This window comes from Ammospiza nelsoni, chromosome 14 (assembly GCF_027579445.1).
Source record: "Ammospiza nelsoni isolate bAmmNel1 chromosome 14, bAmmNel1.pri, whole genome shotgun sequence".
In the NCBI taxonomy this organism is placed as follows: Eukaryota; Metazoa; Chordata; class Aves; order Passeriformes; family Passerellidae; genus Ammospiza; species Ammospiza nelsoni.
Window position 1 is genome coordinate 13245231 of NC_080646.1, and position 54823 is coordinate 13300053.

General features: G+C 39.8%; 2 protein-coding genes across 6 annotated transcripts; one reads left to right on the forward strand and one right to left on the reverse strand.

The window, feature by feature from the left end:
* Positions 1 to 9128: 9128 nt before the first annotated feature.
* TEX9 (testis expressed 9) lies at positions 9129 to 30872 on the forward strand. 5 transcript variants are annotated; one of them, XM_059481930.1, is made up of 12 exons: positions 9129 to 9224; positions 9312 to 9397; positions 10210 to 10273; positions 11422 to 11492; positions 14999 to 15047; positions 16009 to 16094; positions 17594 to 17772; positions 21644 to 21726; positions 24034 to 24207; positions 27999 to 28133; positions 28619 to 28753; positions 30383 to 30872. In XM_059481930.1, exons 1-12 carry the CDS (start codon positions 9180 to 9182, stop codon positions 30458 to 30460), a joined length of 1185 nt encoding a protein of 394 aa, XP_059337913.1. In that variant the 5' UTR covers positions 9129 to 9179; the 3' UTR covers positions 30461 to 30872. The 5 variants fall into 5 exon arrangements, with proteins under 5 accessions (XP_059337913.1, XP_059337916.1, XP_059337914.1 ...); XM_059481933.1 differs by lacking the exons at positions 9129 to 9224; positions 9312 to 9397; positions 14999 to 15047 and having other exon boundaries at positions 10258 to 10273; XM_059481931.1 differs by lacking the exons at positions 9129 to 9224; positions 9312 to 9397; positions 10210 to 10273; positions 11422 to 11492 and adding an exon at positions 13322 to 13480.
* Positions 30873 to 31718: 846 nt separating this feature from the next.
* Positions 31719 to 39681, reverse strand: MNS1 (meiosis specific nuclear structural 1). Its single transcript, XM_059481929.1, has 10 exons — positions 39637 to 39681; positions 38814 to 38903; positions 38483 to 38610; positions 37865 to 37967; positions 36815 to 37044; positions 35858 to 36074; positions 35672 to 35779; positions 34674 to 34931; positions 33660 to 33785; positions 31719 to 32061 (listed from the first exon to the last, which is right to left on the reverse strand). The coding sequence occupies exons 1-10, from the start codon at positions 39637 to 39639 to the stop codon at positions 31963 to 31965; spliced, it is 1362 nt and encodes a 453-aa protein (XP_059337912.1). The 5' UTR covers positions 39640 to 39681; the 3' UTR covers positions 31719 to 31962.
* Between the last annotated feature and the right edge of the window lie 15142 nt (positions 39682 to 54823).

Consider the following 54823-nt stretch of genomic DNA (forward strand, 5'->3'; position numbering starts at 1 on the left):
GACTGTGTGCATGTGCCAACACATCACAGTGTCAGCACTCTCTGGTGTTTGAGATAATGAAACGCCCTATTTCTGCCACTATTTTGTCTGCTTTAGTGCTGAATGTCTGAACACCAGCTGACCCACAACACAAAAGTTTGGTTGTTACATGTACTGTCTGTGGATGAAAGCTCTCATGAAGCTGAACCAGCGGTGGCAACAATGAGATATTTTAAAAGTAAAAGCTTAAAGTCACCTAGACACACAAATATCACAGCATGAGTGCAAAGCTGAGTTAGTGAGCTCAGGTCTACCCTGTGTCAATGGCTGCAATATGCATTGCAAAGACTCCAGATCACACAGCACCAGTCCCAAAGTGGGTCTCTGCATCTTAGTCTCTGCCAGAAGAATTATATAGAATAGAAAACTTGAGAAATAAATAAGGCAAGTGAAGGAGTGCAAGCAGAAAACAGTTAACATGAACACTTTTAAAAATGGAGCTAAGCTCACGTAAAAAAGTAAAGCCTAAAAGAACATGGAAAGAGACAGTATGATTTCATACCATGTTACTAACTCAAAGAATCATTTTACAAACTAAAACATTAAGAACAGATTTAAAGCAAAAGGAGAAATGTTTTTTAATTTCAAAAAGTACAGCACAGCCGTAGTTAAAGCAATAAAACAGAGTGCCTCATATTACTTGCTGAACTAGGTATGCTTCTCAAATCTCTTACATATTCAATTGTTCTACTGTAGAAAGTTTGTTCTATTGTAGCTCAGATGGTTGGTTTGGTTTTTTGTTGGTTTTGTTTCTTTTTTAACAGAAGACTTTCTCCATTAAATATTACCTCATGAAGAACAAATCCTGTGAAAACCTTAGCTGCAATATGGGAAAAAAAACCCATTTTGAGCACACAACAGAAATCTTTACAAAGTCAGAAGGGCCTAGCCTGGGAATTGAGCTCAGTGTTCAGTCTGGGGTTATTTTTGCCATAGCTAGTTTCTTCATAGGACAGCTGTTTCCCTATGCCTGAATGTCCCACAGTGGTTATGCTGCAATCTTACCTCTGCATTTCATCTCACAAAGCAATTCCATTAGAGAAATCCTTTTAGTGCAAGCTAACTTGCACCTTTACTAAGAGAGACTGTTGAGATGGTAACTTCACAAGTTTATGAACACATTCAATAAATGCACCTTCCAAAAGATTCAGTCCAATTCATGTTCATACAGAGAAAACAAAGCCTCTGTGCTTTTCCTGGTGACTGTGCTCACATCAGAGATGTTCCCTAATGTTGCACTTGGATCTTGAGTCTGAGGGACTCCTTAGTGTGCTCTGGGCATCTGCAGACTTCAATAGAAATTATGGGGCTCAGCATGCCTAAAAATGAGGCCTTGTATTTTTAAAAGCTATCAAACATTCTGTTGTTAAAATAACATCTCTTTTTAGTGTGGCAGTATAACAAAAAGAAACCCCCATGAATTTCTGCTGGCTCTGCAAAAACAACAATTGCTGTCGGCATTTGTTTATGAAAACAGGCAAAAGATAACAAACCAGCGTTCTCCCCTAGCTGACAGGGAGCTACACATCTTTTCCTCCAGCTAGTGAAAAAGCTCCCACCTCCCCTAAGCCACAAGAACTTTTCAGTGCAGTTTAATACACAAACAAGCCATGTGTGCTCATATTGGGGTACAGAGCACAGGGGCACAGAGCTTGACTTTTAATTCCTTTTCTTACACTGGCACAAGTTCCTCACAGAGAGCAGGCATTATCAGGGAAGCCATGGGCTGAACTGGCACTACAGACTCAATGAGCATTTCTTTTATCAAGCAACACATTATACACAAAAACATGTGTTATTCTAGTTTAAGGCCAACATTGAATGCTAACTTTAGCACATTGAAAATATTAGAACTTGTTTATACTTGATACACAATATTAATTTGTTTGGCCATAGCCCACTACAGTCACTGAATATTTCAGAATATTTCACAGAATGAAAAATTACTAAAAATATGCAATTTGATAGTAAAGGCCAGATCTGTTTTAGTGTTGACGACACAGCAAAGTAACTTTGAAAGCCCTCACCTGCATTCACCCTTGATATATACACTCCAATATACAAAGTGACAAATCCCATGAAAGCAACAGTACAAAATGGTTTTTCCAAGTGAATTTTATGCTGTGTAGCAGAACATAATCTCCCAAGTAAAGAGGACTGGATAAAAGTGATGACACACCCATGCAGATAAAATATTCATGATGAGCACAAGAGTATTTGGCTCTTTCAGGCTCTGATGTTTTGGTTCTAAATACCCAGTTGGATTTCTTACAGACAACGGCAGGGACAGGAGCAATAAAGGCAGCCCAGCAATGAAGGCTGGAATAAACAGGAATAGCATGGAGAGATTTGAACTTGCTCCTGTTATAACTGCAGGGCCCTCCATCTAGGTGACAAGAGAGTTCCAAATCTGCCCCATTAATTGAAAGCCTCTCTGTTGAAAATGAGCGATTTCTCAAAAGCACCTTGGTAGCTATCTTTAAGTCAGGTGGGGTTGTCTTCCTTAGACAGAGATCTAACACATAAATTAACAGCCTTTTGGAATCCCAGTGATCAAATATAGTTGGATATATTCCGTTTAATTTTATTGCTAGTTTGCAAGAGGTAAAATGAAATTTGTGGAGGAGAAGTCACTGATTTGTTTCAACTTATGTAGCCTTTGTGTAAAACAGGACAAGGAATTATCTCATTTAGGGAAAAACTTTATGCTTCCAGAGCAGATCAATGAACATCTAACAAAACTATCTGGCAGGAGGGTCTGAGAAGTAGATTTTGGTCCATTCCTTTTTCCTACGTAACTTCCCGCATGACAGTACTTCAGGCAGGAAATGGCATAAGATTTCCATTTGCAGTGAAATGAAAGGTCACTCTGCAGCTTTGGTAACAGGCTGGAAAAGCCTTTGTGTGCTGCAGCAGCCCTCTGAGGGTACCCTCCATTAGAAAGGTTGCCTCTTACACAGTAGGAGGAATTTCCATCATCAGTGAAAGATGGAAAGTGTCCTTTACTTTGACATTGCCATGTTCTCAAATCCTCTGAACGTCTATACCAGAGGACCACATACTTTTCAAAAATTTTCAGTGTGGCAGACCATTGCATTGGCAAACTGACTTCTCTGTTTTTTTCCAGCTACCATTATAACAAAAAATTCATACAATTGTCATAACAACCTGGTAATATTACAGTGGCCACTTTGAAGAGTGGTCTAAAGAGTATTTGCCAAACCTTTTGATCCCTAGTAATCAGAACAGAAGTGCCCAAAATCCAGAGATTAAGGGATTAGGCCTCAAGAAAGACTTGTGGTATTTCAAGAAAATGTGACTGATGCTCACCACTTATTTTTTACAGTGCTGATGAGATTTAGTGTTTAAGGTCCTTTCCTGTTCAGACATAAAAGCTGCTGTAATCAGAGTATTACTAGGGAAAACTACTCTGCTTGGGGATTCAATATGTTTAAATTGTTGAGCCAAGGTTATTGTTTGGATTAGGTTAGGAAGGATGACACTGAAATAAGTAAGCCCCAATAGTGCAGTGAAGCAGAGAAGAACAAAGAAAAATGTTTATATTAGTAAACAGGAATCTGGACAGCACAAGTGTGCTGGTTATACCTATATAAAAAAATAACATAGGCCAGCCTAAAAACTAGGTATTGTATATGTCTACACAACTACTAGAAACAGGAAGAAAATATTTCCATGGCACTGAAATCTATATGAAGACAAAACTGGAGACACTGGAGATGGAAGAGACTCAATAGGTCGGCTTGCCCATGCCCCAGGTCTGTTGTCCCTCAAAATCTGTGTACCAGGTTCTCACACACCTCCTTGACTTCTGCCACACAAAGCTTGGCAAACACCACTGACATCCATCAGGGTTATCCTGCCAGGAAACAAAAGATACCAGGGTATAGTGGTGCTAAACCAGCTTAGGATGTCTGTCAGAAAGGGCTAAAGGACTTGCACACACTTCACATATTCAAACAGCAGCTTTTTCACAGGACATCCACGGCTGTGAATAATGCTTGGCCCTTTTCATATTTTAGGGAGCCATTAGAGATGCATGAGAAAATATCAGCACAAAAATACATTCCAATATACAATCATGCCATTTCAAACACCATTGGATTATTGTTACTGATTAGGGGGAAATATCCAACAGCTGTCTGGGGAATTCCCTCAATGTCTGGATTATTGATTTAATAGCAACATATTGTCTAGATCCTGCCATTCCACTAATGTCTGAAAATGAAGTAAACAAGTTTGGTTTTGCTTTTTTTTTCCTATGATTGCACAATAATATTGTATTTTATTGATTTTTAGTTGAATTCAAGATTAGCTATAATACACTCCATACAACAGAAACATGTTATCTTTTAAAGTAAAAAACAAGATGAAAAGCTAACAACAAACAAACAAACAACCACCCCCCTTCAAAAACCCAACCAAAACAAAACCAAAAATACTAACCCATACTGGTTTCCAGAAATCTGCTAAGTATTAAATTCCACTTAAAATTCATTCCAAATTTTGCTCTTCCCTCTCTCCCCTCCAGGAAATTGGAACTAGAAAAATGAGGGCAAAATTAAAGGTAGGGAAACTATTCAAGTGTGAAATGGCTGTAATGGTTACAGTTGCTTAGGTTACAGTGATATGCCTTGGATTTAAGTTTGACATCCTCTCTGGCACATTCAGAATAAATAAGTAAACAAACAACTGCCTGCTAGCTTGACGTTATTTGCCTTCGTGAGCGAGTGCTGCACTCAGCCTGTCTCTGGTTCCCTTCCTTGTGGCTGGCTGAGCCTGCCCGGGGTTTGTGCAGCGAGAGGCTCCCCGGGCATGCCCTGCTGGGAGGAGAAGGATGCTGTGAAGAGCAGCTCACGCCAAGCAGAGACATGGCAGCAATGCAATGGAGCAGCCCCATGCCAGAGATGCAGTGGAGCAGCCCCATGGCAGAGATGCTATGGAGCAGCCCCATGGCAGAGATGCAGTGGAGCAGCCCCATGGCAGTGATGCAGTGGAGCAGCCCCATGGCAGAGATGCAATGGAGCAGCCCCATGGCAGTGATGCAATGGAGCAGCCCCATGGCAGTGATGCAGTGGAGCAGCCCCATGGCAGAGATGCTATGGAGCAGCCCCACGCCAGAGATGTAGTGGAGCAGCCCCATGGCAGTGATGCAGTGGAGCAGCCCCATGGCAGCACACACCCCTGCAAGGCTGCAGTGCTCTGCTGTGTGGCCCCGTGCCTGCAATCAGGGCGGCTCTGAGGGCAGCACCATGGCCGGACTGAGAGAGGCCGCCCCTCTGGGGCTGCCAGACCCGCAGCAGGGCAATGGAAGCACTAAAAACGGTCCCAGGCAAACAAAGTTGCTGGCATGGAAGCATGAACATTTTGAGTCATACTGCCTTGGTGAAGCATCCCTCTTTCCTAGGATGGAGGTCCAGCAGACAGCTGCAAGTCCTATGAAAGACATTTTCTTCTAGAGGTGGAACCAACAGATGTATAAATGGGAGAGGCCTGTAGTGACAGCAGGTTAATCCAATCTAGCTCTACCACATACCAATGACAATATACAGCCCTTAACATGACTCTTGATCTAAAAATTGTAAGCATTTGTGGCATCTATATGCGCTATTTATTTGTTTACAATGGGCCTTACAATAAAAAAAATCCCACAAAACCAAAAAGCTTGAGCCAGCATATCAGCTGTTATCTCTTTGGCCTGATACATTTGCAATAATTTTTATGGAAGAAAACACTGTGCCAAACCACGGCTGTTCCTCTGGTTCTGACAAGTAATGTGAGATACAGTGAAATCCTGTCCTTTCCTGCTGATAGTTTTCTAGGTCTCTACTAAACATCACAGCTTTTATGAAGAGAGAGGGAAATTCTGTATAATGAATCTTTAAGCAAATAAGAAAATACTATGAACAAAAATTTTGTCTAAAAGCATGAAGATATTAGGCTTATATAAAAATCTCATGCTTTTATATTTTTATTGAAGGAGGAAAGAGATCACAAAATTTGTGCCTGCAGAAGGAAGAGGACCATGAGTAACAACTAAATAATGCATGTGCTTTGGTTTAATCAAAAGTAAACACTGTATATCGATCCTCAGCAGTCTTCTGCAGTAAACTGTGCTAACATCCCAGCAGCTACACACACCCTTCTGTCCCAAAGCACTCCTAACAGCTGTAATGATGGAGCTCTTCTGTTCTCTCACCTATCTCCTCCTTTGCTGGAAGAAAACCAATGGCAACACAGTGAACAACTTCAATTTGAACTTAACATTTCTGTTGGAGTAATTTAATTTTGCAATCTTATAATGCTCAGAAAACAAAAATTGAAACACTTGCAAAAAATAGAGTGATGTGATGATGTACTGTTCTAAACACAGAGGTCCCTAGAAAGAGGTGCCAAGTACAGATCATGATCACAAATATCACTCTGGTTAAAACCTGTCTCTAACCTGCTGTACACTTCACCTCAAAACGACAAAAACATTTTCATTTTACAGACACTTATGTTTGAGTCAACCCTTAAAAAATGGAAAACTGGAATTTGCTAACAAATATTGCTGGCTAAGTCTTATACCATATACCAATGTTATGCTTTCAAATGCCTTTTTTCCCCCCAGATAAATGCTGAGATAAATTTTCCTATCTCCTTATGTATCTTGCTATTGGTTGGGTTCTCCAATATAAGCCTATTCTCTACCCAGTTACCAACTATGTATTAGAGAATTAACCACAACTGTTAAGGTCACATCAGGTCAACTTCAAAGTGATAAAACCTTAATGGAGTAAGGGATCAAGAATGTAAGAAAATCTCTTATTCTTTCTAATTTTGTTTTCGACATCTCTGGAGAAATACTTTAAAGTTTACTAAGAAATACTTTTCCAAATATACTGATCTTTTCATATTACTTCAAATATAGGCAGCTGCAGTTTAAATCCAATTGATATAATATTTCAAAAAATAAATCATATTAAATAAATCATGCTCTGGATCTTAGAAATATTGTGCAAATTTGCAATCCTAGTATGTATGTATGTTATTAATCCCAGGGGGTTTTAAACAAAAATAACCTTGTGTTGCTGTGTTTGTTAACATATTTAATAATTTATGATATAATAAATTACCCCTCTTTTGTTTATTAAGTCTTAGCTAAAAGCTGGCTAGAAAACCAGTTGCTCTAATCTCTCTAATCTCAACCAGTGATTTTGTTGCCTCAGTATCTAACTACCAGAGATCTTCTAGCTAATACTTTTGGCATTTTAAGGTGTTGCACTCTTATAGCTATTTTGTGCAAGAACTTTAAAACAAGTAAAAGTACTAATAAGATGGTATTTTAGTTCTGCAAAAAGAAATTATATTTTTTGGGGAAAAAAACTCCTGTTTGGAAAGAGCATATTTCTCCTCTTAGCTTTCATCCCACCAACCTTTGTTTCCTTCTCTAGTTCCCCTGTTTCTCTTCAAATCCCCCAGAATGTCACTAGAAATATTTCTAAAACATGAGTTTGGTTATGATGTGTTAATGTCTCTTAGAATCTGTGATTGATTTCTTAACAAAGTCAGTTTTTTTTCCCATGGAGGTTAGATCTCTACTATTGACCTCACCCTTTCAGTTTTTTGAAACCAAAAATATAAATGATGGAGTTAAATTCTGGTTTGGGTTTTTTTGTTTTTGTTTGTTTGTTTTAATGCCACCATTAACCCCTTACTATTCTTACTAGTAAAAACATAAAAATTATGGAAATGGACTGACTTCTTGATGGATGTTTTTTCAAAGTCCCCATAACATTTTTCACAGGCTCACTCTTTTCTCTCTGTGTGCCAATACTTTTGAATTAACATTAGTGCTAATCACTCTCATTTTCTATATTGATATTTCTATTTTTTGCCTTTCACTAATCACATTAGTCCTGTCTTTCATTTCACCTCATTTATCCCATTACATTGCCTGTCTCAATGCTCAAAATCTCAAGTATTTCTTCTACTTTGCAAGTAATACTTCTGCAGAAATCCTTCAGCACAGACCTTCTACTTCCAGCCAGCAAAGCCCTTCTGATTTCCCTTGTGCAAATCTCTTAATTAAAATCATATACAGCCCACATAACTCAGTATAGACCCACATTATTCTTGCTCTATAGATACCTGGTGCAGGACAGTTGGGCTACTGTCTCATGCAGAGGCACAATCCACTAGGAAGTCAGAAAAGGAGATGGGAGTGAATGAGCAGGGGAGTGGGCAAGTAATCTGCAACCTACTCGGTGATGCTGAGCAATGGGACTCGAGGCAATGGGCAGAAACTGAGGCACAGGAAGTTCCTGCTGAACTGAGGAAGAACTTCTTTACTGTGCAGTGAGCGAGCACTGGAACAGGCTGTGAGCACTGGAAAAGGCTGTGAGCACTGGTACAGGCTGCCCAGAGAGGGCGTGGAGTCTCCCTCCCTGGAGATATTCCAGAACCATCTGGATGCAATCCTGTGCCATGTGCTCAGGGATGACCCTGATTAAGCTGGGAGGGTGGACCAGATGACCCTGCTGTGATTCCTTCCAACCTGATCCGTTCTGTGTCTGTCAGATTTTGTGACAGATGAGAGTGGCAACAGGCTCATGGGTGGCTGGAAGGAGAAATGCAGCAAAATCAAACTGTGTGGGGGCGAGGGACAAAAATAATGGAGGGATTCAAACAAGTGGTGGAGGACAAGACTTAAACTAGGCAACAATCACATAAATGTGTGTATAGGAAACGCAGAGGGACAGCAGCCCCAAAGAGCTGTACAGAGCGGGGCACAGTTACTGTCATGCCGCAAACAGGAAGTTTACTGCAATGAAATGAGGGGACGCTGGCAGGACAAAGTGTAGCAAGGTCAGAAGGGGCTGTAATAAATATTTATTACACTAACAATGGTAATGGCCCCTCAGACGCTTTCACCTGCCCCTCACCTGAACCCGTGGCAGCCCAGTGCCATGCCGGGTGCCAGCTGGTCCCTGCGCACGGGCCTGTCCCCGCGGCGGTCGCTGGGGCCCTGATCTGGACGGAGGGGAGGAGAGAGGGAAGGAGGGAGGGCGGGAGCGAGGGCGGGCGGCCCCCGGTTGCCCGGGCGAAGGCGACGCCACAGCGGCCTCGGCGCGGACAAAATGTCGGCGGTCGGCGCGGCCCGGCGGGGTGGGGATTTGCCCCGGGTAAGGCGGCGGCTCGGGCTGGGCTCGGACTCGGAGCGGCGGGGCCGTGCCGAGCCCGCCCCGCTGACTATGGCATCCTCCCCGCAGGTGCAGAGAGCGGTCGGCAGCCCCCAGGTGCTGGCGGGGCCCGGCGCGCTGAGCGGAGCATGGCTGGCCAAGGAGGAGCAGTACAAGTAAGGAGGCCCTGGCCCGTGGGACCAGCGCACAGCTCGTCCCCTGTAGCCGGTGCCGCGGCCCCGTCCCCGCAGAGGGCGGATGGCACTGCCCGGGGCCGCGGGACAGCGCCCACGCCCCGGGACACCGCGCCTCAGGCAGGCTCTAGGCCCGGACACGAGGTTCTTCTGCACTTTGGACATTGACTTTAGTTCTAAATTACGACTGTATAAAAGCTTAAGCTTGTTAAAAACAGCTTAAAAGCTGTAAAGGTTTTAAATGGGCGGCCTGTCCCTGTTACCTGTTAGTGCCCAGCCCCAGTGAACAGAGAGCCGCATGTCACACTCCGGCAGTCACAGCACCAGGGGCTGTGTGAGAGCACACAGGAACACCCCAGTGCCGTAACCCGCACATCCATACGGCAACACATCTCAAAATACCTGATGAGCAATGCAGTCCTACACGAGTCCTTCCCCAACCCCTGCTGCTGGGTGTACTGAAAGGAAGGACTCTGTTAAACATGGAAAACTTTTAGGAAATAAAGACAAACTGCATTAAGAAATAGCATGTCCAAAGCTAAAGATATCCTTCACCTCTCACACTTAATAGTCTAAACTGTGCTGTTTAATGGGTGTATGTGTTTTATTACTATTCATTTGGCTGAAAAACAGGAAATTGTTGAAACATAACTTTAATACCTTGAAGTGTTTCAGCATTCCTTTGTAGGAATCATTAAAATTTCACTTAGTTCAGGCAAAAATACTGTCACGCTGACATTTATTCTTTTTAAATTTTTCAAAAACTCAGTGATAAAAAATTCTTACTCTTTTAGGCGACTGAATGCAGAATTAGAAGCCAAAACTGAAATACTGGTGCGTCAGGCTGAAGAACTAATGGTGAGTAGCAGACTGTTATGTAATTTAGTCTGGATTCACATGCACACAGGGTTGAGCTTCAAAAGAAATTTAGACCTTGACTACTAAAAGCATGTTGCTTTCAAATGCAAGGTAAGCTTTAATTTATTTCTTTTCGAAGTTGTAAACCTGTATTAAAAATACATTAAAAAATAGTTTCTATGTAATTTCATCAGGTAGGTATTCACACACCTGCCTACAGCATTTGTGCAGATACATACCTAAAACCACATTAAAAACTTTAGTTGTTTAAGAAAAGTATCTGTAGGTGGTTTTATGCCTTAAATACTAAAAATTAGTATTTGAAAACCAGATAATGTTACAGTAACCTCCTAGTGAAATATGATCTACATTGTTCAAGCTGAAAGAGATACAAAGAATAAGCAACACAAATAGAAAACATGAATTTAGTAAGAAGGAAGTTTTCTCAAAACAGAAAAAGTTGCTGTTCATTATCAGTACTATTGTTTAACCAGATGGAATCAACACTTTATACAAAAGTTGGACAAATGAATGAAAAGAGAACGGGACAGGTATGGTTTGTACCCAAAACAGTTTGGAGAAGGTGTTCTGCATATTAGAAATATTCATTATAAGTACACTCATTCAAATAAACAAGGCTTAAAAAGCAAATTACTAAGTATTCTGGAAAGCTGTGCTTGTATGCACTTTTCCTACTGTTGAAACTTAAATTTTATGGGCTGTGAAAACATATTCTTCTCTTGAGCAGTGACAAGCTGAGGCTAAATGCTTGGCATTTGAACAGGAGCAGATGAAACAGCCAAAATAGCATCTAGTCTCTTTCCTTTAGAAAACAGCAACAACAAAACCACTGTTCTTTTCTTCTCTAAATATAGCAGAAGATGAAATATTCTTAGGGTACTTAATATACCACATGGCACAGCCAGATTGCACAGATATACATTTAACAACAAAACAGTAATGGCATTTTAATTTTTAGACATCTTTTCCTGTGTTTCAAAAGTTCTTTTCCACAGTAGACTAGTTTCCATTCTTTTCCATAGTAGACTGTAGTTACTGTGATTTGTGATTTACAAATAGGTAATTCATCTTGAATGGATTATAGTCTCCCAAAATCAACTACTTTTTTTTCCTTTTTTTTAATGAAGAAAGGCCAACAGAAGATACTACCTCAGCCAGTTTCAGCACAGAATAAGTCACCTGAAGATGACAGACAGAGGTATGTGCTTTACAACTGCTGTGTATAATTGGTGGGGAGCCTCACACTGATCCTGCATGCCTTGTGTCCTAACCATGCTCCTGTTTATCTATCTTTGCTGCATACTGCATTGGTGGAGTCTAATTTTTTTCCTATTATTAAAAAAAAAAAGTGATCCTAAGCAGTGTTATTCCTTGTTATTTCAAGGAAGGCTTAATTTTGCTGGAATGTTCTATCTAAGATATTAAGAAGTGCTGACCTTTGTAAAAGAGCAAAGTAAGGTCACAGGTTTCTTTGCAATACCAAACAGTAGGCACTTGGCAGTGGATGGTTTTTAACAGTTGAACTGACAAAATGAAGGAATAGACACTGGTTCACATCTGACTTGGCCTAAATGTTCCTGGGACAGGAAATGCCTGATGAAAACAAACACAAAGCCCTAGACAGGCAAACATTGAGCTGCCACCCTCTGGAATGTGGATCCCATTACAGTGCTGGGGCCTGCATGCCTTTGGCCGGGATGAGCACAGCCCGAGTGTCCACGGCCCCCCAGTGGGGACAGGGCTGAATTCCCTTTGTCACTCAGGGGCATTATTATTGCCTTAGCTGTTCAAGGGTTTTGTATTGGGAGTGTGGGAAATGGGTGAATTTAAGATAGATTAATACACAGTTTATCAAGGATCTCATCTGTAGGTTCCTAAATTTATGGTGCTACTAATCTGGCTAAGAAAGATACAGGAACAGACAACAAAATGCTTCAAATGTTAAGCTGCAGTTAGAAATCTTTTCAAAGAGGGTATATGAAGGTCTGATAAAGATGATCAAATAGTTACTTATGTGTAGAACAGAAGCAAAGACATGGAGTTTTTCTGAAAATAAAAGGGGTTTCCAGTACACAAAAAGGTGCGACAGCAAGGCAGCTTCTGTGAAAGAAGCCCCACAAAGAGAATTATTAGCTTTGATGGTACACATTAGAATAAATTGAAATGTTGGAAGAATTTTTAAAAAAAGAAACAAAAAGGGTAACTAACACGTCAGAGTGTCAGCTGACCTACCAATTACCAACCTAAATTAAAACACCTTAAAACAACCACAGTCTGGTAAACATGGTGTTCTGGTAAACATTTACAAGAGAGAAGACTGGAAATCCCATGCTGCAGTGAAAAAAAATTAGAAATGTGTGCTAGGAATTAGGCACACTGATTATCCATGAGTGAACATTGAGGCCATTCAATTAGATTAGTTCAAAGTATTTAATATTTAATTAAAAATTCTTTTCTTTTGGAATTGTGCAAGAGGATAGGCCTTAAATCTCAAGGAAGCACTTGAGATATTTTTGAACTATCTCGTTGAAATTTCTGTTGATTCCTTTAAGGAGAATGAAAATCATCTGGAAAGGAGAGAGGAACTGAAGCAAAGAAAGGGGAAAAATGATAAGTTGAAAGGAAAAAACAAATGAGTAAGCAAAGTAGAAAAAAGACAACAAATATTTAAGTCACTTTCCAAGTCAACGTATATTTTAAATGAATTTGTTCTGGAGTACTTGCAGCATATTGTCTGCAGGGAAATCTGAATTCCTTAGCAACAAAGCAGCTCGGGTGAGAGCGCGCTGCAATGAGCTGTTGTTTACCCGCTCCCTCTGCAGCCGGGGCCCGGCTGGCGGCGCTGGGCAGGGCCGCGCATGGGCAGCGCCGGTGCCCGCCGGGGCTGCAGCGGCCGCGCCGGGGCCCGGCCCGGGGCAGTGCCGGGCTGCGCCCCCGGGGCTGTGCCCGTGCCTGTGCCCGGCCCGGGGCAGTGCCGGGCTGCGCCCCCGGGGCTGTGCCCGTGCCTGTGCCCGGCCCGGGGCTGTGCCCGGCTGCGCCCCCGGGGCTGTGCCCGGTGCCCGGCCCGGGGCTGTGCCCGGTGCCCGCCGCCTCTCACCGAGCTGCGGCTGCACATGCACAAGGGGCTGGCAAAATGGGGCGGGCAGCAGGGAAGAACCATTAGGAGAATTTGAGAGATACAATGAGGTTGGGTTTTTTGTTTTGGTTTGGTTTTTTTAAGACGACCGTAAGACAACAGATACAGTAGGAACAGATTATTGAGGGAAAGAATATATTTGTTTTCTTGAGTATAGAGCGTGTTGCGTTTTCATATTTTTCAGAATAACATAGAACTGCTATTTCTGTGGCAGCAAATCCTCACCTTCTGCATGCTCCTAGAGCTAGCCAATAGGGAGAAAGCTTGAGGAAACTGGGGTAAATAGACAAAAACTAATCATCCTATTCTTAAGGTCTGTTGCCAGCCACACACAGATGATTTCTCCAGGTTGTTTTTGTGGGTTTTTTTTTTTTTTTGTTTTGTTTTTTTGGTTTTTTTTTTTTTTTTGTTGTTTTTGTTTTTTTGTTGATGTTGTTGGGTTTTTTTTTGGATTAATAAAATACAGAGCTTTGTGCAGATAATTCTTGTTGATGAACGTCGATGAAATTTTTAAAGGCAAGAGCTAAACATTTGCTCAAATCAGCCTGACAAAAAAACTTAAGTGACTTAATGAGCCAGAAATTTAAATTTTATTCAAAATCTGTTATAAGCCAGTGTTTTAATTGAAGTAAAAAAATTATAAAGGGCAGTTTAAAAACAGCCTTTCATTGCAATAATATACATTCACTCGTAACTCATTTTGAAAGCAAAATTGTATCTACATATCTGTATATCTATCTGACAAGGAATTTGACCTGAATAGTACACAGCATGCAAAAACTTTCTGCTTAATTTCAATAGACTTGAAAAGTAATCATTTAACCTAAAATTCAGTTACTAAGAAGCACAGTTTTCAGCCAAATAAGCAGATAAGAAAGCTGCTCTTTTTTTTTTTATTCTTAGTTTTATTCCCTGACTGTAAAATAGATACCATATTTATAATACTTATTTCAGAGAAAATTCTATGAGGCTTAATGTATAAATTGCTCCACTTCATATTCCTCTGACAGTCCCTGTCAATTGACCTGAGAACAGTCAGTCTGATCCTGCCAGGACAGGTGGAGATGTAGAGGACCCTGGTTATATCTGCACTTCCTTTGTGTGAGCTCGCAGGTTTATGTCATGTGGGTGTTACCCAGTGAGCTGCTGGCAGTCTTTGGGTCTGGCTTGTCCTGGGGAAGCTGTAACTCTGCTTTGCTGAGTACTCCCTGCTACAGGGAATCATTATCTAACTAGCAGGAGCCTGAATTCCAAGAGACAAGGTCAGGATTCTGGTACATGAGTACTGCTGTATGAGAAACCATAGACTCACCAGGTGATTTGGGTTGCAAATGAGGTAGACTGGACAGACCATGGATGAGACTGAATTTATGCTTGAACTCAGTATATGTTCCCACCTTAGCTGTATTGTTTATTCTAGACCTATAAAATGTTATTCTCCTGATTCTGACAGGGGGGCTGTATTTTAACTGCAAAGTGTTCACATTTTTATAGATCAGTGAATTTTTACTTTTTTTTTTTTTTTTTTTTTTTTTTTTTTTTTTTTTTTTTTTTTTTTTTTATTGCAGAGATCCTCACTGTCCTGAAGTTTCATCTCTTACAAATTCACTTGCAAAGGTACCAAAACTATCCTGGTTAAATTCTTTTCTAGCATAATTTCAAAAATATAATGGCTCATGGTTTGAGGCTACCCTGCCCTTACATGGGTGCCAAGCCAAAGGGAAGTGATGCCCAGAGCAGTGCTACAGGGACACTGTTAGCAGAGCTCCTCAGTGCCTCTGGTGGTCAGGTGGACTTACCCAATGTTTAATTTTTGTATTCTGTTTTCTTTTCAGCATTGAGAGAAATGTTCAGTGTTTTGAACATCAAATTAAGAATTCCAAGTGAAAAATATTAGAAAATAATTAGCTTTTTGCTCTCTTCCCTTCCTCACCTCTATAATTCTACAGGCAGTACTAGTGTCTTCTAATAATAACTGTCTAGATAAACAAGTAGTCAGAGTAACTGAATTTAGAAACTGTAATGGAAAAATGAGATTAAGAACAATCTCAGTAGTCTCTAACTACAACTATATTGAAACTTTTATGAGGTGAGCTGGAGCTTCTAAAATACATCTGCAGTTATTTATCAAAATACAGTAGAAAACCCTCTATTTTTTTTAGAATATTTGTTTGAAAGTGAAAGAAGTATTGTTATATCTTCCTTCAGTGGGGACTTTATAATACTAAAATAATGCATAAAATACCATATTTTTGAAGGCATGATGACAGTCCAGTAATTAATAAAAGCTCAGAGTCTTGCTTGTGCATAGATTTATACATGTACGTGTGGAAAAACTCCCACGAGCCAATGACTATTGGGTGTATTACAGTTAGGGTGTAGAGACATAAAAGTTTGCAAGCTAAAGATGAGTGCAAATAAACTTGAGAAGTCATTTGGAAAGTTTGAAAAGCATTCTTTGAAAACTACCTCAAGTATAGATAGATGAAGAAGAAAAAAAAACCCACAAAAAAAATAGAAAAAAAAAGTAATTCAATAATAATAATAATACCCCACTAATTTTTGAAAAAACTTTTAGGTAGAAAACAAGAAGAAATTTCCTTCTGTGCCTACAGCTCAGAACAGACCATACTCTGCAAGTAAGGGAAAAAGAACAACTTCAAGGTATGTAATGAAATCTTTTCATTGCTGTTTTTCTCTATCAACTTATTTTATGGATGTATGCTTTTATATTTATACAAATAAATGTATCAAACTTCCTCAGTCAGCTCCCTAGGTGGCTATTTCTGTTTACTTGCACCAAAAACTATCAGTGAATATATGTGATTAATATTGCAGCAATGAAACAGTTGCTTTCTGCTTTAGCACTTCTCAAGGCTGCCAGCTGAATTCTGTAAACTCTGTAAACTGTACATTCTCTATCTGTACAATCTCTAAACTGTAAATTCTGTAAACTCCTTCAGTGAAAGGAGGCCCAGTGAGCAAGAATGGAGCACCTGAGGCAGCCTGGGCCAGCACACCTGGGTGCTGCAGCCTGATTTGTGATCAGATGGTGCTGGGGAACGTGAGGCCTTGTAGTGAATGTTGGGCTCACAGGACAAGAGGCTCAGAAATACAACACAGCCTCCAGGGGCTTCCAGCTGAGAAGCTTCAGCTCTGGAGGTAGCAAATTCAAGGTTGTAAAACCAAGAAAGGGAGATCTGGACAAAGAGAGAAGCATCAAAAAATCCAGAAGAGCCTGGACGCAAATTAAAACAGCCTTGAATTATGGCATAATACCAAAATAGATGAAAATTGTCTGCAAGGTGGCAGGACATGGAACTGACAGGCTGAGGCTGTCTTACAGGAGTTGGAAATCCCTGGGGAGACCCTTCAGACCTATCTTGGGCATTTCAGGGGAGGTTGTTATGCTGGCATCTCCTCATGAGGTTTGGAAGTGGAATTGTGCTGATACAGAGCCTGTGGGACAACCCAAAAGTTGTGGAAGAAATTTAGGAGGGGTTTGGAGACTGGAATGAGGATATGTTGGAATAAGAATTTAGGAGCTTCAGATCCTGTGAGAACTGAGATCACCTTTCTATAGGAGAAAGCTGTGTAGGTGATTTGTTACCCTGCATTTTGGTTTCATGAAAATGTTGATATGCAGTTTCTAGGATCAGTGAAGTTTCCTAGGCTGGTCATAATGATGTAGAAATTGTCATAAGGTAGGAGTACAGCCAGGGACAACAGAGTTCTACAAGATAATGTGGCAGGGAGAGGAAAGAGCAGAAATGACAACAGAGGATAGAAGATCACACCAGGACAGTAGCCAAAGCCAATAGAACATCCCTCTCTTTCTTTGCTTTACTCTGATTTAGTTATGGATTTGTTGGATGAGAAGACCGTGCCAGAATCTTCTCAGTTGAAAATGGTAGTGGTTTCTCTGCCTTCTACATTATAGTATGTAAAATCTTGTAATTATTTATGTGGAATATGGTAAAGGTATCTTACAGAAAGCAAATGAGAAATTGCCATCGATGCATCTTCCATATGAATGCAGGTAATGAAATTGCATTAAATGCAGGTAAATAACTGTACACTCTTAAAAATAGCAAATACTAAAAATATTTTACAAAAATATGATGTATCATAAATTTAAAATCTAGGGTTTTCATTTTTTTTAGTTCAAAAATAAGAAATGTGGAAGTACAAAGTGCTGATGGTGTTGCAGTACTGGAAGATTGCATAGGTTTTTCTTTAGCAAAAACAATTAGCAAAGTTGAAGAAAGACTAAAGAAAGGAGTCTTACCAGACTGTCAAGATGATGATATTATTCCAAGGGTTGGAAATGAGATGGGAGCAGGTAAGTTTCCTTCCATGGTTTGTACATTTATTCTTGCTTCATGACTGTTAGAAATGGGTTTTCCTGGGGAGAGAAAAAAGGAGTTTCTGTAAAAATTACAGGGAAAATTCTATAGCCCTTAACCTAAAGGAAAAGGGAAAGAAAGTTTTTCCTCTCTATATAGGCCTAGAGGAAGATCAGTTCACATATAACTGATTACATGGAAAAGTGAATTTTTATCTTCCTTTCCACCTCTGTAGGAAAGTATTTGGATGGTTACATATATTGAATAAGTGCATAGCATTTGATTCATTTCACTGGGAAAACAGAAGTACAGGATGCTCAGCTCGTATTTCCAAAAAGATGAGCTTCAGTCTTTGCACAGACTCTGTCTTTGGAGGCAAAAGCCTTTCCTCAGAGCTGTGGATCTCAGCAAGTGGCTGAAACAAGGTAATGCTTCAGCTACAGTGCTTGAATTAGAATCCTCCAGATATTTTCCCACTGCAAATGGTGTGTTTATATCTGTCCTAGAAACAGAACAGGGAAGGGATTGGAGCATTTGCCAGCAAGGCTAAAGGCATGACACACATCTGTCTTTTTGGCTCTGGTGTGATAAAAGTGAGTTTGTGTAGTTCCTTACAATGCTGAAGCGAGCATGAAGTCAGAGATTCACCCCAGTAGCTGGAAGTGCCTGAGCCCTCTCCTTGTAATCTAACAGCTTGATGTCAACAAGCATGCCAACACAGAAATAGCTTGGTTTCTAACCTCATGTAATTCTTTGCACATCTTCTGTTACCAAGTCTCCCATAACAGATCCTCAGATAACTTTTTTATAGTTTTCTTCCTGAACCAAAAAGAAATTGCTTTAGCTTGCATTGGAAACTTCTACCGAATCAATTCAAGGCAACTCAAGAAGAGTTATCACTGGTGCCTTGTAATCAGGGACCAAGGGCATGTATTGGAGTATTGAGGATTGTTTCTGTAACTTTAATGATGAAATAAAAATCCTCTGGATTGATTTTTGAGTTTTGAATTTGATGTTGACTGTTTGGAACACTCTGAATGCCTCCTTAATGTGGTAAATAAGCTATTGCAGGGCACCCCAGCAGTGTCAGACTCTCAGTTAGGGTGTTCACAAGGAAGCAGCACAGGTATTGAGCAGGCCCTGTTACAGAGAGGGCTCAGTGGGAATCTCTGTCATGGATTCCTTAGGCCTGTGTGCCTGTGCCCAGCTGTTTAGGCCAATGTGCTGATAAAGTTCCATGGTATTGTCCTTTCCTTGAGCCTCTTGCAGCACTCTTCCTGGAATTGGGTTCCCTGTCTTTATTTCAGGATCACAGGTTACCACAGTGCTGCCAACACAGTAGCTTAGACATTATTTTAGTCTGGGACTGTTTTGGGAGAGTTATAATTCAGCTCTGCAGTAACCAGCAATGACAGAAGCACACAGACATAGAGATGGCTGAACATGAAGCTCTATTTTTATCTAATATACCCTTACACATAGGAATAAAATACTTGAATATATTGTTGCAATTCATGTTAATCTTCATCTTATCTCAAGAATTCAAAAAATCTGTTCTTTCTTGTAGGGTATCAGAGTCTCTCTGATGTCCTTTTCTTGTTTACAGTCCCTAAATCTTTGGTTACTTTATAACCTAAGACCATCCTATGAAGTGATACTCCCCCTTATCACCCTCATCAGGTGATTAAAATTGACCAGTTAGGAAGCTAATTGTTTAATTATCTTTCCCCCTTGTCAGAATTCAGATGATTTGGATCATGGGCACCTCCCAAGACTGATCCAGTTCTAGTTGTGCACTTGAATTTTCACAGGTTTTACTGCTAAGTGCTCTTAATGACACACAGCTGAATAAGACAGAAGCTGTCTGTGGACTAATAGCTGAGTAAAAGAGGAAACAAAATGGTAAAAAGAACCAGTTTTTACAGGCAGTGGTCTAGCCCTAGAGGAATTTGTCACAGAGCTTACATTGATAGCTGGTAAATTTGTCTATGTAACAATGATTTTAGGGTAGTTAAGACTGATGAAGTATTGCAAAAGAATCTCATGTACTGAGTGAGGTGGTGAAGCACAAGTTTATATTCTGTGTTAAAGAGTGCAGAGTAACACTGACAGAAAACACAGCTTTCCAGTCCCACCTACTACAGAACTCCAGTCACACCTACTACTGAGCTGGAATTTCCCTAATTACTGATAACTAAATTTAATGATGACTAAATAAAATAGCTTAATTTAGTGATAACTAAATAATCTCCAAAAGTACAAACTTACTGCCTGTTCACAGTGGAAAAGGCAATGAATTTTTAGAAATCCTTCAGAAGATAGCAGAAAACAGAATATTGTGCTGTTACCATCACACTATTATATAATTAATGCTACCCCATCTTGAGAATGGCACAGTTCTCAGATCCTCAGTTCTCAGATTCTCACAGATCTCAAATGTAGGATGCAGAACTATCAAAAACACATATTCAGAGTGTACAGTGCAATGAGAAGTGTAGAAGAGCTTGAATTTGAATTTTCAGTTTGAAAATAAAACAAAGGCAATATGAAAGTTCTCTAATGAAAACAGTAATGAAGGGAAAGCTGTCTTTCTCTAATGCAAACACTAGTAAATGCCACATTAAATTGGATTTAAAGTAAGCTACACAAAGTGTTTCTCTTTCACATAAAGAATAATTAAATTAGCCAGCTCATTGCCACAGGATGTGGTAAATGCCAAACTACAGTATGTTTCATGAAGAAAATCAAGTAACTTAATAGTATAGAAGTACCTGCAAGGGGATTAAACATGAAGTTTTCATTATGGTCTCCATCTTGACAGCCACCAGTTACCAGAAGCTAGCAAGGATATAAAAGGAGGAATGAAAGTCAGCCTGTATCTTATTTTTTCATGGTGTTTTCCTAAACTGTACTTATTGTTGACCTCTTCAGAGTTCAAGCTTAAGCTGCAATTGATGAGGGAAGATGGGTGAAATGAAACAAATTCCTATTACAGCAAATGAACACCTGTACCCATCTATTCCTCCACTCCTAGCTCTAGGTCCTTCTCCTTCACTTTATTCTTTTCCTCTTGTAACTACTGGGAATAATGGTTATTCCTATGTTAGTCAGCTTGATTTTCAGACTATTTTCATGCTTGATGCTTGTCAAAAGGAAGTCTTTCCAGAGGAAGTTCCTTGTGAATGATCTGGGGAATAGGAAGTATGAGAACAGACTGTTCCCACACAGCTTGTTTTGTCATGCCAGTCCATTCCTTAGCTGTCCAAGAGCAAGACAGAATTTCATTTGGAAAAACATCTGATTACATGGATTTAATTTTAAACTATTAGTTGAAGAATGTTAGCAGTGTACTTTTAAAAAGCATAGAGTACTGTGTGGGAGGGATATTTACCTGTTAGGAGGGGTTTGCAACCTACATCAAATTCCTTGTTGTGCACAGCTTAAAATTACTTTGGCTGTAACTAGAGAAGTTGTAGCTCCAGCTGGATTGCAATGTAGACATGCCCTATAATACAGTTTTGTTGACTTCAAACTCAAGAAGTGCTGCCATGTACAGCATGGTATGATGCAAGTTTTCAGTAAGTTTCAGTGTTCAGCATTATGAGTCTTTTACAATTTAAAGATGTCAAGTTCAGTCATTAAAAGGAAAAAATCTATACAAAGCTTTGCCTAAGAATGTGTGAGAAATCTGCAAACACTTTTTTAGAAATCTGGGTTTTTGTTTGCCTATTTCTCTTCAATAATTATAAACAATGTCATGTGGTTTTAAATACAAGATGAAAGTGAGTTCTTGCATCAGTTTTGGTTCTTGTCTGCATTGAATAATGAGGACTCGTGTATATTAAATGTAACTCTTTATGTTCACAGAAGCTCAAATCAGATTTCTTAAGGCAAAGTTACGTGTGATGCAGGAAGACCTGGCAAATATAGTGTTTGAATGCAGGAAAAAGGTAAGGGATTAATTTTTTAATCTAGAAATGGAATAGGCCTCTTTAACAAATAATTCCAAAACAGAATTCTCTCAACTTTTCTGTTTCAAGTATTAAGAGTTAATGTTCTATTTCTTTTAAATACTGTACAGATTTAGAGTTAGGGGTGGTAATTTCTGTATGTGTGATCTTGGGCTAAAAGCATTCAAAATGCACTTAATGGAAAATAATTTGGGGCAGGAGAGAACCACTGGGAACAATGACATGCCCCAGCTGTAGGGCCACTGTGGTTCTGCAAAGTCTCAAACCATCTCCTTCCTGCTGGGAAGGAGAGGGAGCCTGAGAAAAAGGAGGAGAAACAGTGGTGGTGAAATGCAGATTGTGGAGTGCAGAGAGAAGGGGAGTGTGCCCAGAGCTGGCTGCTGGGATGAGATGGATGTTTAGGGGAAAATGAGAAACAGACTAGCTTGAGAAATAGAAAATCTTGAGAAATAGTCAGGTGCTTTCAGTGTCATCAGTGGATCCAAGTGTGGAAAGAGCTTCCATTTAAAGTGGAATATTGTAATCAAAACAGAAATTAGGCTTTCTCTGTTCTCCAGAGTACAACTGATGCAGAGGACAGTATTTGGCATTATGTACCTGGGCAGATCAGCCTGAACTTAAGGCATTGTGAGGCTACACTGATACTTCACTGTTAGAATGTACAAGTGACTTTTATAATCTGCACTGTCTGGCAGGATATTTTAAAGTGATGCTCAAGCAGCTCTTGAACTGTTAAAACTTAAGTAGTTCATATCTGTCTGCCAGACAGATCACTTCTTATTCATGTATTTGTAATCAAGCAAGGTTTTTGAACTAACTCTCTATTTTACATAACTGCACTATTTTTATTTGTGGTCTCTTAACTTCAGAATGCTTTTTTCCACCTATTCCACAGGCCCAAAAGTGATGATGACATTAAGAACATATGGCTAAACACCTATGTGTTTTCTTACACGCTTTTAATTTAGAATTAAGGAGCAGGATGATAGTAAATGGGTTTTTTGAAATAAGTACATGAACAAAATCTTTAGAAGTAATTAGATTTTGATATTTTATATCTGTACTTCATTTTTATCAACACAGTTACTTCTGCATTTCAATACTTCTATGCTGTGATCAGAAGAATGTTGTTACATTAGATTTTAAAGTAATTTTCAAATCAAATATAATTTTGTCAGAAGCTATTGAACTTCATCATTCCATGCCAAAATCATGACAGAATTCAGTTACTGTAGCAGATGACAGAAGACAACCTTGTACTTTTTCTAGTCCTGCTCCCTTAGCACTTTGTATGTAAATTTATCATTTTGGGTTCTAGTTTCTCTGGTGTGAAAATAACTATTACATTCAGAAGGTCACAAAAATTTCGTTTTGGCAAAGCCTTGAGATAGATTCTGGGTTTGGTTCCAATTCACAGTCCACTTGTTATAAGGAAGCAGTAAATCTGTTTAAATTTAAAGAGGTGGGAGTTTCTGAGGTGCATGAAGTCATGAGAAGCACTTAGGATAAAGCATACAGATTTCTCAGGTGGGAAGCTGGTATTCCAAGGGACTGAGAGAACAGCAGAGAGACTTTTTTTTCACAGAAATTCCATTTCTCTGTGTGCCTTGGTTTCTTTTGCTTAAAGAAAAGCAGGGCATAATGTGTCTCTGAAACAATCTACATTAGTATTCACTTACAATGTTTGAAAGGTTATAAAAGAAAAATGCCTTGAATTATAATGCTTAATGTGGGATGTAATTGCCAGTAGGTCATGAATCTAAGACAGGACTCACTTCATGTTCAGAGAATCTTAAATTTGAATATTTGATGTATCCTGGATCATTAGCTTGCTTTTAAGTCAAAACCAGATAATCTCCTGAAACACAATGGAGTGGTTCATCAGTAATTACAGTCTCTTCTTTTTTCCCATAATTTTTCCTAATATGTGCATTTAGCTGTTCTCACAAAAATGTCACAAAATATCTATGTACTGCTGTTATTTATATAATTCTATAACATTTTGATTATTTTCAAAACCTTTGAGCTATGAGAAATGTTTTACATACTGCTACAAGACAGTTTCAAGTAAAAGACTGCAGAATATTAAATGAGAAAACTGTTACTGTTTTTTAAAGTATTATCTCTGTGAAATGGTGTTTTGTTTTCTTAGTCTTACTTGTTGCTATTTCTAAATCTACAGCACATATATTCTAACTGCCTGTTATTTACAAGACATTACTGCATTACCCTCCTGCTCCCTTGCAATAATTTAGCTGTGTTTTTTTGCTAATTACTGCCACATAGGATGATGAAAATCAGAATTTAGGAACTCGGCTCAAAGATACTGAAGAAGAAAACTCAAGACTGCAACGAACAATCAGCCTGCAGCAGTCTCAGATTGAGAAGTACAAAATGTTGTCACAAGAAGCAAACAAAAAAACTGAAGGGTTACAACAAGAGGTCACTGCACTAGAAAAGGTATTGCAGATATTAGTCTTATTTTTCTCAAAAAGGGAAAAACCCACATGAAATTACCCTCTGTTCCCTGATGGAGTGATAGAGCCATGTACAAAGATCTCATTAATGTTTCAATGTCTGTTAATTTATAAATTGTATTTTTAAATGGCTGAATTTTTTTTTAAGGAAGAAATAATATATTTTGCTAACATTTTCTTCTGCTTTTACAGTCATATATTTGTGTTTTAAAATTAAATTCCTATGTAAAAGACCCACAAGAGACAAAACTACCTTTTCAGAAACTGCTGTCAAATTTAAAAACTACCTTTTCAGAAACTGCTGTCAAATTTAAAAACCAATCCTGAAAAGTACAAGGAAATTTCATTTTTCGGGTTTTAATCATATTTTTAATTGCTTCTATAAATTCTGTTGTAAGGTGTAGAACCTACTGAACTTTTTTTTTTAAAGCACCTGAAGCTTATCTTGTGCAGGTAAGGGAAGGGGTGTGCTTGTTGTCCCAAATGGAAAAGCAGGCCCTGCAGGGTGGCTGAGCCAGGTGAGCGTGGCTGCTGTCCCCCAGTGGTGCCATGGCCAGTGCAGCAGATGGCTGCAGACACAGCTTGCTTTGTTTGCAACTTCATCTTAAGGGCAGCATGTGTTTTTCTTTAATTACTCAGAGCTAGAGAGGTTGATTTCAAAATCATGGCATGCATACAGTGTTGGGTAGTACTTGTAATACAACCAGGAGAATGTTTCAGTTAAAAAAACGGGGAAAACAGAACACAGCTCAGCCCATCAAGGGCTCATACTTCCATTAATCATAGTATGGATTCATGTGGGTGTGCTTATATCTTAATGTTTCATAGTTCTGGCATTTTAAAACTAACATGGTCTTTGTGGTTTTTTGTGCAGATACTTGGAGGTTTTAAATTCTGTTAAACTGATTGTGAGGAAAAATATTCAGTACTAGTGTTTATGCTGCTCATCAGCTCACAGTCAATAGGGTCTAGAGATTTACAGTCATTTAGTTCCTTCTCTTAAAGCAAGACAGGACAAATTATATTCAAACCATCTGGGATATAAGTTTGTTTAACCTGTACTTACAGCTTTCTGGAGTGGCAATTTTCATCACTTCCTTGCACACAGTCACAGTTAGAAAGTATTTAGGAAATGGGATGAAAGGTTTATTCACTTCCCCTGCACAGGTACCATAGCCAGAATATGATCACTTCCCTCACTGGTCTTTGCTTTGGATTTACCATCCTCAGTTGCTTCAATTGTTCCTCATAGATGGTGTTTTCTAAAATTTGTCAAGGTTGCCAGTTAGCCATGGTCATGATAAATAGTGGTAATCCTTTAAAATACTATGACAGCAAAAAAAGCAAGTATGTGTAATGAAAGATTCTCTGCTAATTCAGAAGGTACTTTACACATTTTCTCTGCTATATTAAATTATCTAACTGCAAAAACCATGCATGTAAAAATAATTTTGCAGTAACTGCTTAAATCTCCAGTGGATTTAGAAGACTAAAAACTGCTCTATTTTTTAGATACGAAGTATTATTCAACCCTATTTAATTAATGTAGTCGATTCCAGACGTGTTTAAAAGAAATTTCCTGTGAACACAGGCTTGAAATGGTGCTACTGTGCTGCTGAACTCTCATGACTCTTTCAGTCTGGACAAAGTTTTCTGTATAGCTGAGAGCACAAATGTAACCTCAGTTTTTGGGGCTTTTTTGCTTTTTCTGTTGTTGCAATGTAGGTGATGGTAGACTTAAGGTGTGATACATGCTTCCCCAAACTCCTTAGATTATCAAGTTTTTTTAATTCATTAATCCCCCAGGAACTTTTTATATGTGCCTAGGCAAAGATTCTCACCTGCTTTTCACAATTTACCTGAAACATGGTAACTATTTCATTATTTTTACCTTTTCTTCTTTTGGTGTTCATTACTGCTGCAGCACCCACCTAAGGCAGTAACTGAATTCTGATACTCCCAGAAATTTCCATCTTTTTCTTTCCAGCATTCCAATTTTTTCCTATCTAGTTGATCTTATAAATGCTATCACCTCTCTCATTTGTTTCACCAGTGGTCTACAAGAACATTCCTTTCTTTGTGTTCTCTCCCACTTATTCAGCCAAGCTCTAATGTTACATAGTGGTCTGGGAAACACCAAAGTTGTACTCTTACTGTTTTTAAGCTTTTGTACAGGGGGTTATCCTTGCCTTGAAGAAAGGCTTGATGTTAAGTACACCTTCTCTCAAAATTGTTTTTTGGGGAGGTGTTGCAGAGCTCCCTAAAGATGGCAGTGCTGCCTGCACTGCTGCTGGGAGGACAGAAGGCCTGGTGAGGGTTACTTGTGGGCCATCACAGCCCCTGCTGATACTCAATGCCTAAGCCATGGCAGAACAGTGGGGAAAATCCAGAAACTTAAATGGGATGCAATTTTAAACCACAGTAGTTTATCCTCCCACTCTTAGATAAATATTATATGAGAAAACTAATCCAGCTTTGACTTAAAGTATTGAAGAAATGGCAGAAACCTTACCTAGTTACAAAATAAAACATTTATTTCAGGCATTTTAAAGATTAAAAACTTGGAGTCTAATACATTTAACAATATACCCTCACTAGATGACTTGCAAAAAAGTCCTTGATAAGGTATTATGTGTGACAGCAAATGTCAAAAATCCCTAAAAGAATTCTTAGAATTCTTTCATTAAATGATCTGATTAGCTGATAAGTAATTTGCATTGCATGTAGACTATTTTTTTGGTCATTAAATGCTTGAAAGACTATTCCAAAGCTTTTCATATTAATGCAGAATAAAATATATAGCACAAAGGATGTAATAGACTTCATTCACAACTCCATCATCTTGATACAAGACAAAGAGGTCAATTAGTATGTATTTCTTGGCTAAATGATGTGGAAGTCTTGAGTAACCACCACAGAACAGGTGTAGAATTGAGAAAATAGAACAGTTGCTCAGAAATGAGGCAGTCTGAGGGCCACCTCATTATCAGTAAGCCCCCTCTCTACCTTGATTTGGTTAAAAGAAACTTCCTGTGCCCATTACAAAATATTTGATATTTTAAAGAAAGAGTCTATTTCTTTTTTTCATAAAACACAAGATGTGCTCTTTCTGCCAGAGTTGTTTATTTCTTTTACTCTGTTTGTTATCTATATTCCCTGATCTTTAGTCTCATTATTCTGTTCCTCAAGTTGGTTCCTTTCTCTCATTTCCCCACTTACAGCACTATGAAATCCTGTCAGCAGAGTCAAGAGATGACTGCTTTGATTGGTGCCATAACAATTGATGAACTCTTTTCTGCCAAATGAAATAGTTACTACCCTCAGCCATCTGCAGCAGGCTGCTTTCACTTCTTGGTGGGAATTGCATGTAGTAATCCCTGGGGCAAAGAGGTGAATGGAGCAGGTGGGAAGAAGGAGCTGGGAACACCAGCCACCATTCCAAAATCTGTCACAGAATGGACATACTGATACTTTTTTCTCTTTTTCTGACTGATCATACAAGGTTTTTCAATCTTATATGATCAGCTTCACAATTTACCCCAAGAGAAGCTTAAAAAAATAAAGATGAGAAAGATTTTTTTTTCAAGACTTCAAAGGAAAATGGGTTGTTTTAATGGTAGAATTGTCTTTGAGACAGGTTCTGTTACAGGCCAAAGAAGTTCAGACTCTTCAGCTTTCAAGGGTGAGCCTTTTTTGTGTGTTGTTGATACAGGATTCATTAGAACACCATTATTCATGATGTTTTTCTTGGTTTGTCCTTTCCTTCTTCAACAGGAATTGGAGGGTGTAAAGCGTGCCCAAAAGCAGGGTGCAGCCACTCAGAGTGCAACTGAGGTGCGTTTAAACAGGGCCTTGGAAGAAGTGGAGAAGTACAAAGTGGAGCTGAATAAACTGAAGCAAAGCAACAAGGTACTGTGGCTGAGGGAAGCAATTTCCAGTCTGTAATCACTCAGTAATGCTAGAATGAGACAAAAAGCTTGATGGGCTTTGGGAGCTTCGTATCTCTTACAGGCAGCCCCAAAATTAATTTGGAGCAAGTCACAAAAGGCCTCAATAAGTTACCTTAGAGGATACTACTGCAAACTCTGGAGGGAGAAGAAATGTACAGAATGAAGTTAAAGCCTTTCTGATTTTCCTCATTTCTGTGAAAATGAGACCTGTTTAGAAAGAGGGAGAAGTTCACATACACACCTAACACATACAAAGGCAAACCACGGCTCTTGTTGCCAAGATTTTCTTTTCTTTTTTAAGCTTTAATGTGGGAGTATTTTGATTAATCCCATTTCTTTTCAGAAGTGTCATGTGTGGCTACTGTTTGTCATTTTCTTATGTAATGCTAGGTTTCATTAGTTAAAGCACCATTTTCATAATTTCTCCTTTTCTTCCTTTGGTAGGATGTAGCTAATCAAGAACTCAAAATGATCGAAGAGTTAAAAGCAGAAAACAAGAAACTGCAGAAACAAAAAGGAGAGCTGATTACAGGTTTTAAAAAGCAGTTAAAGTTAATTGATATTTTGAAGAGACAAAAGGTAAGGAGCAGACTATGGGTGTATTTCATCTAACAACCTCTAGCTAAATGCATCTACTGTCCAGCAAAGTAATCCTGAAAAACTGTGAGTTTACATGGAAGGAAATTAAAATGAGAAGAATCTATACTAAGAGATATTTCCCAAATCTAATTATTTTCCACTTACTAGTTCCATTACACTTTTCACTTAAAATAGATGGGATGTGTGCAGTAATTTCCATCAGTTCTCCTTCTGAGGCAGCATGAGACATGAAGAGCTATGGGCTGGACAGGACCTTAACAGCACAGAGTGGGTCACTTCCAATTGCTTACTCTGCAGAATCTCCTGGGATTCGTTTTGGGATGGAGTCAGTGCACTTCTTGCATTCTCAAACCAAAGCTGTAAGACAGCTAAAGCAAGCAATGTATGGTGGCTTGTTGAGCAGAACCCTGTTTAAGAAGGGCCAGCCCTAGAGATAAGAAAGTCGAATATTTTATTTACCCTTGGAGTACTCAGTGATCACCAGACATTTAGTAAACACTTTTGAAGCTGTTGAGCCCCAAGAGGAAGAATAGTTCTGTATGAAGTGGCAACTTAAGTGTGAGTATTTTGCACCCTGATCCTAAGAACTGGGAATTGCAATATGAAACCACACTCTTGATTCTGGAATACCTCCCCAACACAGGGCAAAGGAGGACAGGTAAGTGGAAAAAAGGAAGTGGGGCTGCTTATGTATTTCCAGTGCAAGAGAATTTTTCTGGCAGTAACAGGATGCAGAGGAGATCCTGGGGATTCACCCAACAGCAATAGTGCTAACTTAGCCTTTGGCTGGCCCTTCTAGCTCTGCAGTTTTATTTTGAGAATGAAAACTACTCAGCATTCACTCAAAATATGTTCTTCCAGATGAGGTAGCTCATTGTCCTCTGGAACATGAATTCACTGAAATGGGTGTCACAGAGCAGCATTTCTGTTTGACTGGGAATCAAACCCATGGACTCAGACAGATGTCACAAATTGCATTAAATACATTTTTAAGCAATTACAAATGCTGTATCAGAACTGCAGATAGGAGAGAAAGCCACTTACCTTTTCTTACAAAAAGTGTTACTCACAGAGGAAGGATGCTGAGAGTTGTCCTTTCTGAAGGGACTGAGGCTAACCCTGCCCCTTGCAGCTTCTGGCAGAAGGCACTGGGGAAGGGCAGCTGAAGCTCACATGTGCTCAGTATTCACAATCAGGGGGAGGATTCAAGTCTGCTTCAAACAGGCCTTTTGTTGAATGAATTAGAAAAACCTGATTTAGGCTATTTGTATAATATTTGTGTGGCAGCTTCAGATGCACAGAGCAGACAGAGACTGAAGAATGACAGAGGGAAAATATTCCCCAAAGACATTAAATATCAGTAGTAGGATGAGATTTGCTTTGTAATAACTTTAAATTGTATGTTGATCAGCTTGAAAGAATGTGGATCACATTTTCTTATGTGTGTTCTTCAGATGTCACAAGAGTTGTCAGATTTTCAGGAATTTATTAATGAATTAATTATTAAATATTAATTGCTTTATTAAAACCCATAAAATATCCCAGTTAGTCAGGATTTTGTATTGCTCATTCACACTATTTTACCTTCTGCTCACTTTTTTTTTTTAGATGCACATTGAAGCTGCCAAGATGCTTTCTTTTACCGAAGAGGAATTCATGAAAGCTCTTGAGTGGGGAAATTATTGATCCCATTAAATAACTTCTGTTTGAAAGATGAGTCAGATGGTACATTATTTTGAGACTGTATATGAGTCCTTGTTAATAACTGTATATCCCACTGAATTGATTTTGTTGATTTTTCTTCTGTTTAAATAGTTAAACTTTTGTCAGCCTGATAGCTTGTGTTGTAATGTCATATGAAACACAAATTTCTACTTCATTGTCAGGCCAAACTGCCCATTATGTAAGGAGCATAGAAGCATAGACCATGCAAGGACTTTTCCAGCAAGTGAACTTTGTTATCAGTTTGCTCTGTTCTAGCATTTAAAACTGTACCTTACCTATGGTCATATTCAGTCCAAGGAAGTCAGGATTTAGTCTCAGAAAATTCCTTGTTGCAACAGAAATAAACTAAGCAGTGATCCACTTGAGAAGAAAATGTCATGTCCTTTTTAAAACACATGGTTGGAAAATTGGCCTGGTCTGTTCTCTGTAACAGATCTCCCCTCAAAGCTAGCTGGTGTGGCATCTAATTTAAGCACCAACAGCTCTTTTATAGAAATGACCATAACTTGTTTTAGCAATCACATCTGACCGCCCCTGGCTGGCATAACCACACATGAGACTTGCCCCTCATCACCCAGACAGACTCCACAGTCCCATGGAGCTGGGTTGTGTAAAAGTGTTCCTTCAGTCAAGGCGGAATTGTTAAACCCTTCTCTGGCCATCAGCTGCTGCTTTGGGATACAGGCAGGAGCAATGACTCCATATTCCCAGGTGCTCTACAAGCATCACATCCATATAAAAATTTCATTATTCAGTATTGTAATCAATAACTAGAAAACAGATTCAGGGTAGAGGAGCTGAGCCTGTTGCGTGTACATTAATGAACAGAAGCAATACAAGCCTCTGCTGCTTGCATCAACCTCTGCCACACCTCAGCTATTTCAATGGATTCATCCCTCAGAGTAAGTGAGTAAGAACATGGAACAAAACCATTCAGTTTATGCATTAAAAGCAAGGTATAAACAGTAGTTCTGACCTCAGAATGACACAACATATCTGCTTAGATCCTACCAGTGAAGTACCTCAGATCTACCTCATGGAGATGAGACACACTGCATTTGAATGAGGGCTGTAGTAGTGTAGTGCCAGTGCAGCCACATCTTCCCAGTGCATTAGGAGAACGCTTCAGTCCAGACTGGAATACACATGCTAGGTTAGGGTTCTGCTGCATTGCTGAAGAAAACATTTCTAACATTACTACATGACTAACTGAGAAGAATTGAGAACTCCAGAACAGTTTATTGATGAAAAATGCAAGTGGACTTCTATAAAATGCAAATGGACTTCTAAAAAATGCAAATGCACTTCTAAAAAACTAACTGCTCATCCTTTTAGAACTTCGGTTTTAAAATGAAGGCTGTAATGCTATTAAAAAGGAATTCCTCACGTTAAAAGCAAATGAAGTTTTCACTGGGAATCCGATGACACCTAGTGGCAAAGCAGGAGCTGAGCTGGGGGAAGGTTCAGCTCTCTTCTGAAAGTTCATTACCTCTTCTCTGCTGGTAAGCCAACCGGAAATCTTCTCCAAGCATGTTAATATCATTTTCATCTTTGAGTATTCCCTGCATTAACAGGAAAGAAATATCATAAGGTAAAAAATATGAATTTCTGAAATTTTCTTTGGAGAAAATATGGTATCCATAATACTATGGTGCCTTTAAAGCAAGCCTGAAAACGGGCACAAAACCCAAACAGGTGAGTTACAATCTGTGCCCCCTTTTTTTCTGCCAAAAGACAACATTTAGCTGCATTCTCTTGCTCACAGGAGTGATTAGAATCAGTACAGCACAGGGGCAGGTTTGTTAAAATCAAGCAACTGCAGTGAAAAGAGGCCCAGGCTGGGTTGGGGCTCTGTCTCCCCCTTTACCTGTGCTGGAATTAAATCATACAAAGAAATAACAGGAAACCAAGTAATGCTGGACACCTTAATCAAAAACTATGTTTTTGAGAAGAGGAGCTTCACACAGAAATCTAAATTTCTAATTCTAAATTAATTTTACTGTTAAAAATATGTATGACCCACAGAACATACCTTGAAGCATTTAAAAAAGAGGAAAAAAGTTACAAACTGCATTTATATTGGAAAGTTTCCTATTTGGTAGCACTTTGCTGTTTAACAATTTTGAGTGAAGTAATGAGATGTAGGAACACCCAACTCAAGAGTGTTGAAGCAGAGAACAGAAAAGTAGAACATCATACATAGCACATGTGTGAGCCCTGGACACTGAAATTGCCAAGGCTTTCTACAACAGAAAATTCAAACCAGAAAAAATTAAATTAATTTTAAGTTTGTTTAATTTTAATTCAATTTAATTAATTTAAAGTTTAATTTTATCAAAATTTTGTCAATATGAGTTATCCTTTAATTAAATTCACATTAGAGAACAACTCACTCCAAGTGTTACACACTCCTGCACCAATTATGGTATTAATATTTGAATAAATGTTAAACTCTGTTCTACTTAAAGTTTTCCAGTATTGCAGAATTTCTTTAACAGCTGGATAGTTCCCTCTCTTCTGTAAATGCAGTTTTACATCCCTAAGGCAGCTCTCAGTTTATTTGTGTACTATTAGGAGATCTTTCCAATTGTGAAGCACAATATAAAATAAATTGTAGTTTATTGCAATAACTGCTTCCATCTTTTTAACTTTTAAAAACACCGGGATGAACAGAGGAAGCTCTGTAATGCTTCTGTAAATGCTGCAGTTCATTGCACTGCTGCAGAGTCCATAGTTCTGGAATATGTGGCAGACAAGCCAGAGAGCTGCAAGAAATGGCTGCCAAAATCCCAACTGAGAAATTAGTGGAAATGGATTTTAAGGTGTGGTGGACTCCTTTCTAGCTAGAGAAGCCCTGCTGTAGAACTCATGTTCCATATTTCAAACAAAGGACATGCAAAGTGCTGTGGAAGCTTTCAGAGAGTTCTGTACAAGGTATCAATAGTGCCAGAGAGCCCAAAGCCCCTCAGCACAAAGAGCAGTGCTGGAAACAGGCCCAGCTCAAAGGCAAAAGGAAGAGGTGAGAGCAGGTGAGCTGACACAGAAGGGACATCCACTGACTCCAGGAACTGGCACAGTTTGCAGCTTCACCTTGAACTATCCAGGAGAAAATCAATTTACAGGACAGACATTGAAAGTATTTAAAATACAATTCACTTACTCGAGGAAGATAACCCAGCAATTTCCATGCATGCTCCTTCAAGAGTTTCTGTCTCTCTTCTTCAATAATTGCACGGATCCTTTCTTGCCTTTTCTTCTCTAACTCTCTCTCTTCAATTTCACGCTCCTACAATAAACAAGTTTTCCTAAGTTCTGTTTCAGCTCTGTGAGCATTTGTTTCCACCACTCTCCACAACAGCATAAAGAGAAAAAAATTTTAGCGGAATAAATTTTGAACTTCTACTTCCTAATTCCTGGTCACAGGAAATGCTTTTGAAAAGGATGGAAAAGTGTATGGAAAACCTACAAAGCATTGTTTAAATAGTATCTGTCTGGCAACTGGAAAACAAAAGAGAAAACTGAATGGCAAGTCATGGGGTGAGTCTGCTATCCAAGTGTTTGGTGTCAGAAGTCCTTTGGAAGGCAGGCAATGTTCAGTTCTGGTGGCCTTTTGGCTCTCAGATTAGAGCAGCCCTACTGCTCTAATCCAGGGAAAGGAACAATAGCTATGAATTCTCACACTGATGACTGGAAATTGCAATTCACATTACACAGGTGATTTATACCCTATACAGAGGTCTGAAAACAGGACTATGGGATTCCATGTCTTGTTTTCAGCTTACACCTTTTCTTCCTCAGATCTCAATAAAAGAGACCTAACCTCAAAGCAAGACTAGGCCATCCCCTCCTCAAGCATCATTACCAGTGCAGCTGACCAGGGATGTGAAACTGGACAGCAGTTGTGTTGCTGATCTCATGGCTCCCAAAGAGGTATGTGCAGTACACAGCTACACAGGAGGGCAGGAATGTTGTTGACCCCAACCTCTTGAGCTACAAAAAAGGTTAGCTCTAAAATACTTTTTTCTTGTTAGAAACCAAAACAAGGTCCTGGTTCCCCCCACTATTCTCTGAAATTCCCATCACCTTTCCTTACCAACACCATTGTCCCTCAGGATAGCACAAGTATTCCTATCTTAAACACTGCACAAACTGAAGGTGCATGTGAAACTCTCACCTTTTCTGCAATGTACTGTTTGCGCCGGTCCTCGAGGATTTTTTCCACGGCCATTTTGTGTTCGAGCTGTTTCATTCTCCGTTTCTGCGCGTTCAGCTGCTCAATGCGATCGTCCTCGGCCAGCTGGGCCAAAATCTGCTGCTCCAGAGCTCTGTCCTCTTCTCTCCTAGCTGCTTGTTCTGCTGCCTTTAGAGCAACCTGCTTTTCGTATGCTTGCCTTAAGTCTAGGCGCTGCCTTATTCTCTTTTCAATTTCTGCCTAGAAAGGAAATTTAGTAAAATGCAGTATTACTGAAAATACTTTGAAAAATTCTCAGCAGCAGCCAATCTACTCCATTTATGTTGGAATAAATTTACTGTAGCTCTTAACTCCTAGCATAACTAACTGGAGCAAACATTCCATATCTGACAGTGCTCTCCAGTATTAATCAGCTTGGCAAATGTCACAAGATTCTCAAAATTAGGTCCAAAACCAAAGGGGATTTTTTTCCCACTATGATGAAGGGAATCAACAGACAGTCATCCTGAACAACACTGAAAACTGCAGTGTTTGGTATCTCAACACTGTTACATTTTGTCTGTCACCCACAGCAAGGTAAGACAGAGTATATCCAGGCCCATAGGAAACAGACATGCAGAAAAAAACCAATTAATTAAACTGCTTAGCTTAAATCTAAACTTGAAAGTTACTGGTGTTCTCCTTCACAAGATAAATAAATGTATAAATGGGGACACAAGGGTATTCAAAACATTCACTTGCCTTCCTGGTTGAAATTAAATATATTAGGAACAGAAAAGGAAACTCAAAGTACAAAATTTTCCCTCCAAAACCTAAGCTAATCTATAAACTGCCTGACTGAGAACATTTAGAAAATAGAGTTGAAAATAAATACTTTGTGCTAGAACATAACTGGAAACCCCGAAGTCACAAACAACACTAACAGACTTAGAAATCCAACATGTGGAAAAAAAATCTTTCATGTACCTGGCAGCACTTACCATCTCTTTCTTCCTTTCCATCGCTTCTTGTTCTTCCATATACAGATCTTGGAGGATTTGTTCCCGTTCTTTACGCCTCTGTTCTTCTCTTTCCATGGTCTTGGCAAGCTAGTACAAGAAGGAAAGGTTTCTAAATGAAAGACAAAAACATACAACAATTTTTTTTATAATTTCAATTTTTGATACCATGTTTTGAACTCTCTGTTTTTTCTCTTCACTGTCTCGAACTTTAGCCATCCAACTGTCTTCTCTTTGTCGTTGCATGTTTGCAAACTCCATAATTTTCCTATTTTCTTCTTCCATCTCTTCCTGTTTCCTCTTCCTCCAGATAGCTTGTTCTTTTATAAACTCTTCAATATATGTCTGAGTTTCTCTTATTTTATCTAACTTCCGTTGTTTTTCCCTGTAGAAGATGGAAAAAAGCTGTTCAAATAATTATTTAACATAATAAGTAAGTAAGTATTTAACCAGATGCTCACCATTAACATATTCCTGAGACTAAGATTTAAGTGACTCTCCTTAACCATTCAGCTAGAAACTAGATAGCTGAATTGAAACTACTTAGTAATAAACTGCCCCAAGAAGGGAATCTCATGTCTAACACCTTTCTGGAAGGCAGACTGTACACAAAAGTACACACTGCTGCTGCACCTTATGTATGCCCCATCAAAGAGAAAGAAAACAAAGCCCAATAGCACCACAACCGCTAAACTTTTTATTTACACTGAACTCTCCCCCACACAGACACAATACTCTGCCCTCAGAGTATTGGCCTCAGACACCTCCTTCTCTGTTCCTAAGACACGCAAACAAAGCATCTGGTGGTAAGGCAGGGACAAGAGGAGAGGCAGAAATGTCTAATATGATGTTGTGTTCAACATGATGTGCCCAATGGAAGCCCTCCTGCAAATAAGCTGGATTTCATATTTGGAGAACAAGGACACAAGAGTGACTGGGACATTCTAAGGTTTCAACAAGAAAATCCATGCAAGTCAGTCTGTTGTTACTAAAATGTGACCAAGGGAAACTAAAATGGGCTTAGTATATATATGGAATAGGTGCATACAAATTAGGTTTCTGTGCAGAATTATGTGAGTTGCTTTGTTTTAAATTAATAAATAATAAAAATTCAAAGTAACTAACATTTGTTCTTCTTCATAGATCTTTTTTACAATTTCATCAATCATGTGTTTCTCTCTTAGAAACTCTTCATAAGCCTCTTGCTTCTTCTTCTCCTGTTCCTCAACCTGTTTCTCCAGTTCTTGATGGTAAGTTTTCTTCTCCTGGTTTCGCTTCAGTTCTGCAGACATTTCTTCTTTCAGATACCTGTCATACGCTTCCTTCATCTCTTGGGCTACTTCATCCTCCCATTTCTGTGGGAAAAAGGCAATGCAAGATTCCTTTTCACTCCCACTACTACAGCTTGTAATGAAAAAATACACAGTATGGAAAGGAATTATGCAGCATAACCAGAAATGAAAGTCTTCCACCTCAATCTATAAATACAGAGCCTTAACATGCTTAATAGCTTAATCCAGTCAGTAGAACCCTTGAAGGGCACCCTCAAGATCTGACCAACTGGAGGAGCACTAAAAATACTTAAAGAACAAAGTATTGAGCATTGGAGCACAGGTGGGACTCACTCACATCAGCACAATGACTGGAATGAGGCTGGGCTACAGAGAACACCCCCAATGAACACACTGCTATACAGCAAGTGCCTGCACTGAGCCCTGTATAAAGCATTAACACCATCAGAATCACCTGCCTGACCACCAATATCTTTGTACAGATAACTACAAGCTTGCAGGTCTTCTGAAGTTACCCAGATCACTGTTTGGAGAGAGTAACATTGTTTTCAACAACCAGACTCTGAGGTAAGGATTCACCACTGTAAACACTTACTGTACAAAGGGTATCATAGTTTGGACTTGGATAAATACTACAAAACCAGTAAAATAACAAATATAACTAGTCATACACCTAATTCAATCACTACTCTTTCAACTGCAATGGCAAAGTAAACCTTTTTCTTATAGCTGGTTATTGCTTTAATCCTTCATAACACAAAATATATTTTCAATAACACTGAATGCTTGAACGATATTTTAGATAGAAAAGGTCAAAGGAAAAATCTTCTACACAATCCATAAAAAGAATTATGTGAGTCAGGTGCTGGGATATGCTAATTACCATGTTCTCATTGTGTATAGCTTTTTTTTCAGCAATCTGTGCAGCTCGTTCTTTATTCATATAAGCAGATTTCAGCTTTCTTTCTAACTCTCGAAGTTCAAGACTGGAGGGGGAAAAAAAATATCCTATTATAAGAGGGTAGGTATCTAGGGGAAGAAATTGTGTTTCCATCACTATTTAAACACAGTACTTTTCATTGGGGCAACCCTGATGAAAAATATTGCTCTAGTTAAAGGGTGGAAAAAGAAAAAAATCCATTTGAAAACAAGAGGAACCTGTATTTCTACATGTGCTATCAACAGTTCTGCATACTTCACTTCTAACTATCTAAGCACAGGTACATGTACATACACATGTATGCTCACAGATATGCCCAAGTATAAATACATACATATAAACATACATATTTATATATTAGTACATGTAAATATATTCAAAATGAAAATTTTGTGGATCAACTTTTTTATTGACAAAATTTGCTTAAAATTAACTTATTATACTTCGATCTCAAAGTAACTTTTCCTTCCATGTCTGAGTCGTCTCCACTCCTGCTACAGCTTTCCCAAATCTGATAACAGGAGCAGCCCATTTGATACAGCTGGGAAATTTCTGAATTACCTGTTTGCTCTGACTTGTTGCCTGATCTTCTCATCTCTCGTTTTCTCGAGGTCCCGCCTCGCCAGCTCAGCCGCCAGCTTTTGCTCTCGCTCCAGCTGCAGCGCTCTCTGCTTTCTGCTCTCTTCTGCCTGATGAGAACAAACAATTTCCGTACCACCTCTCGCACACGCACATTTGGGAGAAGGCAAGGAGACTGTGCAGTGAAGCAAGACTTTCCGAGTCAGTAAATGACTGTTAATGGAGAAAACTTTTGACAGGCAAAGGTAAAGCCAGGCGAACTATTCTCCTCAGCCTTCCCCCTCCCTGAGGGCGGCCGCCCCGCAGCTCTTACCGCCCGTAGCTCCTCATCCAGCCGCTGCTCCCGCTCCAGCTCGGCCCGCAGCCGGGCCGCCCGCCTGCCCCACTCCCGCTCCTCGGACGCCTGCGGGCAACAAGGGAGAGGCGGTGGCGCAGGACAGCCGCGGGGACCCGCTCCCCATGCTGCCCCCCTCACGGTCCCGCTCCTCCTCGGTCCCTCCCGTCACGGTCCCGCTCTCCACGCCGCGCCCAATATCGCTTCCCTCACGGTCCCAGTCTCCCCCGCCCCAGTCTCGCTCGCCTCACGGTCCCAGAACCTTCCTCAGTCTCGCTCCCCTCACGGTCCCACTCGCCAAGCTCGCTCCCCTCAGGATCCCACTCGCCATGCCGCCCCCAGTCTCGCTCCCCTCACGGTCCCACTCCCCATGCCCCCCCCAAATGTCACTCCCCTCAGGGTCCCACTCGCCATGGCCCCCAAGCTCGCTCCCCTCACGGTCCCACTCCCCATGCCCCCCTCCCCGCCAAGTCTCGCTCCCCTCACGGTCCCACTCCCCATGCCGCTCCCCTAACGATCCCACTCGCCAAGCTCGCTCCCCTCAGGATCCCACTCGCCATGCGGCACTCAGTCTCGCTCCCCTCACGGTCCCACTCGCCATGGCTCCCCAATATCACTCCCCTCAGGGTCCCACTCGCCATGCCCCCCTAATCTCGCTGCCCTCAGGGTCCCACTCGCCATGCCCCCCTAATCTCGCTGCCCTCAGGGTCCCACTCGCCATGCCGCCCCCAGTCTCGCTTCCCTCACGGTCCCACTGCCCCTGCCGCCCCCAGTCTCGCTCCCCTCACTGCCCCCCCTTTACCATCCTGCAGGCCGTTGCCGTGGCAACGCGCGGCGCCGCTGGGCTCCAGGACGCGGTTTCACTTCCGGGGAATCGCTCTCGCTGATTGGCCAAGATGGCGACCCGACCCCGACGCGTCGTCGCTAAGTGGGCCGGGCCAAGGGAGCGTGACGTCACCGCGAGGGGTGACTTGGAAAGGTGATATTGAAACGCATTTCTTGAATCGTGACTTTAAATGAATGCACCCGGCTCACCTCTAAACACAAACCCCAGGTGGCAGCGTTTAATAAGGAATTTATCTCCTTCACAGCTATGACGAGGGCTCTCCAGCAGGTATGGGAGATAGAGGGACAGGGCAGAACACAAGAGCCAGAACATGACCCATGATCACCAAAACAGATGATTCTGATAAGGTTACTTGGTACAGAATATGCGTTATTTAGGAAAACGCAGCCCTCCATATTCCAGAGAGACCTTATACAGAGCACAACTTCTCCCTACATTTTTCCCGGACTGACTCTGCTCGAGGAAGGAAATCAACCTTGTGGCACCCAATTCCCCAAACTCTCCTCACCTTAATGTTCTTTTCCACATAGTTGCATAAAACTAATGACATTTAAGTTTATTTAAAGCAGTACTTCAAATTAATTAGCGTCACCTACTTTGTAAAATTAATTAAAATTAATAAAGCTTAAGAGAAGCACACCTCTGAGAATTAGGTAACAAGTGTGATTGTTTCTACTGATGGAGTGCTGTCTATAAATGTGTCTATATCTTCTTGGGATGAGAACACATATTATTTTAAATCTTTTCCAAATTTTCCCAAATTGGTGGAATTCTTTCTGAAGCTTTTGTTATTCTGTCTTTCTAAGGAGAAAAGTGTTCTCCAACAACACTTGGGGAAGGGAGGAATAAACTACAGGAGACTGTCTTTAAAAGATACAAGCAGGGAGAGGATGAGACCAAAAAGATCATTAATGTTCCCTAATTCGTCTTTGCAAGTGGTGTCACCACTGCACTTCTCTTTTCAACATTAGGTAAGGAAACAAGTAAATGTCAACGCCCCCCAGTGATTCCAAGGCACTGACTTAGAAAGGAGGAATCTTTTAACTACTCTGGCACAGCAGTGACTTTAAATGCTCAAGGTTTGCAGGTGGCAGGACTGGGGGAATAAAGATGCAAAAGATATTTTTGCTGTCCCTTCTCCGTGAACAGTGATGTGCCTCACTGGAAATAAACAGAATTTTCTTTCTTACCAAAGGAAAGAACAAAATAAAGTCCTACCCTTCACTTCAGGAAATAGGAGCAAATAACCTTGAGATGTAAAATGTCATCTTTGTTCACGTGACATCCTCCTTTTGGAACAGCAACCCTCTAAAAGCAGAGCACAAACATCCCTTGAGTCAGCCTCCAGGAGAGCAGGGCACTGACAGAAAAGTGGGAGTAAAAATGCTTGAGCAAAATATATACCAGAAACCAATGGGTCAGTTCACAAAGTTATTTTTAAAATTAAGAGGTGGCTTGTATTTGCATGTAAAGTATTTGTTAGCAGTGTATCTTTCACAGAAGAGACATAACACAGGGCTAATATCCTGAAAAATTCCCAATGGAAAAAATATTTTGAGGTTTCCAGTCCTTGGAGCCTTTACTGTTCTTTTATTTCCCATACATTTCACATTTGCTGAAGTGTATTTAAAATATAAAGAAGAAAAACAAAATGCAACCAGAGAATACTTTTATCCTCATTACCTTATAGCAGTTTGTGCTCAGAATATCTTACCTTTAATGTCTTGATTTTTTTCCCCAACATAAATTAAGCACAGGGACAGCTCAGTAAACTGCGCCTGCAGATTTCCAAAGGAAGGAAAGTAAACTTCCAGCATATAGTGACTCCACATAGAGAACAAGGAGGGGAAAACAACCCAGAAACTCCACAGAAACACTCAATATTGCTCTTGCCTTGTTCTTCCATTAAATGGAATATGTAAGAGATGGAAAACAATTGTTTCCCTCCACTTAGACACAACTGCTGGTTTCACCTCTTGAGAGCATCCCCCGCACTGCAGGTTGCTGTCCTAAAGCTTGGACATCTTAATTGTTTTGTTCCTCCCTTTACATCCAGCCAGAAGCTCCCCATTTCAGTCTGTAACCACGGCTGCTCTCCAGCCCTGGGCTCTGGCTGCACCTCCCTGGTGGTTCTCTCTCACCTGCCCCTGGCCAAGCCTTTCTGTGCCAGGGCCCCTTGGCACTGTTCTCCTCCTCATCCTCCTCAAGGTCATCTCACTGGTCTCCTCTTGTTCCTCTCAAGGTCTCCTGCACCTGGGAGGGAAGCACCTGGTTTTGCTGCTGCTCCTCCCAGCTGTGCAGTCGCAGCAGGTCACTGCTCCCTGGAGGGGCCTCCCTCTCACCTGCTTATTTGGGAAGAATTTGAGCACTGTGCTGAAAACAGACCTACCTTCTCCTCATGCCAAAAAGCACAGCTCCTTGATGGCACTGATTAATTTCTTCGTTAAACACCTAAGAATTTCACACTTGCAGAGCAGTGTTGTTCTGCTCTTCTAAAGAAGGAGAATAAAAATGCACTGGTTTAGCAACCAGCTATGTCAGACTTTTTAGAAATCCAGTGTGTTTATATTTAAGTTTTCTTTCCATTATGGAGATTTTAGAGTAACAGATAATGAAATATCTACCTTCCTGTAGTATGGAAAGGAATGAGCCACAGCTGCATAACTGCTATCAAACTCACAGAGCATTTCTTCTTGCAGCAGCCTGGTTACAGCTACAGGTCAGTGACCTGATTCTCATTTCTTTTTCCTAAGAGCATTAAACTTTCCTAGAGCCTGAAAAGCTTTTAGGTAATCAGCAGCCAACTGTACAAATGTAGAGTTAAACTCAGCAGTCCTTTCTCAGGGTTAACACAGCATCTTAATGAGTCAATTCTTAAACTCAGTACCAGCACCCACTGATGAACTCCTGACTACAAAGTGAAGACTGCTGAGAAATGCTAATGGTAAAAATGATGAAATGGAGCATTAAAGGGAAAAGCTAAGTTCCCTTTATGTAGCAGTTTCAGTTGAAGGTGATACAGGAACACATAGCAGGAAAGGTCATTAAATGAAAATGGTGAAGCCATTTTGCAGGTTTACCTCTTTTCTAGGGCATTTTACCAGATGATCATAACATGAGACAGTGACAAATGCATTCCAGCTGAGATAAGATATGTGGGTCATGCTGACTTTGCAACATTATAAACCACTATTGGGGAAAACACAGCTTCTCTGTGAGGTAATTTACCTTCTTTGGATGAAAAGATAAATGTGAATTAACAGGGAAGAGACTGAAACATCTGAGCTCTGTTATTGATCTACTAAGGACCCAGATAAGTCACAGAGAAACTACTGCTTGCTTTGCTTGAGATTAGTGATGGATGGGACAGCAGATTTAGCAGCTAAGGGGCTATCACTGTCAACAAAGCCTTAGCACTTTTTTTTTTAATTATCCTGCAGTAATAGGGAAAACATGACCCATAGCAGCAGTAGGCAGAAGCAATCTTTTACTCATGACAATATGGACTCTAAACTAAAATATTACAAGGAACAAAAATACATCTGTTTCTGATGAGACAAATGCAGGTTTAATAAGTATTTACTTGTAGGACTCACTTTTCTGAGGGGAGCACACAAGTGCTTTCTGCTGAGAATATCAGGCTTTCTGCTTCACCTCTAAGAATTACCTGCTCTGGGGACAGCAAATACAGTTCTTCTGCAAAGAATGTTGTAAAACACTGCTATAATGACACTTGTGTTTTTTGCAGCAAGACCTTTATCCACTTACCTATCATAACCATTGAAAGAGACCAGGTATCCTAAGTTCAAACAAAAGGACTGAGTCCTTACTTAGGAAACTGAATGGAAATTATTTTTAGAAAAGAATCTAAAGGTTTAAGAGTATGAAAGTTCTGTTTGTAAAAGGTTTTTTAAAAAGTATCTATTTACTGAGATTTTGACATGGGACCTCTTATACAAGTATTTGTCAAAAAGTGCCCTTCAAGATAACAAGCTTCATTTGTAGCTTTTCATTTGAAAGGAAAGATTAGATTTTTTTCTATTCTAGCCCATCCTTGTCTTTTCTGTGATGGTGTAGAGGAGGCATTTGAGTAACCAGCCTGCAAGCTTGTCTGCCAAAATGCCCAACTGAATGGGCAGAGGGAAAACTAAAACCAGTTATGGCCTCCACCCAGTGATCATCCCCACAGCTGATTTTGGTTGGAATTAAGCACTGAACATGGTTTCCTTTTCAGTATTTTGCATGCAATGCCACCAGAACATGCACCTCTGGAAGGAAGATGTGTAATTTCCAAGGCTGAATGACATATTGTAAATAAGCTATTAAGTGCTAAGCTTTACTACTCTTCCCATAGCAGCACCCACAAAAAGCATCCACTGAGCAAAAGGGTGAGATGGCATATGCTTCCTGCCCACTCCTGGGAAGCACAAAACCAGGTGTTGGCAGGTGTTCTAACTTGAGTGCAGACTTGAAAGCACCAGGAAATGTACTTAGAAGTAAGCAGAACCCCTTCATTCCTGCAACCTGCTACCAAACACAATTAATTGCAAAGAGTTCAGTTCAGCTTTTGTGAATAATTAAAAAGCTGAGGAGCTCCAAAGGGGAGCTTAGCAAAGAGCAGAATACTAAGAAAAAAGATGTCTGCTGCCAACAACAGAGTATTAAACAAATTAATCTGCAGCCATAACCTCAAGCCAACCAACAGAAAGGGCAACTGAAGGGCAATAACAGAAAACAAACATCAGTCCCAGAAAGGCTGAGAGCAAGGTGAAAGTCATTCTGCTGCCTGCATCCATCTCTTATGCTGGCATTTCCTCCTGCCCAGCAGCCTTGGCAGAGCATCATGATGAGCCCCAGGCTGGTGCAGGCTCTGCTTCCCTGCCCCACACAGGGACGTGTCTGGAGGAGTCCTGGGGCCTGTTTAGTAAAATCACTGATGTTTTATTCAAGAGCTTTTAGAGAGGAGAAGAGAACACAGTGGTTACTGATTTTGCTGGCCTAAAATAGCAATTTTGTGCTCCAACAAAAATCCCTCAGTGAAGTGGTGAATTGGCTCTGCATTGCTGTGGGCCACACAAAGCCCACAGATTTGTGTCTGTGAAATGTTCCCACCACAGCATCACCCACAGGCTTTGCTGTGCATCAATCCTCATGTCTCATTCAAACAGTGCTCCTGTAAGCCAAGCTCATTGGTAGTACTGAGATGATCACAGTTCGTACAGAGGCACCAGCTGATTTTGGTTTCAGAGCTCCTGCAGGAAAGCAGGGCCTTTCTCCATGTCTCCACTGAGATGAGGGAGAAAGTTGTCTTGTTTCATTGAGAAAATTGGAGGTCATCATATAGAACTGTTAAAAATAAGAAAGACAAGATTATAGGAGGATTTCCATCAGTGAGTAATATTTACTTCCCCTTGGTATCTTAAGACAGGTTGCTTTCTTGAGATCAGAAACAGTATTACACACAGAGTTATACAGTAATGAATAACTACAGAGTGTGGCTGCCTTGCACAATAAGGAGCTTAGTTTAGTCTCTAGTTATATCTCTAGAATTTAGAAATCAAACCTAATCTAATTTGCTACAGCTGGACACCACCTGCAGAGTACTGTTTAAGTACTCTGAACATTACATACTTATCTTTTAAATATTGATAATGCCATTTTTCATTTATGTGACATGAAGTCCCACAGGGAATAATTATGCTAATAAACCTTAATGATTCTTGCAAATAAATGATCAAACAAAATTGCTACTGTTGATTTATATTAATGGATGCCTTCAGGAGAAGATTTGTCAGGATGTGCTGCTTCTTGAATTCCAATTCATCTTATTTAGCAGAAGAATGTACATAGTTTGTAAAACAGATTGTTTAAAATATAATATGTTCATGCAGTTTCTGCAGTTCATAACACTCAAGAACTATTATCTTGCCTTATGGCAAATCTTCATTAAAGGTTTCTTTGTATACAACCTTTGTCAGTCCTTTTTTTCCCTCCTTTTGTCCCCTATGGCTAATGAAGTCCTCCTTCAGAAGATCTCTAACTTAACCTTTCTGTCACTCATGCAAGAATCAGTGATCACTATGCTGAACTAACAGATAAAAACCACTGTTGAACAACTGTGCTTTTACTGTAATTAGTCCAGAAACATGCTTGGTGCTTTAAAAGGGCACACAACCTGAAACTGGGTGACCTATAGAATTTTACAAGATGTGTTAAGATGAGCAGTTTCTACTTTTCCTCTACTGTCAGATATGCTGGAAATTCTCATTCCCAACCACCCATACTTTTGAAATTTTAAAGTTCATTTGGAAAACATTTTACACAGGCTTGTCCTTTACATAGTTTATATGTTTAAAAGCAATACCCATGGACTTTTTGCTTTAGCTTATAAATAACCATTTCCTGACTCCATATTTATTCAGATGTTTACTAGAGGAACAACTGCAGTTCAAGGACCTCATTGTAGTATTTTCAGAGGAATTATCTCTACCGTCTCTGATCTCCATTACCTGTACATCCCACAGGTGTCTGTACTACAAATCACTCTTTTGGGCACTCCTAATTCCTCAATGTTTCCTCTTGTTGTGAAGCATTTTCCATTTGCCTCACTTCATTTACATGTGAGTACTATTACTCGTCTTCCTTCTCTGTCAGTGGGTTTGGAATGACATCTCTCATCAGGTTTCTCAAGGATCCAAGAGCTCTGTTCAGATCTGATTTCTGCAGACAGAAGAAGCAAAAGGTATGACTAACACAGTATCTAAGTTAAATGAGATTTTTCATTGCCCCTCCAACATAGAAACTTGTCTCTTAAACTGCTTCATCTCTTCTTTGCAGGTTCTTTTAATGTGTGGTAGTCAGGTGAATCCCATGGTACATGATTTCTAGTTGCTTGTTATTTATTTGAAATCCAGTCACTTCTTATTCTCACACCATCTGGCCAGACATGTCTGTTTCTATACACTGTAGATATTCTAATTTAAGTTACTTGATCCTTAACACTTAGCTCATACATTTTAGTTAAAATGTATTTACAATTAGATGATGAAACATTCACTTACACCTTCTTCATGTATGTAAACTGAGATTCCAAATGGATGTCACTATCAATTTGCCAGGAACATATACACATTCCTTAGTGTTTATATAGTGGATTAGTTCTGGTTAATACTCATTCATTTTTATCCTATCTTCTAAATTTTTATCCTGTCTTCTAAATAATTCATGTAAATAATTTATGTTTATTGACTTTTTAGTTACCTCTGCAGCAAGACTCTTCACTAGCAGCTGCATAAAACGAAATTGCTTTTATCTAGACTGCAAGATTCACTTTCTAAATATTTTCTTTTTAAAACTGACTTGAAAGGAACAATTCATTCTTATCTGCTTGTCATGCAATGCATGATAGTTTCCTGAAGGACTATACATTTTTATTTAATTTCTGTGGGGAGGGGGGGTGTTCCTCTCCTGAATGTCACTATTTTGCTATTCAGTATTTGAAAAACTTACTGTCTTTGCCTTCCAGGCAGCAAATATCCACCTTGCCTGGCTGAGCAAGTCATGGCAGAGCATCCTGTTGCTCTGCTCTCAGCCTAGGATGGGAAAGGTGCCCAGCCAGGCCAGACCTAAGGTGTAGAAGGGAGTCCCCCTGTGCAAATCCTTCTCTGGACACCTGCAGCTTGAGGACAGAAGCCTGAGTCCCTGTAGCAGTTTGTCCTCAACTGAAAGCAAGAAAACAACCAACCAATAATAATCAGAATGTGCCTTCAAAGTAGGATGTGAAAGTGTAGACTATAAAGTGAGATATATCTTAACTAATAACTATATCTTAACTAGTTTTGGATATAGAAGATCCACCTTCCATGCCCTCAACTGCACCAGATTGAGAATTTGTCCCTTGTTCCTCCAGAAGTTGTGAAAAAAAGAGCTGATTTTCATCCCAAAATGTATAAAAACCCTCCCTAAACAGTAATTTTCTGGCCAGTCCTGTCAGTGATAAATATTAAGGCTCTACTAAGCTGTATTTTATTTTATCTAAGACTTGAACAGTTCAAATTGATCTGAGTAAAACCTGAAAAAACTAGACATTTACTGACATTTATTTTCTAAATAATATTGCTAAAAATGGGTAATTCAGCAATAAAATAGGCAGAGCTTACAAGCAAATTATATAATAATAATAATAATGCTAAACATAAGCTTAGTCATGTCATACTGTAATGCAAGGCTCTGTAATGAACTCAAAATGAAATATGGCAGAAACATAACAAATAGACAAGAATAACAATACCAGTACACAACAAATACCAAACCACACATTTTTGTGCCATCTCTACCTACAAACAAAAGATGTTTACTGTGAATTCTTTTTATGCTCTGCAGATTTCATTTACACAAAATTTTGAACCTGTTCTAGTTGGTAATCTTCTAAGTGTAAGGAGATGTGGTAATTAAGATGCTTAAATGTAAAGCCATGAAATAACATGACATTCATGACATACACCCAAGCTATTCTGTAGGTCTCTTTCAGGTACCTTTTTAATTGTTGATACCCTGGAAACAGCCACATTTTTTAAATAGGTCAAGAAAGTTTTAACCTTAATAAATTAGAGAATTAACATATTTATAACATTCCATAACGTTGTTCAGGTGGAGGAGCTGTCTCTCATAGCCCTCTTCAGGACTGACAGAGGAAAAGCAGGGTCTCCCCAGGCCACATTTTGGGGCATATTGCTCAGGGACCAAAATCCACATTGTACAAACAGTGGAACAGAAAGGGAACAGAAAGGGAAAATGAGCTTTGGCACCTGCTTGCATCAGACTGTGTTCAGCCCTGGGAGAGAATCCTGGCCTGGGGAGAGCTTTTCTACTGGCACAAACCAGAACCTGAAACAGCACAGCAGAACCACATTCTTGGGCACCACCCTCTACACCCTCAATTCTGACTCCAGCTGTGTGCTGTGACCTGGTGTCAGGTCTCAGAGTCACCTGCTTTTCTCACAGTAACACCACAGGCACGTGTCCCTCCTGGGTTACAGCTGGCTGAATGCAGTGCTGCCTAGGTCTGCCTGAACATGACCAAAGTGACTGTTTTCCTACACAGTAGATCTTTAAAATTCACTATTAGAAGACACTAAAATACACACTCTAGGCCTTGGCTAAATTGAAGAGTTTGCTGTACCCTGCTCTTCCTTTCACAGAAGTGCCTTGTTTCCCTGGACAAGTTTCTGTATGACTCACCATTTCCATAACCTCAGCCTCACATTCATGAATGCACCAAGGCTATTGAATATTTATCAGATTGTGAACTTTTTTTTTCCCCTGAAAGATTTGCATTTAAATAAACTAGAACAAAAGAGAGAGCTGAAAAGAGTCTTCCAGAACTCCCCCACATTACCTCTTTCAACTTTTGTACCATCATAGCAGTCATTGTCTACCAAATCTTCCCAGGCAGACAGAGAATATATTACTGTTGCAAAAAGCAAGATGCAGTTTAGGAACAATAACTGCAAGCGATTACATGAGTTTACAACATGCATATTGTTATGATACTTGTAGGTTTTTATTGCTATTATTAAAAAGTCTACATATTTGCTTAATCCTTCATTGAAACTAATGGTGAATTTGCCATTTATAACTTCTTTGTCATTTTATTTGATTTCTTTTTCTGGAGAATGGTCTGCTAGAAAATCTGAACTTATCTTCCTTTAATTAATTTAAAATTAACTTCCTCAGCATAATCTTTTTCTATCCTCTCCCTAGGTGATAGCCACTCTTCTCACAAGAGAGTTTTCTGGCAGCATTCCCTCCACCACATTTTTGGTGCAAATGCCACCAATGAGGACCTGCCACTCTGTTTGGTGCCAAGAGAACAGAGATGTTTCTGTTGGACTGGCTCCAACAAGAGTGAAAAATCAGAGCTTCTGCATGTTCCTTCAAGCAACAAAAAAGAAGCACCCTGATCTCGCCTGCCTACTCTTAACACAGGATTTTCCTTTCCCACAGGCATCCCTGCAACACCTAACATCCACAGAGCAGTTAGTAAGCTCAAGACCAGAGACATGGAGACTTGGAAAAGGCTGCTTAGGACACAAAGCTGTGTGGAAAAGCTTGGAATCCATTTTCCCTTCACTCTCACCCAGTAATGCAGGGAAAGGGAAGATGAAAGTCAAGAAGAAAAAAATTATTTAAAAAGTAATTGCATAAAAACAGTTTTGAGAGCATGAAGCTGCCTCTGAGGATCTGCAAAACAGAGGCAACCTCTGCTAAACATCTGCAAACCTCAGAGCAACAACTGAGCTCATCTTCCCATCCTTACCCAAACACCACAGAGAAACAAACAGGAGCAACCTGAGCCTCTTTCTCCCCTCCCCATATCCCACTTGAGGAAACCTGCACCAAGTAAAGGCAGCACCAGAAGATGGACCAGAGAGATCTGGGTGTGTGATGCCATGTACTAAGTCATGCTTGTAAACATGATTTCAAAGGCAGGTTTTGCTTTTGCAAGGGATTTTTTTGCCTTGCTGTTACCATGATGTGTTTAGAGGGCCAAGGACAGAGCAGCAATGACTCCCAATGGCACAGCTGGGGGATAGGATGTCTGTAAGAACCAGAAATCCTGTTCCTTTACTGGGCATTTTACAAGTCCTAATGTACCTGCTGCACTGCAAGAATATTGAATTTGTACAGCTCCTTCATGCTGGCAATTGCAGTAGGCATGGAAAGGTATTAGAAAAGCCCAAAGAAAGGCAGGATCTTTGCAATTCCCAAGGGGGCACCATGACAAAGTTCAGTAACTTCCAAACCATAACACTGTATGGGTTCTGGTGGTAAATGCTAACATTGGGGGTTTTCACCTTATATATTTCCTAGAACTAATGCATATCTTTGTAAACTCAGAGTAATTTCTCTCCCAGGGAAGAGCATCTTACATTTGAAATCCGCTTTAATGATCGCGCCTACCCCGTTCCACTGAGACCCTGCAGAGGAAGAGCCTCTAGTCTATTTAGCTTCATGAAGGGTTTCTCTCTGACACGTGCTCTCCTAATAGACCATTTATCAGGATGAAGGGTGATCCCCAGAGAGTGCAGACAGCAGGACCAGCCTAGCCTGAGTGACAGTCTGTCCAGCAGAGATTGACTTTAATGAAGCACAGAATAAACAGGAAGATTAAGAGAGTGCAAAAATCAGTGACAAGTTTTGAGTCCACCTGGGCAGCTTACTGTGCAGCACAGATCTGTCACTGAGTTATAAATGTTATGTATCTGTTTGGTTGCTAAGGATCAAACACAGCAATCCCACACACATTACAAGAGGAAGCTTTCCCCTTGGTTCTCACCCTTGAGAAAGGGTACCTGCTTTAAATCCAGAAATTTAAAGGGCTGGACTCTGGCAGTTGTCTGGTCTGACCCTCTACTCAGAGCTGGGCCAGTTTCCAGTAAGTTGCTCAGGGATTTTTCCAAGTAATTAATTTTCAGTTGACAACATTTTGTAAATATTCATGATGGAGTTTGTTTCTCTGTGACAGAAATGCAGTGACAGAATGGCTGTATTGCATGGGATCCATCTTAGCAAAACTCAGACCACAGCATCTCCCAAAATCTTGTTACTGACAATGGATAGAAGGCAGGTGTGCCTGCCAGTTAAACATCTACCTCAGGGTGAGATCATGTCAGCAGCTCTCTGCACTGCCTCTTAATGGAAAAAGATCAACTCAGACACAGACATCTTTGGACAATGACTTGCATCCGCAAACATCAGGCACGTAGCCCTGAGGTGTAGCCAAGGCTCATTTTTCATTGTGACAACTGACTCTTAGGCCTGACATCTCTCCAGTATCTTCAAACTTATTATTTTTTTTGCTGGACTTGGATAGAAATTCATAAATGGAGGCTGAAGCTACAAATAGAGAGAAGCTTTTGACCTAGTGATAAGCCTCAAATATGGACAGGATTCTTACTATTAAACAACCTCACAGCTAGGAAAGCCCTATTAAAGTGTATATATCTACTACCAGCAAGAAAGAATCATGTTAAATCTTGTCTCTAGATGATCTGCTGGATGGAAAGACACCACTTGGGTAAAGCAAAGAAACCAATCATCTTTCTGCACAAGCTAGTCTTGAAGAGAACACATATTACTGGCAAGATACTTTACCCCCAAAAACCTGGAATTTGAGTTTTGCTTTCTAGAGCAGGATTAAGTCACTATTAACTACTTTCAAACAGTTTTGCTCATGCAAATCAAACTCTTTACTGAAACAAAGCAGAAGTTTCCAAACACAAAAATAACTTCAATACATACTGTTGCTGCCAAATATCAGGACCATCTATAGTTTTGGACAAAAAGTGGCTTTGTAAAATCAGCTTCATAGATGTACTTCTAGAGTTCACACTGTCTAGTTTATTTCCCTGTAAAAAGCCTGTTTTGTCTGTGCCAATATTCACCTATGACATCCAGCCCAATAGACAACGGCTGCTCGACTGTATAGACGTCTGTATGTGTTTGTGTTTTTAAAGCAGAATACATAAAGTGTGAGCACAAGGAATGAGGCTGGATGTGAAACAAGCAGTACAAGAAGCATTTCAGGATCCCCTTCTGCCCATGCTGCAATTGTACATGGCCAACAGATGATGGCACCAAAATTCAGTCTGTTAGCAAATGCTGCTTGGGAATTGACAAAGTGCTTCGGCAAATACATCAAAATAAATGCACTATAGCTAATTTAAAGTGCAACAAATAGACACAACTAAGGGGAATGCACCTTTTACACTACATCATCACTTTTCCCTGCTCCCTCTTTGCCCACATCTCAAAGACTTGGTCTTTCAAAGTATGCATAGTCATGGTCTGACTTCTGAGGGACACTATGGACACATATTCATATTAATGGCATCATTATACCTTCAGCCTTTGCTAATGTAGTGTTGTATACAGCAGTAAGAATGCTCTTAAAAGCACAGGCTAACTACAGGATCAAATGCACAAGCAAGAATGTGAAGCTCAAGAATGTACTTCCAAATGCATAAATAATTTGGCTGTTAGAAGTCACAAATGTACCACACAAATATCCCCATCATGGATATTTCCATGAGTTTATTCAATCTTTCTCAATTGCTCTGGTTTAAACACTGTCAGTTTTGGCCAGCATTTGAAAAACCATCTGGTGTATAAATATTCATAAATTAATTTATGAGAAATACAGTCTCCTTTCACTGCTTCTCAGGTAAACATCAGGTGCAGCTTTAAAGAAGCAGCAGCAGTACAGTTTTAAAGCAGCAAGAAGTGTAGATGTGCTTTAAGATTTGACAAGCTGATTAGCAATAGTATTTCTAATGCTGATTATACCTTAAAGCAGGAAGGAGGCAGGTGTTAAATAACTAAACAAAGTACAACAAACAAACTTTGGTGTTGAACAATTTACTGGATTTAGTCATTCCAGAGGTTTAATGTTGTTTTAGAAGTGCTTTCTGTTTGCCATATGTTTGCAGAGCCATCATTAAAACTGTAATTTTATTATTGGAATAAGCCTCAAAAATATTGTGTCCCAGCCTTACCTGGAACCAAAGGTCAGATCAGCATTTTTTCATGGTTTGAAGCTCTGATATACCTCAAGCAAGACAAAGAGGTCCATTAATTCTGGAAGGCCAAAACCCCATCAACTTGTTAGAAGTATAATTAGTAGGTTGAACTCTATAGTGCATAGTAATGCTAGTGGCCACAAAGTTTTAAAGGGTAAAACTCACTGATATTTCACAAGGGGTAGTTAAAATTTAAAAAATACCACAAAGTTTAATTATGGAATATAAAGAGTAAAACATTTGACACCTGACACATTCATATGTTCCTATTGCCAAAATGACTGCATTAAAATTTGAAAGCTTTCAACTGCATTTTCTGTGTTTAAAGATCACTGTGAAAGCTATTTCTATAACCTGTCCATTTATCCCTGCTAGCTCATTCATTTACTGATAGGACTGTCATTTGTTGACAGACAGTAATGAAGGTATTAGTAGCTGGTTTATCCTGCTTTGTACATTTTATATACCTTTCCTCATTAAAGAATATTTTGACACATTAGAACAAGACAACATTATTCTTTATGCTTGATGCACAGGTAGCATCTTTTTACTAGTATGTGCCTATGTTAAAAAGAGAAAACATTTTTATTATTAGAAACTGTGCACACTCTACTTTTAAGTTATGTCAGGAAAGGGCTTTAGATGAGATGTCAAAATCTGGTTATTCAAATATGCAAATATGACTTTTACACCATCAAAAATAATAACAAGATTCAAAACCTACCTTTGTTACTCAGGCAAAGTATGTTGCAGGGATTTTTTTTTTGGCAACTCCAATGCTGTCTGTACTGTTTTAAAGTAAATCTTCTGTTCCACATGACTGATGCTTCTCCCTGTATTTTGAGTATTATACCTTGGTTACTTGCTCAGGAACAGCTTTGTAAATGAAAACTGGAATGGAAATTATGAAATACTTTGTTTCTACATGAGATACTATATATTCTCTGCTTAATCTGATGTTCACGTGGGCTAATTTTTAGAAAGTTACTTATTCTCTGTATTTCTGATTTAGATTCATTAAATCCTTCCTTTCTCCAATCTCCCACTGTAAACTTCTTACAGGATTTTTTATTAAAAACAATACCATATTTATATGGTATATTTTTTTTTTACCTAGTTAACAAAAAATGCACCATGTATACTGGGTTGGGCTTGTGCATGCAGCTGTGAAGTGACAAATGACAACAAGGGGGATAGGGATTGAAAGGCCAAAGTTGCACAGTTAAAATAGCAGTGTTCATTATCAGTTTCCTAAGTAGCTAAAATAAAAAGCCAGGACAGACTAGAAGGGATTTTGTTCAGTATTTTACATCTTTTCCTTGCACTACTGTTTTTTTTTCCTCACAAGACCATAGATCAGTTACTAAACTACAGAAGTCCGCCCCTGTCTTTATCAACATTGTTATAAATTATTCTAATTGAAAGTTAAATTATAAAAAATGTGAAAAGATTTATTTATATTATTTTGCAATTAAAATACAGTCTTCAAAACTACTGCAGCTAAGGAGAGAGCGCCGAGCCTGGGATCAGAGATCCAGGACTGAGGCCCTGGAATTAGTAAT

Bases quoted from the DNA above. Each gene is read 5' to 3' on its own strand.
- TEX9 (XM_059481930.1), top strand. From the start codon at position 9,180: ATGTCGGCGGTCGGCGCGGCCCGGCGGGGTGGGGATTTGCCCCGG. The intron at 16,095-17,593 runs GTATGTAATGAA...CATTTTTTTTAG, and splicing joins GGAAAAAGAACAACTTCAAG to TTCAAAAATAAGAAATGTGG. The intron at 28,134-28,618 runs GTACTGTGGCTG...TTCCTTTGGTAG, and splicing joins AACTGAAGCAAAGCAACAAG to GATGTAGCTAATCAAGAACT.
- MNS1 (XM_059481929.1), bottom strand. The intron at 38,611-38,813 runs GTAAGAGCTGCG...TGTTCTCATCAG, and splicing joins TGGATGAGGAGCTACGGGCG to GCAGAAGAGAGCAGAAAGCA. The intron at 36,075-36,814 runs GTTAGTTACTTT...CATCTTCTACAG, and splicing joins ATCTATGAAGAAGAACAAAT to GGAAAAACAACGGAAGTTAG.